We start from the raw sequence: 72089 nt of genomic DNA on the forward strand, positions 1-72089 counted from the left end.
AATACATTGCAAGGCCAGTAAAAACTTAAGCAACATACTATAAGTAGTAATATTTTTATTTCAAATATATTCATAAATAAAAAATGTTTATGTTTGAAGCAGGGAAATAAATTATAAAAACAAATTTATTGACTGCAATATTTTTACAGTAATGTGGATGACGTGATCAAGCTTGTGTTTGATTAAGTATTTGAGGACCCGGTTGAAAAGCTAAAGGAAATCCCGATTCCAATGGACCTGGCATCACAGTATGAGAGACCTTCAAAGGAGGATGTGATTGCATGCCATCTCACGCGCTTCAGTGTAGGGGTCGTCGGAAGCCAACATACTGACCAGTCTGATCAGGAAGCTCCAAGCGTATCTGGATGAAGACTTAAAATTTAGTCTTTTATTATTAAATGTATTCTTTTATTAAAATGTATTATTTTAATATGATTTCATTATTATATATTATATATTATGTATTATTATTCTTTATATTCATAATCAGTTGTGTTATCTTATGGAGTGTTAAATGCATGTGTTTGAATGAACGAGACTATAGATAGTATGGATCACATGTCAGGGGATTGAAAGAGGGTAATACGTTCTGATCATGACATGTCAGATGTGTACAGTTTGCAAAGCACCACAAATGTATACACTAAGAATAGTATCTTAATATAGGAGTGGACTGTGCCATGTGTTAGCATGACATATATGTTCTATATTTGAGATGCTTAAGCAACATGTTTTTCTACCTTACAAGGAAGTCTTTCTGTGATGTATAAAAGCTCAAACCTTACTGTACCACCCCAGAGAAACTACGGGATGACGGGAGAATGAAAGAAATGTATAGGCTGTCATAGATAGAACATCTTTACTGGTTTCTCTCCTGACATATATATATTAAAGATTTTTTCTTGGCAAGACAATTGGTGTCCGGACCCGTGAATCAAATAATAAGGGGAAAAGGCTTAATTCCAAGTCTACAATTTGGCGTCACGAACAAGGATTGCATCTTCAGGCATTTGTCTCAATCATTTCAGGTAAGACTTTATTTTATTTCAAAATAATTATAAGTCTGCCTGATGATTGGACTTTGACTGAAACTGCTTAAAAGAACTGTGTCATTTAAACATCAGTTGTGTTGCCAATGAATATATATGTCAGAAATAGTAAAATAATTTAAATAATATAAATTTGATGTGGCTTATTTGAGTTGCTCTGATCAGTAAATCTCTAAAAGATATTGAATGAAGCTGGGGTAGTCTTTTCTATGTTTGAAAAGACTTTTAAAAAAGTGGATCTTTTTTAGAAAGAAGACCATTTAGTCAATATATTGGGATAGCTGTAAGGCGATTTAGCAATCAGCTGTCATGACTGGGAGGTGGTTGGAATATGGCGAGACTGTAAAAACGATGGCAGAGTAATCTCTAAAATATTTCCAACACACCGAAGAATCGTTTCAGAAGGAAACGAGGATAGTGTGACAGTGGTGATTTATTGCGATTTAAAGTGGCGGGTCTGTGCTCCGAGTTAGTGCAGTGCAGTATAGAAGATACGAAGAAACCCTAAAACGTTTAAATACGCTGGGAATTGAACCCTTAGAAGAAGGGTATCAATAAAAAGGAGCTAGAATCGCGTGCATTTCAATTTTGACAATGAAGCTGTTCAGTGTTTAAGGAGGAGACTGATCTGAGACCAACTTGAAAAAAATTAAAATAAAATAAGGAAAAAATAGAAGAAAAAGGAAATAAAAATTTATTAAGTTACTTATAAATAATTAGTTATTTTGTTTTTTTATTTCCCCCCTTCTTTGTTCCTCGAGTAAACTAGAGCAGGTTAGAAAGAAGAGAAGCTGAGGGGCTCCACTGGAATTCACACACACACACACGCACACACACATATAAATAGCCTTGCTGCTGTTGGGGCCTCCCTTGGAATACACACACACACACACACAAAAATAGTCCTGCTGTTTTGAACATACAAGAGACTGAGGGACAAATAATTTGCAAGATGGCAAGTGCCTGTAACAGCAAAATGATATCTGTTTGGTATTTGGATAAAAAGAAGAAGAAGCAAACTAAGTTTTTAAAAAAAGGATTGGATATCAATGCATCTATGGATGTGCAACTAAGCTGGTTTGAGTCCCAAAAAGACTCTATCAAGACAAAAGTATTCCCAATACTGGCTGCTAATTGGATTGTGAAACAAGGAGGAATTTGTTGTGGCATTAATGGGTGTCCAGTTTCACTTGTTGAAGCAATGAAGCCTCAAGTTGAAGCATATAACAAGTTGAATAAAATCATGTCTATTAAATGTTCAGTTAAAGAAGATATAACCAATGATGATTCATTTGATCCAGATTGGACAAATATAATAACTGAAGCTGAAAGGAAATATTCACAAACACCAGAAAAATCCACAATAACTGTAACACCTCCTCCTTACAACCCAACTTATCCAACTTTGCCTGAACAATATACAAGTTCTTCTAAACCTCTGATACAGCCTCAGGCTTCAAGATCAAATGAAGGACCAGTTAACAAAATGTATATTGCATCTGCACAAGCAGCTCCAATAATAATGAGATCTAAATCAGCCCAGCCAAATAGAGACATGCTGCGATGTACACCAGCTCGTGATAATGGATCTGACTGGGGTGATGAGACAAGAGATGATGACATGATCACAATTGATAAAATTGGTCCTGAAAGTTCTTCACCTGCAATTAAAAGAGAAGAATCTGAAATGATGACAGAAGAGAGACCATTCACACCAGGAGAACGTCAAGCCATTCTCACAGCCCTGCCTCCTTTAAAGAGACAAGATCCAAACACAGAGTTTTGGAGAGAATTAGACTCTCTGGTTGAAGCACATCAAATGACATTAAGAGATATACACACTATTGTTAAAGCTAAAATTCCAAGAGACAGATGGGAACGCTTGCCAGCTTTGATAACAACAGCCCAATGGATGGATTTGTGGGTTGATGGCCAGGGACGACCCCTGGGTCTTTGGCAAGCATTAGATGGGTTCCGAAAAGAAATCCAAGAAATCTTAGGAAGCGGTAAAATTCCTTTCACGTCAGTGACATTGATAAAGCAAAAGGATGATGAATCCCCAGATGAATATGCTCTGCGTAAGTGGAATGCTTATGAGAGATGGGCACTCTGTGCTAAGAAGCAACCTGACAGAGATGATGTACAGTTTACCGACACACTTGTGGATGGACTGAGCGCAAAATACCAACAAGCCTTGTCACTTGGAGTCAACCCAGGCGAGACATTTGACCAAATTATGCAATGGGCTGGCCGCCTAGAGATGGCTATGAGATCAAACAAGGAAGAAGGAAACAAGTCATATCGAAGAGGAGTGGCGACAGCTCAATACAACATGGACACAAAGAAGAAGCTAATTGTTTGTCTCAATTGTGGAAAGCCTGGCCATGTTAAAAAAGATTGCTGGGCTAAAGGAGGTGGATCAGAAGGTCAAGGTCCATCATTTAAACAGGTCAGTGCGAAAAATTATGATGAAAACTCTCAAGGGAAGACATGGACTGAAGCACAAGTTCGTCAGCTCAGGAGGGAATTATGCGTCCGCAATAGGAATCAGCGGCCCCCTGTATTAATAAGAAAAGAGACAATCGCCTTTTCATCAATGCATTAATAGGGGGCCACCCATGTGACATTTTAGTTGACACAGGAGCAGCAATTTCAATAACAGATCTGAACCTACCTACAACAGATGAAATTATGGAAGTTGAAGGAGTTGGAGGTGGTATCACAAAATTTCGCAAAAGTATACAGGTTCCTCTGCAAATACATGAAGATGAAGTTTTATGGACATCTTTCTGGGTGGGACCGAATTCACAAGGAAGCCTTATTGGCATGGACATCCTTCCATTGTTAAACATGATCATTTTCACTGACAGCCGTCAAATCACTACAACAGCTGGGATAATACCACATGAAGATCGCACTTGTAATCTATGGTCTGTTGGTACAGCAAAACCAATTATTAGAGACTGGGGAAAAGACGGTGTGTGGGGTCTTCTGTGCAGTTTATATCCAGATGTTTGGGCTAAACACAAATTGGATTGTGGCAAAGCCAACATTGACCCCATTGTTATTAAAGGACCAATACATCCCCCTCATAAACAGTACCCCATCCGACCTGAAGCAAGACAAGCCGTGGAAGAGATAGTGGCAGACTTGAAAGCTGAAGGAATTATCAGACAGGCTTCATCAACCACTAACAGTCCTGTATGGCCTGTCAAGAAATCAGATAACTCATGGCGATTAACCATCGATTACACAAGACTTAACAGTGTAACACCAAAACCTCATCCTATTGTAGCCAATCCTGCCACCATTCTGAATGATATTCCAGGAAATGCAAGAATTTTTACGGTACTAGATGTACTGTCAGCTTTCTGGTCTATACCTATTGATGAAAGATCTCAAGAGAAATTGGCCTTCACAGTGGGCACAAAACAGTATGTCTGGAACAGACTCCCACAAGGTCTTAATTTGTCTCCTGTTGTATTTCATAGAGCTTTGGACCAGTTCTTAACAGAGCAAAAAGCTGAAATTGAGAGTTCAGGAAGTGTTTGCCTCCAGTATGTTGACGACTTGTTGATTGCAAGCCCAGATGAAAACAGCCATGTAGTCGCTCTGAATGTTGTCCTACAAGCCCTTAGGAAAGGAGGATTCAAGGTCAACCCCGACAAAGCACAGCTGGCCAAAACCAAGGTGATCTACTTGGGCCAAGAAATATCTGTCAAGGGAAGGAGAATGACAACAGAGCGTGTAGAAGCATTACGACAACTTCCAAAACCTCTAACAGTTACAGGAATGCGGAAGGTGATGGGACTTTTCAACTACTGTCGTCAGTATATACCTGATTTTGCCAGCATCACTAGCCCCCTTATCGACCTGTACAAGGGAGGAAAGCCTGGAGTGGAACAGATAAACTGGACACCAGAAGCTGAGGAAGCGTTTACTTCTATGAAAGAAAAACTGACTTCAGCCCCAGCCTTGGGACTTCCTGATGGATGGTTGCCATTTCATTTTGGACCAGGGTGGGAGATGAGACGTATTCAGCAGTACTGTGTCAAAAACCAGGTGATCGATACAAACCAGTTGGGTACTTTTCCACAAAAATACCTGTCACTATGATTGGTCAACCACGATGTATACAAGCCCTCGATGGTGCCACATGGGCAATGGATGCAGTTGAAAATCTGATAGGAGCACAAACTATCATATTGCACACCCCACACAGCATAGTGACACTGTTGAACAACAAAAACATCAAAACCATAACTGACGCAAGAAGAGCAAAATGGGAAGCAACTTTGTTAAACAAGGATTTGCGAGTGGAAATCATCAGGGACTCTTCTCTTAACCCTGCAACAATGATGCTGGAACCACATGAGGGAATACCACATGAGTGTGAAAAACAAGTAGAAGAAGATAGTCTTGGTCCAGTTAATCCAATCCCTCTTGAAAACCCAGACAAAGAGTTATGGGTCGATGGATCTAGTTACTATGTCGATGGAAAACGACATACTGGATGGGCTGTAGTGGAAGCTGATGGAACTATTGTAAAGAAAGGATCTCTTTCTGGACAGTTTTCAGCACAAGTAGCTGAGCTTGTAGCACTTACGGAAGCCTTTGAACTATCAGAAGGAGATCGAGTCAATATCTATACGGATAGCCGCTATGCCTTAGGCGTGGTACATGACTATCTAGCCCTGTGGAAAAGACGTGGACTTATCACTAGCAGTGGAAGCGAAATACGACATGCTTCCATAATTCGTCGCTTGATTGCAGCTTGTCACTTACCTAGAGAAGCAGCCGTGATCAAAGTAAAATCACATCAATCTGACAAGTCCAAAGAAAGTCAGGGTAACACGGCAGCAGATGCAGCAGCTAGAGAAGCAGCTCTACTTCCTCTTACTCCTGTTACCTTGGTAAAAGAAAACAGCAAAGATAATCTTGAGCTCCATCTTCTGTCATATCAAATGGAGACAGATGAAGAGAAAGAACATTGGATAAAAGCAGGAGCAAAAGAAGATGATCAAGGTATCTGGAGAATTCCAACAGGACAAGTGGTAATGCCTATCGGAACAAGAAGAGAACTAATGCAGCTGTATCATGGAAAAGTGCACGCTGGAGCAAAAGCAATGAAAGCTCAAATCAATGAGACTTGGTGGTGGCCACGAATGATGAGAGACATTGATGATTACTGTAGAAGATGCTTGATCTGCATAAAAGGAAATGTGGGAAAATCTGTAAAGGTGCGAATGTCGGGAGAATGAAAGAAATGTATAGGCTGTCATAGATAGAACATCTTTACTGGTTTCTCTCCTGACATATATATATTAAAGATTTTTTCTTGGCAAGACAATTGGTGTCCGGACCCGTGAATCAAATAATAAGGGGAAAAGGCTTACATGGAGAACAACACATGACAGGATGATAACCATATAGTGTCATCTCAGATAGCACCAGCTGACAAAGCGTCAATACGCCATTTATATATGGTAACTAAAATATGTTTATTTGTATTATTGTTCAACATTTAAATATATATTTGTAATAAATAAAAAACCTTTGACTGAGAACTATATTTTCTTCAAGTTACACCTTTTGTTCTTTTGGGTACTTTGTTACTATAATATAGGAGGCCCTGGAACCCGTTTCATTCGCCTTAAAACCTAATAAGTAATAACATAGCACTTATAAGTAAGCAGGGTTTCATAATTATGTTTACTACAGTGAAATAATGCAGAACTAACCAATGAAATCGTTTTTATCATCATTTTAATGAATTTTTCTATGTGCTACATTTGGTGTTTACATATAATTTGCACAGTAATGTAGTGCTTTATAATTACCTTTTGAATGTCTTTCAAAACATTTTCAGCTTCGTTTAGCATCCTGGAAGAGTTGAAGTTAAAGACACCTAAATTGCGTTTATTGGTGGAGATCATTTATACCTTAACGGCCGTCTGAACTCTGGATCGAGCTCGAACTGGTAAGGCAGTACAGACATCATCGTTTATAGAGAAATATAACTGTTTGTTTACGTGCATGCCTGTGATTCTCATGACCGGAAAACCCACGCGTAGTCAGGGGCGTAAACTTTCAAACACACGCTGAACCCAGTTGACCAATAACAGCTGAGTAGGTCATCTGACCAATCAGAGTACACTAGACATTTTGGGAGGCGGAGACAGGAACTAAATCTGAGCGTTTTACAGAAAGGACAAAATTGGTGAGGTATTTAAGCAGGCACGTGCACAGATAGGGCTCAACCTGTGCAGAACGCATGCCATTTTTGTGCTTACACTCCGAAGTGCCCTTTTGAGGCAGCGAGCTGAAGTTTCACACCAGAGCAGCTGAACGTCTTGCCATGGTAAATCAATATCTTGTTGTTTGAGTACAATGCTGTCTCATTATGAAATAAACACTAGTATGTCTATAATGGCACATGTTTTATCAATTTGAGCAGCGCCTGATTATCAATAGACGGAATTAGGCAAGTGTGCAATCAGGGGGCACCAAGGGCTCCAAACTGCGACCAAATGGAGTTTTGACACAGCGCAAAGAGTTTTTTTTACAACAGATGTGTTTTTAATCTAAATTTAAAAGTGTTTACTGTTGAAGCACATCTGATCCCTTCTGGAAGCTGATTCCAGCTAGAGGTGGCATAATAACTAAATGCTGACGCACCTTGTTTTGAGAGAACCCTTGGTATTTCTAACTGACCGGATCCTAATGATCTGAGTAATCTGTTAGGTTTATATTCAGTTAGCATATCTGTCATGTATTTGGGTCCTAAGCCATGAAGTGATTTATAAATGAGGAACAATACTTTAAAATCTATTCTAAATGTGACCGGAAGCCAGTGCAAGGATCTGAGGACTGGAGTGATGTGCTCAGATTTATTGGTTCTTGTCAGAATTCTGGCAGCAGTGTTTTGTATGAGCTGCAGCTGTCTAATGGTCTTTTTAGGGATCCCCGTAAGGAGTCCATTGCAGTAGTCCACCCTGCTTGTGATGAAAGCATGAACAAGTTTCTCTAAGTCCTGTCTTGAGACAAAACAACTAATTCTGGCAATATTTCTGAGATGGTAGTAAGCTGATTTGCTTATCGCTTTCACGTGACTACTGAAATTGAGGTCAGACTCTAAAATTACACCAAGATTTCTGACTTTATTTTGTGTCTTTAGACCCCTAGAGTCAAGGAAGTATTAACCTTGAGAGTTTCATCTTTATTTCCAAATACAATGACTTCAGTTTTGTCGCATCCAACAGTTAATTTCATCAATGCATTTACATAGAGAGTCAATGGGGCTGTAGTCATTGGGTGTAGTCAAAGGCAGCACTAAGATCTAGAAGCACCAGCACTGATATTTTACCTGAATCAGAGTTCAAGCGAATATCATTTATTATCTTTATGAGCACTGTCTCTGTGCTGTGATGCTTACGGAAACCAGATTGAAAATTGTCCAGATAGCCATTTGAGTTTAACCTCTCGACGCGCACTAGCTCGGGGACGGAAAGACGTCAGTTTTTTTTAATGCTGCTAACAATATATATATATAGCCTACTGTGTACAAACAACAATAATAACACTACTATACATCGTTTAAAAGGTCTAAGGGTTTAGCATCAGTGTATGGTGTCCGTTTTGAGATTCAATTGCTCTAGCATCATAAATATAGTATTTTGTTACAGAAGTCCCGATAACAACATGCATAATATAAACTGACTCCTTACCTTTGTGCTGGTATAAGGAACGCGAATCGAATCCAGTCTGTTTCAGATGTGTGAACAACCCATAAAAACTCTCCAACAAAGTATATCCAATGACAATTTGTTTTTGTCCACAAATGCGTATAATCCATGAAATATGGATATATTTTCCATTGTTTACATAAGATTTCACATGCACGTCTTGTAATAGATTATAATATACAATCTGAGGACTATTTACATCGTAACACTTGTATATGAGATCACACTCGCGTTCAAAACCAGCGGTCAAACTTGATTATACAAGTAGGCGGGAGTATAATACATAATATCCAAACAGCGCTGTCAAATATCGTGACGTCATCTGACTCGCGTGTTCCTCCAATGACTTCATGGAAAATATTGATAGACAGAACGTGTAGCCAATTAGAACACGAATTCAACGATCTTTGTGTGAAGCTTTATTTCCTGGTGTGGATACGGCATTTTATACGCTTATATAAATATAAACAATAAAAAGAACGAACGTGTATGCATGTAAACAAAAGACTTTTATTTTGTGGCTGACTGGCACTTAGAAAAGGCACTAGGACTAAAACTCTTGCAAGAACCTCATTTTTGGGTCTATTGACTTCAAACGTGAAATATAACTTCTTTAGACTTGTGGCTTTGGCCTCATTGCATTTCTAGGTTTCACACATATATTTATCATTAAGATTTTTAGTGTTAAAAAATATGTTATGAAAAAAAATTTTTATTACAATGTACTTTAGCCTCTCTAACTTTTTTAATTTTTATCTTAAAATAATTTTCTCTTAAAATAATAGATGTCTTCTATCTAATGATACCACAGTTATGCTTATACTATAAATGGTTTAGTAAAAACAGCCCTTTTAGTGAAAGTAGGTATTTTCATGGTTTCGGGCCAGAATGGGGGTGCTTTTCAAGAGGTTAAGAATTTGTTCAGCTGATTGAAAACAACCTTTTCAATGATCTTGCTTATAAACGGAAGATTTGAGATTGGTCTGTAGTTGCTAAGTATGGTTTTGTCTAGGTTACTCTTTTTTTAGGAGAGGCTTAACAACTGCTATTTTTAATGACTCTGGAAAAGTGCCTGTGATCAGAGAGGTATTTACTATTTTTAAAAGGTCAGTTTCTAAGCAGTTAAGTACCTTTTTGAGAAAAGATGTGGGGAGCGTGTCAAGGCTGCAAGTTGATGCTTTAAGATGTTGTTCTGTTTCTTCCAAGGTTTTTATATCAATAATGTCAAATTCTGAGAAAATGACTGATTTTTGAGGTTGTTGCAATGATATCTGACTGACCACAGTACAATTTGAGGCCATATTGATCGCCAATTCTGATATTACTGATCTTCTTAGAGAAAAAGGTTGCAAACTCATTGCATTTTTTGTCAGAGAGCATTTCACGAGGAACTTGATTTGGGGGGTTTGTTAGTCTCTCTACAGTAGCAAAAAGAGTGTGAGTGTTTATGTTGTTGTTTATAATGTTTGAAAAGAAGGTCTGTCTAGCTGTGCCTAGTTCTACATTGAAAGCACGAAGACTGTCCTTATAGATGCTATAATGTACTTCAAGTTTTGTTTTCCGCCACATACGTTCAGCTTTTCTGTATGTTCTTTTCATGTGCTGTACTGCTGTTGTGTTTCTCCAGGGTGCTTTACGTCTGCCAGTGATCACTTTGACCTTTACCGGTGCTATACCATCAATGGCATCTTTAACCTTTATGTTAAAGTTTTCAAGGAGAACATCAACAGAGTCTGCTGATATGTTTGGCAACATTGATATAGCATTCATAAATACCTCACTGGTGTTCTCATTTATGAACCTTTTTTTGACATAGACAGATCTAGCATCAGTGGCAGGACAGATCAATAAATCAAAGTAAACACAGAAATGGTCAGATAGCGCTTCATCCTTGATTACAGTGGATGAAATGTTTAGACCCTTGCTAATGAGCAGATCAAGAGTGTGTCCCCTATTGTGTGTAGGACCTTGCACGTGCTGGGTCAGATCAAAAGTGTTTAAAACATTTAACAGTTCAATTGCAGTATTGTTTTCTGCATTGTCTATATGAATATTAAAATCTCCAGCAATAACAAAATAATCAAATTCAGAGTAAATTGTTGATAAAAGTTCCGTGAATTCATCAACAAATGCTGAGGTGTATTTGGGAGGTCTATAAATAATTGTAAACAGGATGCGTGGTGTACCTTTTAGAGCAATACACAAATATTCAAAAGACTGGTAATCACCAAGTAACACTTGCTTGCATTGAAAGGTATCTTTGAATAAAGCAGCTATTCCTCCACCTCTTCTAACAGCTCTACAGACACTTATAAAAATAAAGTTGGGTGGGGCTGATTCATTGAGGATTGTAGCACTGCAGCTGTCATCTAACCAGGTTTCATTTAGAAACAAAGTCCAGGTTGTTAGTGGTGATAAGATCATTAACTAAAAATGATTTGTTCTTTAGTGAACGGATGTTCAGAAGTGCTAACTTAACAGTAACTGGTTTTGGCACTGTATCAATCTCAGAATGACGTATAGGCAGTAGATTAGATAGAATTGCTGTGCGGCTGGAGAAGGTCTTCATCTTTCTATCACATGTCAGGACAGAGATAGGGAAAGCTAAAGGGACATCGGGCACCCGCTTGTTCTTACAATATTTATGATTGTTACTTCTGACGTAGCGGGAACCCAACACATATCAGTTACCAGTGCTGTTTGCAGATGAGGGCTGGTGTGATCCCTGACGTTGAGGCAGAGGTCGGAGTGCTGTCTCAGATGGAGGGGGAGGGCGGGCTGGACCGAAGGCTTTGGTGGTTGAGGAGCTCGCCGTTTCTTGGTTGATATTTGGGGACTCACAGCAATAGAGTGGGAGAGCTTTGTTCCAGCAAATACCAGTTTCTCCATTTTCTCTGAAAAGCACAGAAGGGGTGATGTTGGAGAGAGGGAGAGAGAGTGTGACGACATCAGCTGTGATTTTGGTGTTCCTGAAGGCTGGGAGGGAGTGTTATCATGAATTTCATGGTTGTTGTTATCAACAGAAACGTCCTTGGGTGTTGATTCACAATCCAGCTGTAGCGAGGTCTGTGAGCAGGGCTCAGCCTGCCCTTACAGAAAAAGCACATGTATTTCACATGTGCAAAACACATGTGCTCACATGTGCAAAACACATCTGCTCACATGTGCAATACACATGTGGGCACATGTGCAATACACATGCTCACATGTGCAATACACATGTGGCCACATGTGATCACATGTGTGTGATTTTGCACATGTGAAATTTAATGTGTGAACACATGTTAAAATCACATGTGACACATGAAAACATGTTAAAATCACATGTAGAACATGTGTTTTGCACATGGGAAATGTGTGCTTTTGGAACACTTTTGTGTGAATCACATGTGAATTCCCATGTGAAACACATGAGATCACATGTGAAACACATGCAAAATCCCATGTGAAACACATGCAGATTCACATGTGAAACACATGCAAATTCACATGTGACACATGCAAATTCTCATGTGAAACACATGCAAATTCACATGTGAATCACATGGGATCACATGTGAAACACATGCAAATTCACATGTGAATCACATGGGATCACATGTGAATCACATGTGAAACACATGGGCTCACATGTGAAGCACATGCAAATTCACATGTGAAGCACATGCAAATTCACATGTGAAACACATGCAAATTCACATGTGAATCACATGGGCTCACATGTGAATCACATGTGAAACACATGGGCTCACATGTGAAGCACATGCAAATTCACATGTGAAACACATGCAAATTAACATGTGAAACACATGCAAATTCACACGTGAAACACATGCAAATTCACATGTGAAACACATGGGCTCACATGTAAACACATGGGCTCACATGTGAAGCACATGCAAATTCACATGTGAAACACATGCAAATTTCCTTTTCAATTTCACATGTGAAATGTGTGCTTTTGGAACATTTTTGTGTGAATCCCATGTGAAACACATGTGAAATTAGTGGATCACATGTGGCACATGTAAAAAAATGGTCACCACATTATGCACATGTGATCACATGTGTTTCACATGGGATTCACACAAAAATGTTCCAAAACCACATATTTCACATGTGAAATTTATTGTGTGAAAACATGTTAAAATCACATGTGACACATGAAAACATGTTAGAATCACATGCAGAACATGTGTTTTGCACATGGGAAATGTGTGCTTTTGGAACACTTTTGTGTGAATCACATGTGAATTTCCATGTGAAGCACAAAAAATTGTCATCACATTATGCACATGTGATCACATGGGTTTCTCATGTGATCACGTATTTTTTTACATGTGAACTTGAGAGTTAAAGTATATAAAGTAGGCCATACAATTGCTTATCATAACCCAGGACTCAAACTCACCCTTTGACCCCAAGGGTAAGCTATAATCTTGTTAAGATGTCGGTGATATAAAATAAAGGCACCATTATGTGACTTTGACATAAGACACATTTTACTGTAAGGAAAAACTGATTCAAATGGAGAATTTATTTGCAAACATACAGAAAATTATAAGAAGTATCCAAACATATTCATAAAAAAACAAGTATCAATAAAATGCTGTCCATACAACAACAACTGTATATCTGAGTGTGTGTGTATGTGGGAGAGAGAGAGAGAGAGAGAGAGAGAGAGAGAGAGAGAGAGAGTTGTGTTTTTATGCATGTCCATTGTTATATGTGCATCAGTCCTCAGATTCTCTTCCAGCAGGCTCCCTGTTTTAGGATAATAAAAAAAAAGAAGATTAGAGCAGTACAAGCATCAGTCTCTCTTGATAGCATAACTTTTTCTTTTTGAATTTCAGGATTAGCTGTTTTTAGTTGTATGGTCTTTGTAGGAATGGCCACTCGAATGTGGCATCGACGATCGATAATGAAATCATGATCGTGTGGGTTTATTTATTTTTTGTGGCTATGGCAGCATTTGGTTAGCATTACAACTTTTAAATATTGATTATGATGAACTATGCATGTGCATAATGAAACACCTGTTCTTGTCGCAGGTCCTGGCATATACAGGTAGATACAACAATAAAATGCTCACTACTGTTTCACCATGCGAGAATGCATGAGAAAAGTCAGGAATCGATCAAAAGAATCAAAATGCGTGCATCGTAACGAATCCCTGGTTCTTTAAAGTTTTAATCGGTTCTAAAATGAAACTGATTCTTCATACCCAACCCTAGTAAGTATTGTTATTTGTATTGGTGTATGATCTTACTCTGCACTTATGGCGCTTTTCCATTGCATAGTACCCCACGGTTTAGTTTAGTTTGGGTCGGGTCAGCTCACCTCACTTTGGCGTGGTTAGCTTTTCCATCGAGTTTAGTATCACTTCCTAGTGGGAGGGATTATAGGGGTGTTGTTATATTTGCGCTGCAGACTGTGACATCATACAAGTGAGAGCATCATTGTACATTTCCATACATTTATTATTTTCTCAGTCCGCCACAAAATTAAAATTGGCCACCACAAATAGATGTTTGCACATCGCGTTTATCACTAACGTTACCTCTGTCTCACATGACAGTTTCTGTTCAAACACCGCGGCGTCAGTCGACGGCGCTCTGCTGAGCCTCAATGAAGTTGCATTTAAGCATATAATGCTGAAGTGCTCGATGTGAATGTTCTGCCAAAAACTGCAAGTTTGGAAAAAACTGTTATGGTGTTCCTGATTCTCAACTTGTGGATGTTTTTCATCGCTAAAAGGGAGTTTGGGAACTTATAGCAGAGCACAGATGACAACATGTTTGCTCGAGACAGCGCAAGCTAGCACAGGTAAGGCTAATCTACATTATAGGATGACGCGATTTTCTCAGACCAATCAGTGATTTACAGTGTTTTCGCATCACGTTTGGTATCAGCTTGGGTCGCTTTGAACCCCAACCGAGGTGGTACGAAAAAAAGTATCGGGTACTATGTACTGCACCCAATGGAAAAGCTCCAAAAAGTAAGCAGACCCGACCCAAACTAAACCAAACCGTGGGGTACTATGCAATAGGGCTGTCACTTTTTATTCGATATTCGAATATGCATTCGAACATGACGTGAAATATCCGTATTCGAACTATAAATAAACCATCCGGTTCTTAAAATGCCATGGGTTGCTAGATATTCGAATATATTCGGATACATTGCATGATATTGGAAACCGTTCGAATTTGATTTTTCTCAAAAGTGACAGCCCTACTATGCAATGGAAAAGCAACATTAGAATAGGAATGTAATAGTTAAAAAGAATAATATTTGTGTAAACAAGTTGGTAAACTATAATTTGCCCAAAACTCACAATATTGTAACATCCTTCCCTATTACTAGCTTCACTTTCTCTGTCAGGACTCTGTCTTTGTTCACCAGTGGTCCCTTTTTCCCTGTGACGGAGCATGTTGTCATTTTTTCTAAGGTGGAAATGGAGTCCATCACAGTTCTGGTGAGTTTCTTGTAATTCTCACACTTTTGGGCATAATCCAAGGTGACTGGGTTCAATTTAGTGACAGATGTGTTCTGTAAAGATAAAAAAACATAATCCTATATTAACAGGCCAGCCCACCTTGGAAAAATATTTTAAATACAATAGTGTAACAACTAAAGGGACAGATGACCCCAAAATAAACATTATTTACCAATTTACCATTATGTTAATCTTCAATATTGTGAGTAAAACCTTACATTCTGTTCATCTTTCAATCTGTTTATATTACTAGGTATTATAGAAATACCTTTCTTTGTGTTCCACAGAGTAACATAAGTGTATGGAATTGAAACGACATAAGGGTGAGTAAATGACAACAGAATTTTCTTGTTAGGGTGCACTTTGCCCTTAAAGGCCTGGAGAACTTTGTAGAATCTTTTGTTGCCCTGAAAGTAATAAGCCCAAAACCTATGCTTCTTTAATTTTGCTCAGTACAACTAAGAGACTAACAAAGAATTGTGTTTTGTTTTCTCTTAACTTTTACTGCCTGTCTAAAATATACTTTTTTGCACATTAAAGCAGGGGTGCCCAAACTTTTTTCTACCAAGGGCCAAAAATCCAACCTGACTAAGAGCCGAGAGTTTAAAGTAAATGTTGCTGTGTTATATATTAAAATTAAAGTTGCCCTGATTCTCCTAATTTATATATTTAAAAAATAAATAAGCAAACATTACTTTGTTGCCAACAATTTCCCGATACGGTACATATCCAGATACAAGGCCACGATACGATGCACATCACAATACTATAATATTTTGAATTACATTTTGTTCAGAATTTAGTTACATTATTATTATTATTATCTGTTTATTATACATTGAATAAGCAGTGTTGTAACTGTTGTGTGTTTGACATTCATTTATTAGCTTTTGGGGTAATTCGTAGAAATACTTTAAGTAATACTTAAATAAAGTTTTTTTTAAAGCAGATTTACAAATATAGTGCCTTAGTCTAAGCATTATATTTGTCTCTCATTTAATTATTCTATATCTATGAATATATGTATACACATGCAGTCAAACCTAATACTACTGTATTTAATAGAAGTTTGCAAGTTGTGCAGACCCGTGTGCCCTTTAACTTTAACTCTACATATTCCGCGAGTCATATGCGTATTTTCGATCAACAGCGATTCGTCATGCTACCTTCAAAAGTGCATCCGAATCAATACGGAAGGTGAGGTATATATGCGCGCATCGTCAGGCGTTCATGACGATGTATCTTCGTATCAATATTTTGAACACAGCACTACTGTTTATGCATAACTAATACAGTTTAATTTTCAAAGGTAACTGAGAAAATAATTTTGCCAATCATTTTTACATTTACATTTTCCTTTGTCTGTGTGCCACTCCCTCGACCTCCCCATTATTAGCCTATAGTGCAGGGTACCTGAGTTCGTTGAGTTTCGTGATGCACACCTTCAAGTATCCATGTACATTAAAAATAAATGTATTCATTTTAATTCCTTGCATTTAATTTCAATTTACATTTTTGTAATGTACAAATAAAACAAAAAAAATAACATTTTAAAAACTGTTTAATTAGAAATATGAACATCTGCGTCAATGATGTTTCCTTATCTCACGTGGCATGACATGCCAAATTAAAGGTCATTGGCCCTAGTTTGGGCACCTCTAAATTAAAGGGATAGTTCCCCCCAAAATGGTCATAATTTACTCACTTTAATGTTGTTACAAACCTGGATACATTTCTTTGTTCTGATGTACACAAAGGAAGATATTTTGAGTAATGTTTGTAACCAAACTGATCAGAGGCCCCATTGACTTCTAGTATTCTTTTTCCTATTATGGAAGTCAATGGGGCCTCTGATCAGTTTGGTTACAAACATTACTCAAAATATCTTCCTTTGTGTTCATCAGCACAAATAAATTATGCAAGTTTGTAACAACAGGAGAGTGGGTCAATTTCCCTAATTTTATTTTTGGGTGAACTATCCCTTTAAGCAAGTGAATGTAAACAAAACAGGTTCTGTTTTATTTGGCTTACCTTTCATTGCTTTGCAGTTGAGTGTGAATCATCCACTATATGAAAAAGAAGTGTATGGAGTGTTGAGGTCAGCAGTATTTTAAATAATGATTATGAAAAATTGCACATCTATCAGCTGTTTACAAACCCAGGTATTGCTAGTGCAGGAGTTTTTTAACGGTATGATAGCTAGTACCCCATATGATAAAGTTTTAGCGAGAGACCCGTTTCCTAAAGTTTTTATCCATATTTTGTAAAGAAACATTGTAATTATGTTTTCAGCAATTTTTTTACAAACTCAAATACTTTGCTACTACTGTGTATACGTTTACCATTTTTGATTTGTCTTTTCCCTTGAAATTTGCTGGGGAATCTCTTACTGTACGTTCACACCGCCGCCGACTTGAGCTACCGGAAGTCATTCATTTACAATGAAAGCTGACTTCTATCAGCTGCAAGGAGCGTCAAATCCATCGGCGTCGCGTTTTGAGCGACCAGAGCTTCAATCAAAAAGTTGAAAGAAGCTCAACTTTATTGTAATGAGGTATGACGGGGTTCAGCGGCAAGCAGCAGCAAAACACCAGCAACCAATCGGAATATAGCCTAGACATTCTTCGCTAGCTGATTCCGAAGAAACATTTCATGGTGACAAAGACTTCAGAGCGGCCAAAGCGTCAACAAGCTTCCGCGTACTTATTGACAAATGTCCTTGACCAGGCGGCCTGAGCTTTTTTGGAAGCTCAAGTCGGCAGCAGTGTTAACGTACAGTTAGACCACAACCTGAGGGACCCCAGTTTGAAAAAACCGTGCTCTAGTGGACCAAGCTGTCTATTACACAATGGCTCTGTTTACATGCACAAAATTTTGTCAATCTGACTGAATTTAATACGATTGAAAGTTACGACGATACAGTTTACATGCACCCTAAACACTGCAATCTGATTTAAATGTTCGTTTACATGTACATTATATAGAATCCGAACCGACAGTCTGCACAAGAACACCGCCAGCGTTGCCAGACTCGCATATCAAAACCATCCGAATGGATGTTCAAAACTAGCCCAAAAGCCCACTGACTATTCACAGCCCAAATACCAAGAACTAAGCAACGAAATAATTTAATCTTTAACCCGCAGAAAAAACAACTGCTGGAAACAGTTTAAACAGTAGCCCAAATCTAAACTCGAAAAAAAGCAGAGGACTTGGCCACGCTACGCTGCGGACAGCATCTCTCGTCGAGTTCACGCTTTATCTCTGGATAAAAGTTAAAACTGAGTTAGAAAGTTGTTCTTAAGAAGTTTTCAGATATAGGTAATGAAAACACACATTTTAAAAGGCACAACGCTATATTAATTACTTTAAGTAGCCTAATGTTTTAAAAGTACACATAAACGCTGCAGAATGTAGTACATTGCGTGCACAGCGTGTGACCCTATTAACGTTACGTGATGCATTACCTTCTTGTTGCATGTTTCTGTGACAAGAATCATGTGATATAAGAGGTAAATATAATACGTGAACTTGGAGCACAAATGTTCAGCGCATGTGCACAATGTATTTTTGCATCCGATTTAGAAAATACTATGATTCACGCGTTTACATGCATACTTTTCTCCTGCTGATCGGATCACAGATCGGAGTACACCACTTCAATACTATCGAAATTTGCATCCGATCGTCCTCAATCATATTGATTAAGGTGTTTACATGACGAGTTTTCTATGATTACAAACGGATTATTTGGTTGCATGTAAACATACCTAATTTGGGGTGATACCGGGTTGCATATTCACCTTATGGTTTGAAGGAGTCTCATCCTCTTCGTTATCATCTTCCTCACGAGCAAATGTAGCCTTACAAAACACCAAAGCACATTTAAAAGGACAGAGGACACATGAGAGTAATATATGAAAAGATATAAGAAAAGAGACAAAATGAGAGCATGACAAAGGAAATGTATTAAATATTTGATTTGAAGGACAATATCTCTCAATTATAGCATAACATACCATTTGTTTTGATGTCCACATTTTGTGTGTCTTTAACCACTGACTGGTACTCTGCCTTTTTTTACCCAAGGCTCTCTGTATTGAAGTAAAGCAAAAGTGATTATACAACAGTATCTTGCAGAGTATAAAATAATAACATAAATGAAAGCATCAAAATATTTATAGACTTTCCTTTTTAATAAAGGAAATTTATTTCTTAAAAATAAGTTAGCTGATTAACTTAAACCTATTTCTGTCAGATGAACTTTCCTGTCAGTAAGGAATCACCTCAAAAATACATTGTTGTAGATATTTTTGCTATCAAACGACATTGTTTTTTTTACAACTTTACTCACAGGTTTTGGTTTTATAACGTGTATCAATTCGGAGATCGGTCCTATCAGACTGCTGTGCAAGCGCTGGTCTGAGTTCAGTTTAAGGCGCGTTTTGTTATATTTCCCATTTATGTTAGCTCAACATTTAAAAATAGCAGTCTGCGTAGCATGTTAAACATGACTTTTCAAATAAACATGTTTACCATGAGGCGACTTAAAACCTATAAAAGTTAAATAAATGAATTAAATGAAATTCACTTACCGTTCACGTTGAGTATTTGTGCTGGAAACGCTTTCCAACCGCCTTTAGGCGGTTTGTTCTCGTTGTCCACAAGACCAACCGTCTTTGGGTCACTTAACATTTATTGTCATTCGCATATTTATCCAAACCAACTCTTACATGGTTTTCTTTTATCCATTTAAGGAGCAAGGTTCAACTTTCTCGTCTTATTTACCTCAGACAGCAAGTTGCAACGGATAAAGAGCGCGAATCACATTAAACCAGATCAACTGACAGACGTACAACGTCAAAGTTCCGCAAGAGCGATTTGAAAGCAGACTCCTCAAATCGCTTTCGCGATACTTTGACGTCATCGTCAGCCTGTCAGTTCTTTTGGCGCCGTATGAAGTCGAAAAAGCATTTTGACTGGATGATCTGGATGAATGAATACGACAGACTGTAAAAAAAAAGATGAATACACAGAACAGATTGGAACCGCCTAGAAAAAAAGAGGAGTGTGTGCGCGTGTGTGCCTGCGTGCGTGTGTGCTTGCGCATGCTCACTGGGATTGGTTAAATGCGGATCAATATACCCCTTATTTGCACAGCAGAGCCATCAAATAATTCTGTGTTCCTTGGATATGCAAGATTGCAATTAATGCATATTTTTTTCATGATAATGCACTGTAACTAACAGGGTGGCTTTTTTCCAGGTTGATGATGGCAAGGTGATGACACAAAGGAGCTTCCATTGCCTTTATTGCAACTAGGACTGACAATAATGTCTGCAAACCCTTCTCCAAATATTAAGTCTTATTCTATTACAACATTGCCACCTGCCAGCAACCAAATATCTGTTTAAAAATATGTTGTCAATTTTTGTAAATAGATCATTTTCTCAAAATAAATATTAAAAAAATCTGCCACCACATTTGTGTGTATATTGCCTTTATGCAGATTTCAAATGTATTTATATAATTTATCATTGGAACCAAAGTACACATTATCACACTTGTTGATGCACAGTAAAGCCGAAAGTTGATGTTTACGCAAACATTAGCCTACTTGTGGTTTGGTAACATGTGATCCACATGTTGAAACTATTGCATTATATAAGACATTTCTCACATGTGCTTTATGTTATAACATGTTCCACATGTGCGCTATTCTGTTGCAGCATGTGGTGAGATGTTGTTCACACGTGGTAATATTGTCCACATGTGAGCACATATTTTCCACATGTGAGCATAAATTGTCCACATGTGAGCACATATTGTCCACATGTGAGCACATATTGTCCACATGTGAGCACATATTGTCCACATGTGAGCACATATTGTCCACATGTGAGCACATATTTTCCACATGTGAGCATAAATTGTTCACATGTGAGCACATGTTGTCCACATGTGATAACATGTGATAACATGTGGTCACATGTGACCACATGTGAACAACATGTGAAAAACATGTGAAATGCATGTGCTTTTTCTGTAAGGGTGAGCTGTGTCTGTGAACAGTAGTTATTGTGCCTGCAGAGTTTTATCCTTGTCATCTGAATGTCCATCCAGGTGCTGGTGTAAAATTCCGGGGGTCATTTCCGCTGTTCAGTAGTGGACTGGCACACTCAGCTGATGGATGATGCATGGAGAAAAATATATTGTCTTTAAGCAACCTAGCACCTAGTTTGTTTGGGTGGATACCATCTGTGTTAAAAAGTTGCCTTTGATTCCAGAAGATATTGAAATTGTCAATTTAATTCAGTCCTCTCATGGTGCAGGTTTTTTGCAGCCATAAATTTAAACTTAATAGCCGGGAAAACATATTTGTTCCTCGGGCTGGGAGAGGTCCACTGATGAAAGATTGAACTTTCAGTTTTGCAAGTGTTTCAAAAAGTTCATTGAAAAATCCCCCTTAAGGAGCTCAGACTGCTCTTTCCGAATATCATTCTTTCCCACATGTATGAAAATCCGACTGACAGACTTATGTTTCATCAGAATGTTGCAAAGTTCCTTGTTAACATCAGAAACCGTTGCCCGAGGAAAACAGTATGTACGGGTAGCCTTGCTTTCAAAGTTTCTGATAATATTGTCACCCACTATCAGCGTGCTTGGCTCGGCTGCTGTCTGAGCGGAGCACCGCTGCCTGTATGATGTTGAGCGTCTGTTAGCTCTGTAAGCTACTGGCTGATGTGATCTGTGTCCATTAACATTTGGGGATTCTTCACCCAAACTCATTAGTGCTTCAAATCTATTTTCAAGCCGTTCAGGGGTGGTAGAATACCAATATTGGCTACTCGAGTTGTACCCATATCTGGGGTAGATAATGCTAATGCAGCAATTTGTGACACTCGTGACAGTCTAATGTCTTGAGCACTTTTGGGTCTCGCACCCTGTTTATGCCATCGCTTTGTGTCCTCAATTAGTTTAGGTTTCTCTGAGCTCACTATGACCTGTTTAAAAACATTAGGTTCACAGGACTCACCAGCTTTATGTTGAGAAGGACCACGATGAAGCTCTGCTGTATGTTCTGGCAGGGTCGGCAGCGCCACAAGTAACTTTGTTTCGAGAACTGCAATCTTTTGTAAAAGTCTGTGGCAGTTTGAGCAGCAGGTGGATTGAGATCCAAAAGAAGGCATGTTATCTTCTTTTCTTCTGTTTGAGTGTGGGCAGCTGTGTTGTCCTGTTTTAGGATTGTCAGCTGCCGGCAATAGCAGACTTGTAGACCGCTATGACAAAAACCCCAAGTTGTTGAATATTCCAAATATCAATATGGTTCCAGGAATTTGTAGTTTTAGTGTGAGTGTCCAATTGTTTAGTTTGAGCACTGTGCTGAACTGCTGGTAGTTGAATCAAAAGATAAAAGCGAACAAGCAAAAGCGCAAAGCACAGAGCGCAAGTAAAAGCGTCGGAACAGTAGCGAAGCAGGAAGTGGTATATATTTAACCATGAAATGGTTAAAAAATATTCAATATTCAATCATCACAGTCAAGATGGTTTAAAAATCAAAATGGCACAAAATGTCCCTAGGATCTATTAAGGGTTAACAGTCTCAGAAAGTTCATCCGCTGCCTAGCTTTTTTTACCTGAGCTTGAGTGTGCACAGTTTAGTTTAGGCACGCTTTATAAATGAGGCCCCAGGTCCTCTTTTTGAAGTTGCTCACTCTCTCTACTATGTTTCCATCAGTCATGAGTGGTCAGGGGGCTGTTGTTCCCTCATCTTGTTTGTTAAATAACACGTAATTAATGTACATACACCAATGTAACTTAAGACCTAATTAGAATTAATGGTTTATAGATGGTATAATTAACGGAATAGTTCCAATAACTAAAACATTTCACAGAAGAAGAAAATATGATATACCATGTGTCAAAATATGATTTATGACCCCCTGATTTACGACCTAACACCTAGGTGTGAAATTTGTCACCTTATGTTTAAGGTGGAAACTTTATGCTTCCTGTAATAAAGTTTTATGGCGGTAATTGATGTTTAAACTCAGGAAATTACTCAGGAAATGATGTATATCCAGGTGTCCTATAGTCTCTGTTGTTTCACGCCTCCCCTCTCCTACATGAGTGTTTAAAGAAATCAGAAGTTAATAAAAAAGACAAGGTAGAATTTTGTTTGTCAGAATGTTTTGCTTTTAAGCATAATGTCTGTGAATAAATTAATACACATGATTAAAGAAATAAGAAGACTTGATGAAGAAATAATGTTAAATAAAATAAGTTGTAATAGTATTTAGGTAGGTTTTTTTAAAGAGGTACTGGTTAGGAGCTCAATTGAATAAGCTGTTGTCTTCCTGTCTTGAAAGTTGTAATGTAAATCTTTCCTTCCAAGCCAGTCATCGTCGTCTATTCGGGTCACACCCCAAGACCTCTGATACGTCGGTACAGTTCAATAGAATAAAAGTTTAGGAACTCGGTTAGGTGTTAAGACATTTTCCCTACAGACATGCAGTCTCTGTCCCTGCATGATGTCTAAATATTACTTCATTGCAGTCTCTGTCATCTCCAGCCAACATGGTGCCATGGTTTTACAATAATCTAGATCAATAGATGGAAGCTTTAGGAGTTCTGCTAGGTGTTAAGACATTACTCATGCCAAACGGCCCTTGCTTGATATTTAAATACAACCAATACAGTCGTTTTCATCCAACATGGAGCCGAGGAGTTGGATCGTTATATCAACGTTTCAGAACAATGCTAGGCCCTGCAGACTTAGTGACTGCTCATGCCAAACAGTCCTTGCTTGATATTCAAATACACCCAATACAGTCGTTTTCATCCTGTATGGAGCCGAGGAGTTGGATCGTTAGATCAACGTTTCAGAACAATGCTAGGGTGTGTAGACTTAGTGGCTTCTCATGCCAAACGGCCCTTGCTTGATATTGAAATACAACCAATACAGTCGTTTTCGTCCAACATGGAGCCGAGGAGTTGGATCGTTAGATCAACGTTTCAGAACAATGCTAGGCCCTGCAGACTTAGTGACTGCTCATGCCAAAAGGTCCTTGCTTGATATTTTAATCATCCCTTTCTTAAACACACACATCTTTTTCTTAGGGAAAACAGATCTTTTGATTTGTAGTGTTTAAATGTAATTTAATTAAAAAGTAGATTTAAGTATAGCATTGCTTATTCTTTTGTGCTTTAGATAAAATTGTATATATATCGCTATAAGTATGTGTGGGTGAAATATTATGTCATTTGTCTTATACTGTTTAAAATGTTAATATATTGAATGTATGATTTAAAATAAAATTATTCTTTTAACAGTGATGAGTAATTGTACTTTTAACTACAGGCTTGTCTAGTTCATTCTTTTTTCCCATCGGTCTTCATGAAGATATGTTCTTTAAATTATAAATGTATAAGTATTTATAATTGTTGGACTTTAAGGCGTCCATTGCATGTTCATAATTTAGAGGAAAGGCACAAGATACAAATATCTAAGTTCAAATATTTATTGATCAGATATGAAAAAGTTTAACAGCGCGCTGGGTCCTCTCAAGTGGCGAACAACCAGCTCAGGAAGTAACATGCATATTTATAAAATATGTGACGTCGATCTTTCTTCAGAAAATCTCCACCCACAAAGGCCGTTCCCCTCGTCCATCTGACTCCATCACCACACCCAGTTTCTATCTGTTAGGGAAGAAATGACACACACACACACAAAGAACAAACACAGGAGATTCTGTTTCTTCAAGGTTGAGCTGCCCTGCCCCCATTAGGTTATTCTGTATGCAACCTTCATTTAATTGGTAATACACATTTATCAAAGACAACATCTTATATTTATTACATCAATTATTCAATGATTAATACTGATTAAGTAAGAAATACATTGCATATTTTATCCTGTGAATATTAAAGCATTGGTTAATAACATGGATGTCTGTTTGCTTTTCTCCCTCAGGCCCCTCTCTTATCTTAACAATTTCCAGACGTACATTCCTCAGCATATGCTGTTTCTCCCCCAACCGAAACCACACAGACAACTTTCTTGTACTTAGCACAGAAATCTTTGTTGTAACAATACACATTAATTAAGATTATAAACAGCACGATTAGTAAAACAAAATCAAATCCCACATAATTTACTAGAGAAGCTTATATTTCTAGTTGATAATCTTATTTGTAAAAGGCTTAAAAAAAATAACCAAATAAAATATAGGGTGGGGTTTGTGCCATGCAAATATGTGGGGTACGGCCTCCTGAGTCTGGTAAGCCCCGCCTCCGTAGTTCAAAAGGTCGGATTCTCATTTGGACCCTTACAGCAGTAAATGATTTTCGTGAGGACATCTCTTTTCTGTCTGTTATATTAAAGCGGCCTTGTTTTATTTTTTCAAATAATGGACTCAGGACTCGCTGGTAAGTTTTTCTTTGCTTTATATGTTTTTTTTATCAAGTTTGATTTACCAAGTTATCTTCATTTGTAAAAACAGTCTTATTTTGTTTTTATTTTTAACATTTAACAGGCTTTAAAATGTATATGTATACGATGCAGGAATGTTTAAAATGCTGCATGCCTACCAACATTTTGACCAGATCGACCAACTTTGTAAGTGTTTTACGTATATTTTCAAGTAAATACCTGAATGATTATATAAACACATTTATACAATATATATGTATATTTTATTTTACACATTTTATTCCAAATTAGTGAATTCTACTTTGATAAATGTTGAAGAGCAAAGCAACACTAGGAACGGCAATCTACAAGGTAATACTGTGTTATTTCAATTATACATTCTGATTTTTTTTTCTGAAAATGTAATACTTACATTTTACACTTTTATACCAATAGTAAATGCCCCAGCAATAAATGAGGGCTCTCAAAGCGTTAATGAGGGCTGTGAACTGCAAGGTAACTATATTATGCAATCTTTACATCTCTATAATCTGTATTATTGACTGCTACATGTGTATTAATTCTTTTCTTTCTGTTTTATACATGTAGATGCGGCATTACTAGTTACACAGCCAGGGTTTGTACCACAGAATACCTCTACAAAATCTTCAAGACTTAGTCTTAGTCGGAAACGAAAGCAGACCCGTTCTATTATCTGTGATAAAAGGGCATGCCTGGACAATACACAAGTCTCTGATGTGCAACCTCGGGATACCACCACGGATATAATTAAAACAGTTGGTAAGTGTGATTATGTAGCTAAATATTCAATGTTTAAATACTGTTGTGTTGTAGTATACTAATCTTACTGTATTTAAACAGATTTCTATACAGAAAACCTGTTAGGAGCTGGAGATGTCACAAATTCCTGGTCTGCAGCATTGGCAAGGGTCTCAGAAGCTAACGGTGATGCGATAGTACCGGTAGCTACTACCGTACTGACATCGTCTTTGGACTCGCAGACATCTGCGGCGGTTAATCTGCCGCGTGTGGTTGGAGCCGGTGTTGAGGATGAATCTGTTGTGATTTTTGAAACATCTCTACCTGCAAATCAGGATCATTTCAACAATGAGTTGTTGCTGGATTTGACAGCGCAAGTGAGAAGACAGACTGAAGGCATCGGTGCCTTAATTTCGAGGTCTATAGATCAAGAGGCATTGCTGAGAAGACAGACTGAAGGCATCGCTGCCATAATTTCGTGGTCTAAAGATCAAGAGGCATTGAACGGACTTATATTTGGAGCGCTCCAGAAGATGGCTGAAGAACAAAACTTGGTGAACAGAATGCTGATTGATCGATTGGAGAACATTGAAAAAATCCAGAAAGACGAATTTGACCTACAGGGAAGTACGGTAATTCTGCTTCAACAAGTTAAACATGCTGTTTCACACGATGCTGGTTTATAGTTGAAATACGTGTTGTTGTTGCTGGGTTTTTCTACTATTTTGCGATGCTGTTTTAAATGTGATTTTAAATATGTTTTGGTTATTTTGGTGATGCTGGGTTTTTCTACTATTTTGCAATGCTGTTTTAAATGTGTTTTTTAAATATGTTTGGTTATTTTGGTGATGCTGATTTATAGTTGAAATACATGTTGTTGCTGGGTTTTTCTACTATTTTGTGATACTGGTTTAAATGTGTTTTTTGGATTGCTAATTTTATTACGGTTGAAGGTTCTCTAAGGGAATTCATGCGTTTTAGACCATAAAACATTTTTTGTTACATACAGCACACATCTCCTCACTATCTGCTTGCTACCTGACCGCTGATCAAACTGTAAAAAAACGCAATCTCTGTAGACAGCCCAGGCTCTACAAACTTCAATATACACACAGTGGCCAAACCTCCACCACGAAACAACACAAAGTTTTACAGCCAATAAACGCCAAGAAGGATTTGGGAGTGGGGGTTGGTCACGTTCACGAAAGCACGGAAGGGAGGGGGAGGAGTTAGGTACGCTCCGTTTGTTTGAAAACAGTTCAAATATCAACAAGTGACGTCGAACATATTCGCTTAGAGAGCCTTTAAGAGTAATTTAAGTGTTTTTTCTTTATATTTGGCAAATCGGCATTGGCTAACGTTAATTTGTAATGCTATTTGGGGCATAATCAGAGAAAATATCTGTGTAATCCTGGAGAAGTTCTAAATATTTTTGAAAATGGCTGGTAAAAGAGTGCGTTCAGATGAGGATTTACATAGCTGTCAAGAAATGCCTACTGTAAGGGCTAGGCATGAGCCTGAGACTGAAATGATTGCGACCTCACGAACCCTATTACGTGAAATGGTAAATGAAATGATTTGGTCATATGAAAATTTTTTTCAACATTAGGTTTTAGAACCTGTGCCTGCGAGGGTAGACCAAACACGCGACCGAATACGTGAAAGGCAAAATGAAATAATTCGGTCATATGAACAAAAATGTGAAACAAATTGATACAAACAGGTTATGGCGTAGTTAATCCTACCGATAATTCTAATTCGACAGATACCCTTACGGCTTTAAGTCCAGTGTTTCCGCTATATACATTCAACCGTGGCGGCCCGCCACTCCTAAAACATCCCCGCCACGCCTGCGGTTGTGGATAGAAGGGATACAGCAAACGAAATCTCGTTGGATGAGCACTGTTTTATCCTAATCCTTTAACCAAACCCAACTCTAAACACAAAATTTCACACGATTGTAGGATGTATTTGTATCCAATTTAGCCAAAACCGCTGTTTTCATCCTAATAATCCTACCTCCAAATCTAATCCTAAACTTTTCGGCATTTGCTGTATCCCTTCTAGACAAAACCCACAGCGTCAGCTCGCAAAAAGCTACCGAAATGTCCGCTCTGCGAGACTGGCTGTCTAGAAATAAATTCCTTTCTGGATTTGCGTTGTTCACTCATTTATAAATAAATCTCCTAAAATATCATAATTTCCTCCATGGGTTTAGTTTCATGCACAAATAAATTTAAATCAACAGAGGATTATTAAGCTACGTTTCTGTTTTGAGAAATAATAATAAAATAAATAAGCCTATACGAAATATGTTGCACTTAAATAATTATTAAATTGACAAAACGAATAAAAAAGTATTTGAGTTTCTGTTCTTTGCTCTAAAACCAAACCAGCAGAAAGCACGTCATGTTTTTAATGATTATAAATAAGCACAAGGTTTTCTCCTTATTGTGAGTTTACACAAATAAAAATACATCATTTGAAGTTTTGAATATTGTTTTACTTTTATCTTTATGACTATAAATTTAGGGTAATTTAAGCTGCAAGGTCATCACGCATATAATGTTCACCGTCGCATATCTACACCAACACAGCGCAGGGCTGTGAGAAAAGACATTATTAAACTTTTGATTTAACATATTACGAGTTTTTTGGACATTCATTTGTAATCACTGTACTCATATTATCAACTTATCTGGCCATTAGTTATTCAGTATAGGCTATAAGCGCAGCGCACTGCTGACCGCTCAGCTGTCAGTCAATCGTCTGTGCTTTAGATCGACACTCACAAAGTTTCACATTAAATGATAAGACATTTGTCCAAAAACAAAAGGCTAAATACTGAATACTACTTATATGCGACTGCAAGACATTAATAGTCGAATCTGTTTGTAAGGAAACTTACATTATTCCCGTGGAAGAGAAGAACGTTGGTAATAGAAACTTGAGGCAGACGGTGAGACTGTTTTATCTGTTTTCAGACGAAACAGCAGGGTCGGGGTAACCCACATAATATTTGATCTAACGGGTGTAATAGGCTATTCGCGTGTCATTTGTGTTGTAGATGCAGGTCGGGACCCAATAGACAAGAGTAAAATGCAGGTCTAACATCCAAGACCAAAATTCGACTCGTTTTTAAATGTCCCGTGCTTATTTGTGTTTAAGATCTGTCTGAAGACCGGTAAAGGTTTATATTTAACTGCGCGATTTGCGTTGTGACCGGCTCGGGGTCACAGTCTTTATGTTAAATGGTACGGGTGTGAAATAAAATTGCTGCTGATGTCGGATAACTGGTCGGTTGTTCTGTCAATCACAGCGGTGCGGATTATCAAACAGGACTGCATGACTTTGTAACAGCTCTGTACGCTAAACACGAGAACGAACTTGCAATGCACACTAAATTAAAACTACAATTAAATATCCGAACTACGTACGTAGCTGTGTAACGTTTTTTTAAGAAAATACAGTTTAGATCAAACATAGAAAAGCAATATGCTATAAATATAAGGAAAAGTAAATGACAGCGTGAAAATTATAAGAAAATACATGTTAGTTTACTGTAGCCTATATTCTACATTACATTTTTTTTTACATTTATAATCCTCATGGGCGCCCCCTGCCGCCACAGCTGAAAAAAATCCTAGAGGAAACACTGCCCTTACGGCTTTAAGTCAGAGTGACGTAGACACGCTAGTGCGTGATGGAGGGACAGTAGGTGATTGCACAATAGTCCCGAGACCCTATTTTAATGGTCTAGAAATCCACAGAAATCTAAATTTGCGCGAGATCATAACCACAGATTTGGATAATTACACTATATTTGTCCAAAATATTCTGTCGGAAATGGTTTCATTTTCCAGACAGATGGGGGGTGAAGGTTCCTTCAGCAATATCAATCTAAGAGGCCCCAGTCTCAAATCTGACGTTAACACTATACTGTGTCCCGGTAACGACTATGATGAGAATCGTTTTGTTGAACAGTTTGAATCGGTTGCACAAAGTAATGAACAGGTGTTGGCAGATGACAGTTTGCAACTGCATGTATCAATAGCAAGAAGTAGGAATGGAGGGGCTCGTAGGAAGATTACAGATATAGCCCATGATGAAGTGATTAACCCTCTGGGGTCTAAGGGGTTTTTAGGGCCCTGGAGAAGTTTTGACCTGCACTGACATTTGTGCTTTTTTCAGTTGCTTAAAAACATAATAACGGCAAAAGTCTTATAACACTGCATTCAGCACAAACTGGGCTACTATATTATATGATTAACATGTATGTACATGTTTGTATTTTTGAGAGAAAAATGTTTACGCGTGGTTTTTGAAAAAGAAAAAAATTTAAGTGACTGATATAAGTCCACAAAACTCATTCTAAACATGTTTTCCCAAGACTTTTCAAAACAGGATCTAGTAGCCTAGAGTTTTTTCTTTAAAATGATGTGAAAATCATTCTGCTTACTCCTTCACATAACACAATATATTGACTTACAATTTCAAAGTCACTTTTTGGTTAGGAAGGCAATATGCAAGGAGGCTGGAAGCTCTTGAATAATCTGTGATTGACAGCTGAAGAACAAAACAATTGCATAATGAGCTGCATAATGAGCCTTTAGGCAGGAATGTGAAGATGCCATTATTGTTACGTGTTTGTTTGTGAAAGCAACACAAAAGAAATGCCTTCACATATGGAAGGTTTTTTTGGTCTTTTTTAAATTATTAAATTAATTATAAAATAATTAATTAAATTATAAAATAAAAAATAAAATCGCAAAATATGTCCCAAATTTGAAAATTAAATGCTAAAATAAAAATTAAAACATTATATTAAATTATTTCATTTTCATTTTTAACGTGATGAAGCATCATTGCGGTCAAATTAAAAAAGAAAATTAAATTGATGATTTGACATTTCATTTTCAATATAATCTTGAGTCAAGACTGACAATATTAAAATAAAAAGTCAAGCTTGAAAAGGAATCTGTAAATACATTTTTAAAAGGGTTTTTATTCATACCCAAGCAATAATAGGGACAAAATTAAAATGTAAAGTTCAGTTTTAATTTTATGTTCTCTTTAAATTATTTGTTTTCATTTTCTTTTTCGTTTTCATTTTCAACTTGTATGCAAATTTAATTTTAATCAGTGGGTGGCGTTTATTTACTTGCTCAAAAAAGGGGATTGGCTAACGCTGCGTTGCCAACTCAGCGACTGTGTTGCTAAAATAGCGACTTTATTGCTACATCTAGCGACTTTTAGGCCCATTTAGACAAACTTAGCGAATGTTTGGATGAATCTTAGCTTCACATCTGTACAGATAGGGTACTGTGTCGCTTGTACTGGGCCACGAGTGCCGGGTGGCGCTGTCCCGGTGAAATGTGCGTCTGGTGTCTCAATGCATGAAGCTGGGCAGTGTAGGAGCTGACGCGTGGATGAGATTCGCGTTCATTGTTTACATTTGAAAGGAGGAACAAACAATAAAAAGTGACTGGTCCGCTGTTATATATGTGCGTATTTTCACACATCTGATCCGGTGAGGCGTCAGCCATTCTCATCAAATGCATACACATAGCACAGTGTGATTATCGTGAAATACATAATTATGCCAAAATCCGTGAAGGACTGGAGTATCATATGCTCGCAAAATTGGCGTATATATAGCACTATAATCACACTGCGTGTTATTTGTATGCATTTCATGAAAATGGACATACAGTGACCAGTCACTTACTTTTGCAGCGGGCACACTGGCAGAGCAGACCTTCAGCCTTTGTGGCATATTTGTAAGTGGTCCTCATTTGTAACGCTGATTTGTGAGTAGGGCTGTGACCGTACGGGATTTTATTTTACCGTGGTGAAGAAGCAACAGAATCACGCGATTAGACTGTTAGCACAACAACCCACCCCATATTATTAAAACAACAAATTATATTAGCAATAACAATGTGAAATAATATGTATTTCTATATGTTAACTTTTGTTTTTTATATCTTTTGAATATACTATGATTTATAGACCTTTTATGTCATCGTTTATAACCCATTTTATACAATACATTTCATAGAATAACAACCTGAAAACCTGCAGAAAGAACATGCAGAGTTTAAGATTGTTTCTGATGAGTTGTGCAAAACCTGATTCCTATTTCTTTAGACATTCATTTTCGGTAAACTCTCCGTGAATAGAAACACACTTCTCCAAACATGTTGAAACTCTTAATAATTTATTGTACAAAAAATGGGTTACAAACAATGACAAAAACTGTTCCATAATTGATATTAAAATCAAAAGATATCGAAAATAAATATAATTTAATGTTATTATTGTTAGTATGTTTAATTAGATTTTCTCAAAGTGGATACAAAACGAAATCGACAATTGCATCATTACGTAAATTACTGCGCAAAACTTATGGATACTCCAATCATTGCTTTCAGAAATTCGCTTACAGTAGCTCCAGATATAAGCACAGCATTCAACCAAATATCGAGTTGTGCTGTCAGTATACGCGCTCCTGCCTTCATAACGATAGTTGTCATGTTTGCCCATTATAGTTTTAAATTATTATTATGCTATCATTATCATCACCAGCACAGTGCTTCTCCTTGAATGAGAAAGCTTAATATGCGCGTGGCTCGGACTCCTTGCACATGAACTTTCATGGGGATGGCTCTGACATTTCCTTGCAGAGATGTTGTTATTCGCGCAGGGGTTTAAAACCAGGGAGTGAGTTGGTACAGTTCAAGAAATCAGACCACTTGGGCATGACGCGCTTTATAAGGTTGCGGCCGTGACATCACCGCAGCTGGCATCTTATTACAGCAGTGATGCAGTATTACTGTGATATCGTCACAGCCCTTATGTGCGTAGCTCGTCTTCCACGCTTCAGCTATGGTCAGAAGAACTGTATGTTGTGTCCAGTGCAGTGTACACAGAAGACTCAGAGAGACTCGCATTTCACAGAGGTGAACACATAGGCTAAATAAACAGATAATGTTCATTTAAAAGTAAGTGACTGGTCGGTGTATCAGCTCGTTAAACTGACGCCTCACCGGACCAGATGTGTGAAAATACGCACATATATAACAGCGGACCAGCCACTTTTTATTGTTTGTTCCTCCTTTGAAATGTAAACAATGTACGCGAATCCCATCCACGCGTTAGCTCCTACACTGCCCAGCTCCATCCACAGAGACACCAGACGCACATTTCACCGGGACAGCGCCACCCGGCACTCGTGGGCCAGTACAAGCGACACAGTAGCCTATCTGTACAGATGTGAAGCTAAGATTCATCCAAACATTCGCTAAGTTTGTCTAAATGGGCCTAAAAGTTGCTAGATGTAGCAATAAAGTCGCTATTTTAGCAACACAGTCACTGAGTTGGCAACGCTGCTTCAGCCAATCCCCTTTTTTTAAGCAAGTAAACGCCACCCATTGATTAACATTGAATTTGCATACAAGTTGAAAATGAAAATGAAAACGAAAATGAAAACTTATAATTTAAAACAGAACATAAAATTAAAACTGAACTTTACATTTTAATTTTGTCCCTATTATTGCTTGGGCATGAATAAAAAGCCTTTTAAAAAAATGTATTTACAGATTCCTTTTCAAGCTTGCCTTTTTATTTTAATATTGTCAGTCTTGACTCAAGATTATATTGAAAATGAAATGTCAAATCATCAATTTTATTTTATTTTTTAATTTGGCCGGAATGATGCTTCATCACGTTAAAAATGAAAATGAAATAATGTTTTGATTTTGATTTTAGCATTTAATTTTCAAATTTGGGACATATTTTGCAATTTTATTTTTATTTTATAATTTAATTAATTATTTTATAATTTAATTAATTAATTTAAAAAAGACCAAAAAAACATTCCATATTCACATGCATGATCCTGCGTTAAATAAACTTACTGTGCAGAGATATACGCGAATAAACTGTGTTTTAGATGTGTTTAGATGCGTCTTAATACAAAGTGCGTCAAATATGAGGCATTGTGTGTTTGTGTATGCGTTTGGCCGTTGATCGCGTCTGACGGAAGCACAAAGAAACATAAGCGCATGGAGATAACTTTTATTTACTAGGCGAGAGTAACCAAGTAGATGTGATGTTTGCAATCGTCTTTTATAAGAATACCAAAAAGCGCGTCAAATGAGGCATTGTGTCTTTGTGTGTGCATTTGGACATCGCGTCACACAGACGAAGAACACACACTTGCATCTTTTATAAGAACACCACAAAGCACGTCAAATATGAGGCATCGTGTGTTTGTGTGTGAGTTTGGACATCGCGTCACACAGACGAAGCACACACACTTGCATCTTTTATAAGAATACCACAAAGCGCGTCAAATATGAGGCATCGTGTGTTTGTGTGTGCATTTGGACATCGCGTCACACAGACGAAGCACACACACTTGCATCTTTTATAAGAATACCACAAAGCGCGTCAAATGTGAGGCATTGTGTGTTTGTGTGTGAGTTTGGACATCAATCCCATCACACTGACGAAGCACACACACTCGCGTCTGTCTGGAGATTTAGGCGCGAGTAAACAGTTATGTGATGTGTGCAATCGCATCTTTTGTAATGATACCACAAAGCGCTTCAAATATGAGGCATTGTGTGTTTGTGTGTGCGTTTGGACGTCGATCGAGTCACACTCGCGTCTGGAGATAACTTTAGTTATAGTCACGAGTAAACAAGTAGATGTCATGTTTCCAGCACTCGGATTAAAACTCAACACAGCAGTGAATGGCTGCAGAGACGGAATGTCCATTGACTGTGGGGTTGACTAATGAATATGGATGATCTCTGCTCTTCTCTTCAATGGAGCGGGACGTGGCTCATTATAGATAATGAAGCAACAGAAGAAAGACGGTACATCTCTCTCTTTTAATACAGTTAACAACGAATTACAATATTTGTTTTCATTTAAAAGCAGACATTCGAAACATTATGTAGACATTTATCTTTTGTTTGTATGACAAGTATTCGTTAAGTTACAGTTAATTTTTCTGACGTGTTTCTGAAAGGACTTCACTGTGGGAGAGAGAACAAAACGCGCATCATGTTTATTTTCTTAATTTTGCGAAAAGCACAACATTCTGTTTTTATTGGGAGTGGACAGAAAAAAACTAGACACTTTAACGTTTTAAATGATGTATAAATCATATCTGTATGTCCAAAATCAGCAGAGTTATCTAAGTCTCTTTGGGGAGTGATTGAAAAATAAAGAGTTTGCGGCGCCCGCGCCGCAGCCGACCCCAGAGTGTTAAGAAAAAAAGGATGTATTTGTTCTCACCTACCAACTTTACAAACAAGCTGTGTTTTGCAATATGTTTAGCAAGCTTTCTTGAACCCGATGCAGAGAATGAGGAGTTAGAACTTATGGCCATGGATATACAGACTGCTGCAGGTCTAACCCCTCAAGACTGTGTGGGTTTTAATCACATTACAAAGTCTGAGAGTGTGCTGGATGTGAAGATTGTGGTGTTTTACAGGTCAAGTGAGGGCAAGGTAGAGAAGTATAAGACACATGATGAACCCCATACAAAGACAGTGTTTTTGTGCTTGCATGATGGCCATTATCACTTGATAACTCGTATTAAGGCATTTGTTGGATCCCCGTATGTCTGCGAGTACTGTTACACAGGGTACACAAACAGACAGGGTCACGATTGCAAATATACATGTTCTGTATGTAACGACAGTCGGTGTTACAAACATGCTAAAAAGACAATACACTGTCCAGACTGTTTGAGAATGTGTAAATCGCAATATTGCTTTGATGCCCATAAAAAACCCTCTGCTGATGCATTTGGGAGATCGCCCTGTGATACCACCAAATACTGCGTTAAATGCGGTAGACGGTACCATGTGGCAGCAAGTAAACCTGACCATGCACATGAATGTCCCGCAGATTGCTGCTACTATTGCGGTGAGGATGTAAGTCACGATGGTGAACATGAATGTTTCATACATCCTATATCTGTCGAAGAGGTTAACGACTGCTACATATTTTATGACTTTGAAACCCGTTGTGATAATGGTAAGCATGTTGCTAATTATGTCTGTGCCATGACCTTTAGCGGTGAGAAATTTGAAAGTGCAGGTGAAGGGTGTGTAGAGAACTTCATTCGTAGATTCAGACAGCCATGATATAAAAACCACACATTCGTGGCCCACAATGGGGCAGGTTTTGATAACTTCTTAGTCCTAGAGTATTTCTGCAGGGCGGGTCTCAAACTTAACATTATCATGCAAGGCTGTAGATTGACCTTCATGTACGATGAGACTTACAAACAACGATTCATTGACTCGTAACAGTTTTATGCATATGGCATTGTCAAAGACACCTGCGGCCTTTAATTTGACCAATACAGAGAAGGGTTACTTCCCCCATCTCTTCAATACATTGCAGAATCAATACTATGTAGGCCCATACCCTGCAAAAAACTACTACGGCTATGCTACAATAACTGATAGTGCCAGGCTAAAGTTTGATCAATGGTATGACACACTTGAAGGGAAGGTCTTTGACTTCTGAAAAGAGATTGTATTGTATTGTATGAATGATGTTGTCTTACTTCGGGATGCATGTACTAAGTACAGGAAAGAGTTCATTGCATGTACAAAGATAGACCCCTTCAGGTTTACGACTTTAGCATCATGTTGCATGGGTGTGTTCAAAACTCACTTTCTAAAACCTGATACTATAGCTCTGACCCATAACAATGCATACATACACCAGCACAAGACATTCTCGAATGCTTCGATTGAGTGGCTTGAATATGTGAAAAAGACACACGATGTCGACATGCATCATGCTCTGAATCACGGTGAAGTGAAATTTGGTGATTTCTACCTCGATGGATTTTATGTCCAAAGCGATGGTGTGCAGAAAGGGTATGAATATGCCGGTTGTTTCTATCATGGCTGTAAGTCTTGTTTTAAACCTGACAGCATAAACAAGGTGATGTGGGAGTGTCAGTGGCGAAAGCTTAAAGCAACACTATGTAGTTTCCATGTAAAAATGACTTACAGCTCCCCCATGTGGTTGAAAAGCGCAACAGTGCCTGGTATCAGACACTCTTCTGCAGGCAGGGGGAGGGGCGGGGTTGTGTGCTCTACCCTCCACCGCCACTTTCAGAGTGTGCTTGTAGCAGCTAGGAGGTTGCTCAGGTTGCAGCAACAGTACAATTTGTCCAGTTAAAAGTTGTTCTATCACTGAAATGATTTTAGAGACATTATTTAAAGGTAAAAAACTACATAGTATTGCTTTAAACAGACCGACCCGGATGTGATAAGTTTTATGTCTACAAATTCTGCACTAGAAAGACTGAAACCACGTGATGCTCTGTTTGGTGGTCGTACAAATGCTTACAAGCTGTACCACAAAGCTGCAGAGGGGGAGAGAATTAGCTATGTTGATTTCACAAGTCTATATCCTTTTGTGCAGTCTCGAAGGTCCTACCCCATAGGCCATCCTGAAATAATCTTCAAGGACTTTCAAGACCTTGAAAATTATTACGGGCTTGTTAAGGCTACAGTCCTTCCTCCCAGAAAGTTGCTCCATCTTGTGTTACCATACAGGAGTTGTGGTAAGCTGATGTTTCCTTTATGTCGAACCTGTGTGGATAAGCAATGGAAGATCATACCTTGTACACACACAGATGAGGAAAGAGCAATTTCTGGGACATGGGTTAGCCTTGAATTGTTAAAGGCCATTGGAAAGGGCTATGTAGTCATGAAAATTGATGAGGTGTGGCATTTTCCTCAAACATCTGACAAACTGTTTTGTGACTATGTGAAAACATTTTTACAGTTTAAACAGCAGGCCTCTGGTTATCTGTCACATGTCATCACAAAGGCGGATAAACAGGCATACATTGATGACTATTACCAGAAAGAGGGTATTCAGCTCGATCCTGAAAAGATCTGCAATAACCCCGCCCGTCGCTCGATCAACAAATTGTTTTTGTTCCGCAGGTCCTAAAACATAAGGTTACCGGACTGCAAAACATAAAGTATGCCCTAAAACTAAGGGTGTAACGATGTCCGCAGAGAATTCTAAAGTTATCACTCTACAGTCTTTAATAGGCCTTGTTGACGATTTTGTAGCATCATCTGAAAGCACTCAGCACCTCCTGGCCCGCACTGACACCATTGTCAGAAATAAAAAGAATTTCACACTGAAAAACAAGTCAGTTGTTAAGAAGTTCCAAGTCGTTTATAACAAAAGAATCCTGCTCAAGGATTACACGACCAGACCCTTCAGATTCTGATCATGTCTTCTGGTTATTGGGGTATGCAAGGTACAGAGGGGTTTGATTTCAAAATTTAACATCCTTTCTCCATGGTAATTTCACGGCCGTCATGCTCTGGAAAGACGTTCTTTGTAAAAATGCTGTTACAAAACGCAGAGAAAATTGTTTCTAAAAATATTGAAAATATTGTGTTAATTTACGATTGTTGGTAGCCAATGTATGATGATTTGATGAAAATGTTTGACATTCAATTTATTGAAGGAATTCCACAGAATCTAAATGACGACTCTTTGTTTCCACCCAACAAAATATTTTTTTTAATTTTAGACGATGTTATGAAAGATGCTAGTGGTAATTCTGAAGTTGAAAGAGTATTTACAAATTATGTACACCACAAAAATTTAAGTGCATTGTATATTGTTCAGAACTTGTTTTGTCAAGGTTAATCCAGCAGGACCATCAGCTTGAACACCAATTATATGGTTCTGTTTAAAAACCCCAGAGATAATACCCAAATTAACGTGCTAGCCCGACAGATGTACCCTCGAAAAACAAAATTTTTCATGGAATGTTATGAAGATGCTACCAGCAACCCTTTCGGCTACCTACTGATCGACTTTAAAGCTAAAACGCCAGAGCAGTATAGTCTCAGAACAGATTTGCTCTCACAAAATCCTGTTGTATACATTCAAAAAAAGAAGCGCTGAATTCATCGAATATTTGAGAATGTCTGCTAGACTTTTAAGAAACCTATCTCTTTTAAAGCTATTATTAAAGGCTACACCTCGACAAAGACGTGTTATTTTAGAGGTTGCTACGGATGAGTTCATTGTTACATTGTGCAAAGTAGGTCAAAATGTTCTTCATGGCAATATACCTCTCACCCCACTACAATATCGGAAACTGAAGAGAAGAAGTAACGAAATCAAAATTGTTGCAGATAAGAAGGTTGGAGTTGGTAGAAAAAGAAGGTTAATCAATCAACAAGGAGGTTTTCTGTTACCTCTTTTAAGCGTTGCAATACCGTTCATAACCAGTTTGATCACCTCTAAATAAGTATTTGCTGATGGAGTATGCTGAGAAAATGTTTTTAGTACCGCAGCACCAGCTGGATAAGTTGAAAACTGGTACCCCTCGTGAATCTATTCAACATACCGTGGAAAATGACTTGGACATGACCATAAGAAATATTCTCTACAGGTCTGATCTGGACACATATGAAAAAGTTAAGATGTATACAGGTGTTTTGCAAAGATTTTTAAACCTTTCTAGACAAGCGGACAGGGAGACCAACACATTAACATTAACTCTTCCACAGCCTGAGCACATTGAAAATGAAAACCCTGTTGTGACGGGTCCTGTGAATCCGTCGGATACTTTGTCTAATGTTGCTGATGACATTTTAAAGAATGTTCCACAGAGAAGTGTTAAAAATGTTTGATACATTTTGGATAAACTGTCTAAAACTAAGGATATCACATCATGGACTGATTCGGGAGAGTTTGTGTTTAAAGGTAGATTGATTCCTGGATCACATATGCAGAGGCGCACCTTGTCAACAGGCAAGGCAGGCAACTGCTTGGAGCCCCGAGCCACTAGAGGGCCCCCGAGTTTGTTTCTCGGATGGCCAGCTACACCCAGTAGATGAACAACATGACTGCATATCAAAATTCCGATTGGATGGAATGTTGATTGACATTGGCTTAGCCCAGTCAAAATCCAACCCAGGTGGATAACTTGCCAGTTTTGAAAATGAACGTAGCGAATGGGTGACGTTGTATCGTTCAGTCGTAATGTCGCAGTTGATCCATATGGATCACAACCCACGGTTTGGCTCGCATGTGATTGCCAGATTAATACGCAAATTTAAATAGGAAAAGTTTATCATTTGCACGTGTTTCAAAGGCTTGCAAATGATAACACTCAAGTGATTTAAAACAATCTAACCGCATATAAAAGGCGCTAAAGTGAGCAGCCCTCTGTACCCACATGTGGTTTAATGTGCCCGGTCCAGCTCCAGTCAGGCACGTGCCCAAGTGTAAATCTTCTGGTGTAAATCTCAAGTTTAAATTTTAACAGTTAACTAGTGCAATCCTTTACTAAGACAATCGCGGCAAAAACTTATCTATATGCAATGTAGTTACCCAATTTACGCTTGTAAAGCGACGAAGCAGTGGCAATGACGCGTGCACACACGTATTCATGTCCGCGCGCGTCTTTGCGTTCATTCGCGCACAACCGCATTCAAAAGACGCCACGCGAGTGAGTTAGCTTATAAAAACATGACGAGACTAAAGGAAGTTTCTAAATAACAATGCTAATTTTATTTTGACTCAATCATTATTGGCTTCTGTAGATATACATCAGAAATGTTTTGTGCAAAGCAGGGAAAGTGAAGAAGAAATGAGAGATGATGAGTTCATTAAGGGAGGTAAGACAAATTACATCCCCACCCTGTCAGGTCTCAAACATTATCAAACAAATCTCAGGAAAACCTTTTGTCAAGTCTGTAGAATTGCATTGTTGCTGAGAAAATCAACAGATGTATGTGTTATACTGTTCGGTATTTTCAGATATGAAATTAATATTTTGTTTACTAATATTTAACTCTAGGACACTAACTTACATAACAGTTAGCAGTAACTATGACTGAGATTATTTAGTAGCAGTCATAAAATGACTGGTTTCTTAAAATATTCTTGTATAAACAATGAAATTGCTATCATTGTATAATGTAGAAAATATTTCTCTGCTGTCATTATTTCCAAACATGTTATGCCATTTATGCATCCAAACATGTTAATAATGTTAGGTATGACGAGGATTATATGTATCTTTCGCAGTAACTTTTGCACTGTAGAATAGTGGCAAAGGATATTGTATAGAAGTATTGCACACTTCTTGTACACAGGGAATTTTCTGCTTGGGGCCCCCATAGACCCTAGAATCACCTCTGCACATATGCTCGATTAAATTAAAAGCATCACAGCCCCACAAAAGGTCGCTGATGAACGGAGACCTATTGGATGGCACGAGTTTCTGGAGGCATTTGCTATTTTAAATATACCATTCTCTACTGTGCCAAATCACTATGTCAGACATGTAATTAACTCTTTCAAAAACAAGTCTACTTCAGTTATTACAAACTCATCTAAGAAGAGTAATAAAAGAAAAAAAAGAGTCATCAGGGCACACCTCCAGAAAATCTAATTATTCAGAAGGGCATGTATTTTCACCCCCTGTTCTTGACAGAGGTCAATGGCTAAATTTTTAAAAACACTGAGAATGTTTATTGTTGTTGTTATCTGTAATGTTGAATGTCGTAAATAAAGACACCAAAAGATGTAATACTTGTCATTGGTTGTTATTTATTAAGAAAATTCAGGCATAAACATTTCACCTGTTTGTACACACTGAATACATTTGAAAACATTTTCATTACAGTTAGTTTGTTTTAATCTTTTCACAAAAGTTGACACTTTTTTATCATTTTTAATTAAATCATCACTAAACATTTTCAGTACTTAATCATATTCAAATCCCTTTGTCATATGGTAAAGAAAAAACACACAATGCTGTCCGCATGTGTCTGATGTAAAATCCTGTACTTGCACATTCGAATGTTGTATCTCCTTAGAATTAAGTTTTAAAAAGTTTTTGATAATTGGTGGAAAACCTTGGTAATCTGGTTTATTGCCAAAACTGTCAAAGAAACGTCCTAAACTCTCTTCGTTTATGTAGATGGGTAACCAATGTTGAGCAGGAAGTCCAGAAGGATGTGTGTTCAATATAACCATTGATGGTAATTTTTTTAAAGGCTCTTTCGGTAGATAATCACACGCTAGTACTCCGAGAAAATGGATGTTGCAGGAAATCCGGTCCATAACTGATGTAAGCTGTACAGTATTCATTTTTGAGTATTAATAGTAGTCAACCAGGATCTGCCGACGATTTGATATTTCTATAACACTGTCAAAAGTAGCGTATAAAATTTAATTTACTGTCCGGGGGAGGGGTTGTCTAAAACGGGCTTCCAGTCTAATATTACCACTCTTAATAAGCGAAATGTGCTGCCCGCACTCCTCATCTGGAGTTAGATTCAATGCGTAGAGTGTATAGCCGTGCAGGAATTCTTCTCTATCAATAGATAGTCCCTGATTTTTAAGATATCTTTCAGAGGCAAGGGTAACTGATAAAATTCTCTCACTGCAGAACCGCTTCCAAATTCAGGTTGCAACGGCTTTCCAGGATGCTGGATGGCGTAGACATAAATGGTTAAAAATTCAAGGTCGTAGTTTTTAAATGCAAAGGGGTTTTTATCATACAACCCCACAAAGGCATCATTATCAACCATCACTACTATAATAGATTTTGGTAGAGTTCCTAAGAACAAGTTTTTTTGATTGCAGACATGCGATCCTGCAGGTTCTGAGAAATTCTTCAGACATACTCTGTCGATAGGGTATTTGGCAGTGGTTGAAAGCAGTGCTTGTACATGGCCCAATCTCACAGCCGGTGATACTGTCACTTTTTTCACAAATAAAGATGCTGAAAGGATGTTTAGCTTGTTGGTCGTAGCGTTGCTTCTCATCAAACAAAATTCATCTTTTCCTCTGGTTATACGAACTTTAATATCAATCCCATTAAGAATCAGTTTCTCTTGAAAGAAAATGTCGCTGTGAACAGGTGAGAGAAGTTCGACCACTTTACTGGCGTTGGTGAAGGCGGCCCTCTTTGTCAACCCTCGATTTGTCCCCGCAGGATCCGTTACGTCCATATGTCCCGCTGTAGCTTTGTAAAACAAAGCAGCGCTGAAGAGTGTTTCAAGAGCATCTTTCCCATAATTGGTAAGACATTCTATTATCCCGCGATAAGGGTATGTACTAGTACTTTGTGATATAAGTCGGTCCCCTAGCGACACATCCACCTGCCCAAAAATCAAACAGCTTGGATAGTTTATAAGTCCCACAGGAGCTCCATCTGCAATATCTGTGCCATCTGGATTTGTGATTTTGAGTCGTAAAAATAACAATGTATTGTTTAGATCCACATAATCCTCCCCCGTTCCGGCAATAAAAAATTCCAGAGGTGTAGAGTCTGAAATCACTGATAATGGAGGTATTTCTATATATGTATTTTTCTCAATAGCCATCTGAGTCAGCGGTACTGTAAACAGATCCAGCTCTGATTTTAAACATTCTTCTGACATGCTGTGTAGTAAAGCCATGGTCTAAAATATTGTCTTTCTTCTCCTTTTTGCTGCCGGACACTTTCCCGACTCCTTGTGCTTGCGTTTTACAACTGAAGTTTTTTTCAGATGTCGTTTTCTTTTCTTCTGCGTCTGGCCACTCCTCCGTGCACCTGGGGGTCTAGACACTCTTTTGCGTGCCATTACCATCAGTCCTGATCCTTCTTGACTATTATTGTCATTGTTAAAAGATTGAGACATTGTATGGCTAACAACATCACTTATTATGTTCTTTGCAGCTGATTTAAGATGTGGTTTAGCTATGTTAAACCCACGTCTTAGTAATGGTATAGCCATTCTAAAGAGTCCACGAAAAAGGCCTCCCAACCTCGCTCCATACATAACCCCACCCCCTGCATAGCCAGGAAGGCCATTGCCTGCCTGATTCTGATAATTGGCAACGTAACGCATGGGGTCAGTATTATGATTGCTGTAATATGCCATTTTTTTCCTTCCAAACCCCTTAAAAAAAGACGTTGTTTCACGGGCCTAAAATGTAGTTTAGCATACACCTTTCCGTAGCTAAAACTTATGTCTTGATTTTGATCGTCTTTCACTTGTATACTTATCTCAGTGATAGAAGATTTATTCACCGGTACGTCATGTGGTCTGTCGTATCTAACATTAATAATCTTGTTGTTCTCACCGTCTATATGGACACACCTTAGTAATGGTACATGATAATCACCAACTGATTGATATTCTATTATATCTGTGTATATATACATAGTGTAGAAACCTCCATTTATGTCTGCTTGATGGGGCACATACGTCACAGATGTGTGTCCGATACCATGGCTATCATTAGTTGAAGGGCTTGTCTCTATTGCAACCCCGGTTTTAACCCTAAAATTACTGCCAACTTTCCGAAAAACTTTATGGGGTAACACTTTATTTTACGACCCGCAAGGTACCGGGTAATTAAACTGAATTTACAGTGTACCTATTTGTAACAACAGGGTACCTCTACAGTATGTACTTGTAGGTATAAGGGAATAATATTTTAAGTTTGGGGTAATAAGGGGGTAAGAATATGAACAATTATAAATTATTTATACTCTAAGTATTTTATAACAACAGGGTACCTATTGTAATATTACGTGGTATTTATGACTTAGTCAAGTCTATGGGGAAATTATCCCTTGTGAAAAAAAAGTGTGCTTAAGTGTACTTTTATAAAGTGTACTTATTACATAAATAATACACTTTAAGTATATACACTTAAGTGTGAATTAAATGCAATCTTTTCGGCGCACTGAATGCACATTAAGTGTAATTAATTTAACATATATCATATATTAAGTTGAAATAAAATGTAATAAGTTGCCATTAAGAGTGATTTTTTGGAACAACTTTATTGGTACTTTATTACAACTTTATATCTACTTTCATAATTGCTTCTAGTGTTTTTAAAATATACTTAAAGTGCACTACACAATATAATGACATGAAATTAATGTGATTTAAAATGCAATTTAATGTCTGTTAACAATACTCTTAAGTGTGAATTAAATGCAATCTTTTCAGCGCACTGAATGCACATTAAGTGTAATTAATTTAACATATATCATATATTAAGTTGAAATAAAATGTAATAAGTTGCCATTAAGAGTGATTTTTTGGAACAACTTTATTGGTACTTTATTACAACTTTATATCTACTTTCATAATTGCTTCTAGTGTTTTTAAAATATACTTAAAGTGCACTACACAATATAATGACATGAAATTAATGTGATTTAAAATGCAATTTAATGTCTGTTAACAATACTCTTAAGTGTGAATTAAATGCAATCTTTTCAGCGCACTGAATGCACATTAAGTGTAATTAATTTAACATATATCATATATTAAGTTGAAATAAAATGTAATAAGTTGCCATTAAGAGTGATTTTTTGGAACAACTTAATTGGTACTTTATTACAACTTTATATCTACTTTCATAATTGCTTCTAGTGTTTTTAGAATATACTTAAAGTGCACTGTTCAATCTACTGTCAAGCAATTAATGTGAAATTAAAAATAAGTTAATGTATATTAACAGTACATTTAATTACTCATTAAATGTAATGTTTCAAATACAAGTTTGCCAAATAAATTCCAATATATAAAATTAAATGCAATCAGTTGAACTGGGATTTCAGTGCAGTGAAGTGATTTCATTGCATCTTTCTACAGTATGTACTTTAACTACTTCTATTGTATGTGAAATATATTTATGTACTTCTCAAAATACTGAAAAACAAATCTAGTTAATTAAATATGTATTCATTTCAGTTTAATGCATTGCAAACAAACAAAAACCACAATGCTTACACTGACAATAAAACAGTTTGGTAGTCAAATTATGAATCAGATTTTTTGTTTTGCAAAAGTACATTTAATAAATTAATTATGAGTTGTATATGTCCAAACAAAAAAAAAAACTCATTTTAATATTGTTAAATTGGAATCAAACAAACAACTATCAATATTGAATAATTACATCCCTTAGAAAAAAATAAACTCAAAGTTATAATTTTTTTACATTTTAACAGACAACTTAAAAAGAACTGCATGAACTTTAAATTAACAAGTCTTTGGTAGGTCACATCAGTCTAATGATAATTTATTAAATGTGTTTAGAAATATTGCCATGAAAGTGTACTTTCTTTATGTAGCGGGTATTAACTCACTTACTTATGGACCAGGCATAATAATAAGATCAGAAGGGTGCACCGTACGAAGGAGGAGGTAGCAGTGATAGTGAGCAACAAGCAGAGACAGAAGGTAAGTTGATTAATAAATTATTTTACTTTGAGTATTGAGAAACCTTTCTATTTCTTTCCTTAATCACAAAAAATAGTAACAACAATGAAAATACAATTAACTATATATACTATGGGTGCACGCTCTAAATTACTTCTCATTTACAGAAATCACAGTCACAATCAATGTACAAAGATGGTACAAATTATATATGTAACACACTGAAATCAGTATTCAAGTTCAAAGTTCTTATCAATTGGAGTATTGATCAGTCTTAAATTATCAGAATTGTGCTTCTGAAATGTTTCAGTTCAATAAAGTAAACAAACAAAATAAGGAAACAGTTTCTGAAATGTATCCTCTTACTTGTCTGAAGAAAAATATTTAAAATAGAAAATTGTCCTTTCCTCTAGATTCGTGATCCAATCAGGTCGAAATGGGAGGCTCGCCATCAATTAGGAAAATCCAGCTCAAGGAATGTTCATACGAAAGGAAAAAACATTCAATATTGTGTATCAATAATGATTAAAATTATACATAATACAGGAAACAAATAAAATACATACATAAGTGCCATCATCATAATAAATGACAATTTAGACAAATACCTGTCCATTCACGTGTTTCTCTCTCTTTTTGTCTTTCACAGGCACGTGCAACCAAAATGGCGTCAGCGAACAGCAGTGAACACAACGCACCATGTGGTTTTACATAATCACACTGCAATGAACAATCCAACCCATATAACATCACAATATAACACTATTTTGTCTCGTATGGATTAAACAAATAAAATGATATGACATTTAAAGTGTTGACATTCGTTTTTATGGCTAATTATAACATTGGTAATTATAACAAACTCACCAGGTCAAAATGAAAGCTCAAAAAGTGCTCAATCCACACAATCACGCTGTATCATTGAATATATGCAAGTTAAATTCTGCTCTCTTCAGTTTATATGAACTTAAGAGTCATATTTAATCAAATTAAACACTCTCGCGTTAGATCGAGTGTCTCTGTCGCTCTGCATCTCTCCTCTGAACTGAGACGCGATCCGAAAGCAAAAAAGGGGCGGAGCTTACAATTAAACACTCCGATTGGTTTACTCATTTCAGATTTATAATTCAGATTGAATTATTCACATGTATTTCCTCATTTATAAAATAAATGTAGATGTATGAATAGTCTCTATTATATTTAAGCACACTTTTAAAATAATAATATTTAATTATTTAACCAGGGTTACATTTAAGTAAAACTAAATTAGACAAAGTGCATTTTTAAAAAGTGTAATTAGGTATGTTAAGAAATATTGTGATGAAAGTGTACTTACTATAAGTTAAGCTTAATTAGACAGTATTAAAAATTGCATTTTTAAAAGTCCACTTAAGTGTGTTTATAAATATTATGTTGAAAGTGTACTTACTATAATTTAAAATTAATTAGATATTATTACAAAGTGCATTTTTAAAAAGTGTCCTTAAGTGTGTTAGTGAAATATTATTATGAAAGTGTACTTACTAAAAGTTGAAATTAATTAGATATTATTACAAAGTGCATTTTTAAAAGTGCACTTAAGTGTGTTTATAAATATTATAATGAAAGTGTACTTACTATAATTTAAAATTAATTAGATATTATTACAAAGTGCATTTTTAAAAAGTGTCCTTAAGTGTGTTAGTGAAATATTATTATGAAAGTGTACTTACTAAAAGTTGAAATTAATTAGATATTATTACAAAGTGCATTTTTAAAAGTGCACTGAAGTGTGTTTATAAATATTATAATGAAAGTGTACTTACTATAAGTTCAAATTAATTAGATATTATTACAAAGTGCATTTTTAAAAGTGCACTTAAGTGTGTTTATAAATATTATGATGAAAGTGTACTTTCTTTAAATTAAGCTTAATTAGACATTATTAAAAAGTACATTTTTAAAAGTGCACTTAAGTGTGTTTATAAATATTATGATGAAAGTGTACTTAATATAAGTTAAAATTAAATACATATTCTTACAAAGTGCAGTTGTAAAAAGTGCACTTAAGTGTGTTAATAAATAGTGTCATTAAAGTGTATTCCATTTAATTACGCTTAAGTGGTCTTTAATTTATATTATATTATATTATCAGCAAGTGCACTTCTCAAAAAGTATACTTTTATTATTTTAAGCACACAAAAAGTATGCTTTCAATACACTTAAGTACGCTAATTTTTCACAAGGGATGTTTTATTTCTTTTTTTTTTTTTATTGTGAATTTTTCATATTGACTACTGAATGTTGATACAGTCGATGTCTACGAGCCACATCGGCAAATAAATATAACAGCAGATCACTTTTATTTTAGTAGCCTATATTACTTGCTTTTAATAACAAAAGTCCAACTGATTTTATGTGGTAATCTTTTTTTTAAGGTAAGTACAATAAAAATAGCAACTTATTCCCTATTTACCAGGAAACTCTTACATTTGCGGACATATTTGAAGTGGTGCTTTGCAATTTATTTACTTTTATTTCAAATGACACAATAATGACCACAAAGCAGCACGCTATTTGTTTATTTTTTAATAGGTGTTATCATTGGTAGAATAAAACTTTGCAACATGTGTAAACACAAATATTTTAGCCAAATATAATTTATGCAATGGCAAACCAGAATGAAATAACAGCAGATATCAGCTCTCGCTAAATAAAAAGACGGCTACATGCGTAGGCTACTGCGCAGGTGTAGAGCGCGCGGCTGTCTGCAGGAGGTTTGCTGGAACGCGATCCTGAGGTGAAATTTCTTTAAGAGGTTTTAAAAACTTTCTACCCTGTGGAGTATGGCTGCGAGTGATACCTGGTACATACACAGAACAATCGGGGAATAAGCCCCACTTTAGTTTACAGTAGAGATGCGCGGTTGGCGGTTACAGCCGCGGACTCCGCGGATAAACCGCGGATCGGGCGGATGACGTGACGAAAAATAATATTTTAATTAAATTCGGGCGGATGGCGGATTGACTGCTTGCTATTAGCTGTGTCCTTCTAAGCATGCAACCTTAAAAGGTGAGCACTCTGGCTTTCAAGGTGGCAGTCTCAGAAGTTCGCGAAGACAACTGAAATGAGACGGTCTAGCCTTCTGAGGACCCATTATTTGCGTCACCTGTTGCACGCGCCCCCAGTAGCTGCCCACCGCGCCTGTCAGCAGAAAACAGCGGAGACATTTCTGACTTATTAAAATGAATATGTAATCAGAAAAATATGAATTTATTTTAGAAAATATGACACATTGATGTAGATTAAACTATTCAACAGTATATCAAATAATCAACCCTAGAAATACACGCAACATAAACAGAATAATATTAACACAAAACATAACTTATAATACTAAAACAGTGACAAGAAAAAGTTTTCTAATAAATACACAATTTTATTGAATAAAGGTTTGTATTGTTTGGGATAGCCTCAGCTGTTAAGGATCCATTCGTTCTATCATTAACAGCGCGGAGAAATGAGGACGCATTTTGACACAGCTCTTATCAACGCCGGCGAAGGAGGTACGTGGCACTCAAAAAATGAAAATTAAAAACAAAGGAAATAGAAGGTCAGAAAAGGGTTGCCTGAAATAAGTTTTACAAAGTGGTAAATCAGGATGACACCAGTGCAGGCTATATTTGTGCCTTTAATTTAGGCTATTTAATATTTATTTATTTATTTTTGTCCCTGTGTGCCGAACGGAGACGGAGTTTACTGCTGATATTAGATCTTTCTAGTCTCGCGGCTGTCATCAGCAGCGCTTTGCATCGCCCAGTCAGCGGATGGCGGGCGGGTGCGGTTTTGAAAACTGGTCAGAAACGTTGGTGCGGATGGATGGCGGACGGATGATGAGTTTTGTGATGCGGTTGCGGATGAAATAATAGCCCATGCGAGCATCTCTAGTTTACAGACCGCAAATATGAGAGTTACCCGGTAAATACACAGAACAAGTGGGAATAAGATCCACTTTAATGTGCAGCCCGCAAATATAAGAGTTACCTGGTAACTCCTGTATACATATACAGATCACAGAGGTACAAGTTGCTATTATTTTTATTGTGTGTTATATTTTATTTGCCGACGTGGCTTGTAGACATCAACTGTAGGCTATACAATACACTTCATCAGGTAAGTAGCATATATGAAAAAAAAAACATATTACACATAGACCATATTACCCATAGACGTAAGTCATACATACCACGTAATATTACAATAGGTACCCTGTAGTTATGAAATACTTAGAGAATAATTTTCCATATATTCTTACCCCCTTATTACCCCAAACTTAAAATATTGTTCCCTTATAACTACAAGTACGTACTGTAGAGGTACTCTGTTGTTACAAATAGGTACGCTGTAAATTCGGTTTAATTACGCGGTACTTTGCGGGTCGTAAAATAAAGTGTTACCCTTTAGTGATGTCTTTGGGGGTCCTTTTAGAAACACCTTATTTTTAACGTGGCCAAATCCAAAACTCACACCCGATGGTAGATTTGCATTGATCTCCCTGATCAAGAAAACAATGTCGTCATAATATCCAGATTTTATTCTGTAAAGTACGTTCAATGTCTTTGGATCGCCGTTGATAAAGATCTCAATCTCTTTGCCTTCAGCAGGGTAATAAGTGATATGTTTTATACCATTGTCGAGAATAAAGATAGCATCTTCCTCATTAAATGTATACCATGACGTAGGATATTCAAATTCGATCAAGCCCACCTCCCATTCTCCTTTCAGATGCATAGTTCTTGCTAAGCTGGTTGTATAACTAGATATTTTATTTCCCGGAAAGGCTGCTAACGAAGCATTGCAGGGCAATGTAACATAAAAGCCACCCTCAGCCATGGTAGGTTTTTGCACAAATGTATGCCATCTATGCCGGTCCTTCATTTTATTGAAGGCTGTACATCAACCAACTCTTTTTCATCGATCCATGATGCAAATTTCGCAGGCCATCCGAGCCATTGTACCAGCAACAATGTTTTGTTTCCTTTCTTCTTCTTGTCTAATATTTTTTCAACTTTAAACGCATTGTTTACCTCCTAAAGAACCGGGGTTTGAAGGCGTGTAATAAATCCTTTTCATTACTTCTTCAGACATATTGTAACACCAGTCTCCACAGACGAATAACACAGAGGTTCAAAGTGATACAAGTTTTTATTGTGAAAGATTTTACATCATAAGTCATCAATGTAGTGTAGAAACTTTATACACATCACAATATTTTTGTCAAAAAGGTAATCAACCAGTGTTTCAATAATTTCACAAACATAACCCTGATCATTACTAGACATTGTAAATACACATAAATCAGACACATATGTACACATGCATAATATGTCTGTAATTCTGATACAGGTACCACATTCAGTCATCAAGTCTAATTTTTTTTTAATAGTTACAGAAATTGATTCACCCGTTAATGCATAAACGCATCAGTGCAGACCAATCATTAGAAATATTTCTTACAACAGACATTTGGTTCTCGAGATTTGTAAGGCGTTTAGCATCCACATCACATCTGTTAACAGGTACAGTTACATCAGTTTTCATTAACAATTTTATAAAGCAAGCTGGTCATCTCACATCTAATACGATGTTTAAGTAGGCACTTTACCAATCCAGTTACAAAGCATGTATTCCCCATGGTTTTTGTTAGACTCAGTCAATATGAATGATACCCTTCCAGCTGTCCACAGCGTCACAGACAATCCTTTCGTTGTCAGGGCCTCCAAGTTTTTCTCTGATCTCAGAAAGTTTTTCCACAATAAAAATTTCCTCAAGCAGTTCGTGCAAGATGCTGTCAATTGACCCCTGAACCCTCAGAGAATGAATCCTTAATCCACAACGGCTCAATGCTTGAGAAATGATATGTTTGAGTTCTGGCTTGAACAGAGCACGTGACAGTTCCTCAAAGTAAAAGTCAAAGAAATAGGCATTAGCCTCAAAAATACAGCTGTGCTTAAGCTGACTAGGATGATTAACCTCACAACCGCTACAGAGCTCTTTCAGCTTTTTGTCAACAAGATGCTGCAAAAGTGCCACAACGATTGTTTTTATGATCTTGAAGCCGTCAGTCCGGATACATCCGTCTGTAGAGTCGATCCCCGCAAAGTGTGCTGCTCCAGCTACTGAACCAGTACAACCATAAGGAGTCGTAAGGAAGGTCAGGTTGTGATATCCCAGATCCATGCAAAATTTATCCAGCCATGAGTTGTCAGAAATTGGCATAGTAATCTCCATGGGTGACGGCTCATCATCAGGCTTTGCAGTATCCGTCTCGAGGCTATGGTTGTAGGGTACTGGAACCCCATCAGGCATTGCCGGAGCAGTCCCAAGGATATTGTTGTAGCATGCTGGAACAACATCAGCCATTGTCGGGGCCGTCTCAAGAGGGTTGCTGCCGCTGTAGGGTGTTGCATTGTCATCAGGCATTGCCGGGGCCAGCTTGAGGGCACTGGTCCAGCTGTAGGTTCTTTCATCTTCATCAAGTCCTGGTACGGGGAGCGCAAAGGTACTGGTGTAGCATGGGGAAGCCATAGTTTCTTGAAGCCTGTTAAGCAAGTGTGTTGAATGATCCAAACTGGAGCCATTTTTAATGGCTGTAATAGGTAGGTGGGGTTAGGAGGCCAGTCCTCGAGGCGGGGACACACCTCTCTGGGTGGAACAACTTCACTTTAAAGAGCACCTATTATGGGATACACGTTTTTAAACATCCTTTTGTGTGTAAGTGTGTATTAGTACATGCTAACGATATTCAAAAAGTACATACCTCAAAGAAAACGATGACGCGAGTTATCGTCTCTAACGTTCGAGGACTACAAAAAACTCTCGGATTGTAGGCAACAGTTTACTTTCTGGGATTAGTGACGTAGATAAGACCAACATTATCATAGTTCAGCCCTCTCTGCTTTGCTTGGGTACGCCCTCAAAGACGGGGGTGGGGAGCGCCGAGTCAGAAGAGAGCTAAAACGGCGGAGGTTGTGAGTCCCTGCTTTGACTCTATTTGCAAACTCTTGTTTCATCGTTTAAGCGATTAAATCTCTCGAGTAGACGCTGTCTCTTTAGATGCGATGGCAAAATAGCACTTTATGGACTTCCACAGAGGACATCATGTTTATTACGGTTCCGGAAAAATCCAGTCAGAAGTTGTTCACGGAGTTTTCACAATAACTGCTTCTCATGAACCAAAGCTGGATTTGCGCGACGTCTCCTCCTGAAAGTTGGATTACTGTGCACTTCTGGATCACAGGCTGTAAGTATTCACGTTTATTATTTGCCTTTTACTGTACATTATGTTGGTTTAGACATGTTTACAAACTTGCTAAGTTGCTAAGCTAAATACAAATACAAATACCAGCTAAACTGTTACCGGTAAAATTTGTTCTCATGATCAAACTTAAGAAACTCTAAGTACAGATGATTTGTTTAAAGTTATATGTATTTTACTGTTGTATTTACTTGAAGCTTTCTTAGATTTTGAAACAAAGTAAACACGTAATGTGTGTTGCTAATGTTGGGCCATGTAATATGTAATACATTTACGTTTTAATGAATAGTCTTACGATTTATAGTCGTTGTACTCTACTGTTATAATATGTCTTTTTGACTTAATACATGTTTGTTTTATTTGTCTATATCCTAGATTCGCAGCTGGACACATCCTTCTACACTGTATGCAAACATGCAACATCATTACACACAGTACAAGGAGTCAGATTGGCATATGAGGAGCAAAGGTGTGTCACACATATGATGTATTTAGCTAGTGAAACCACTACCAGTCTTAAATGTATAACTGATGATGACAAAGTTTTTTTTCTCTGCATAATAATAGGAACCCAGGCAGTAGCATCGTTTCACAATGTTTCCATCACCATCATCAGTGGATGCCTTTGCCGTCCGTAGCCTGAGATTTCAGATTTGCAGCAAAAAAAAATTGATTTTCTCATTTATTGGAATGCTATGCAGGTGTTTAAGTATTTTAGTAACTGTGTTAAATAAAGTAGTATTTACTTTTACAATAAATTAATTGCTTGTTTATATTTTTACAGGTTGTACCTTGCAGCCATCCATTACAATGTCACCAAGCCGTAACAAAAGCAGGAGAGGGAAAGTACAAGGCTATGTTCCCAAAACACACAAGTGACATACCGTAAGCAGTAATGTTTTATTTCAAATACATTCATAATTAAAAACTTAATGTATGAAGCAGGGTAATAAATGATCAAAACAAAAGATTTATTGACCGCAATATTTCTACAGTTATGTGGAGGATGTGATCAGGCTTGTGTTTGATGAGGTATTTGAAGATAAGCTGAAGGAAACCCCGATTCCAATGGACCTGGCATCACAGTTTGAGAGACCTTCAAAGGAGGACGTGATTGCATGCCATCTTCAGTGCAGGGGTCGTCGAAAGCCAAAATTGTGACCGATCTGATCAGGAAGCTCCAAGCATATCTGGAGAACAACACACGACAGGATGATAACCTTATAGTGTCGTCTTAAATAGCACCAGCTGACAAAGCTTTGATATGCCATTTATCTGAATAGATAGCTGTAAGAAATGAATTGAACAATTTTTGAAACAAGAGCACAATATGGTTACTAAAGTATGTTTATTTGTATAATGTTTAACATTTAAAAATATATTTGTAATAAATAAATAAAAACTTTTGACTGACTACTATATTTTCTTTAAAGTTACATCTTTTGTTCGTTTGGGTACTTTGTTACTATAATGATACTTTAGTGTTATTGGTTTAAAAATGTAATAAAACTTACTCTAGTCCTGCACCTCAAAGGCTTATAGTCGGTACAATAAATGTCCTGTGTGTAGGGATTTAGACAATTTGTGCAAAACCTGGATGATGAATCACGCAGGTAAGAGGCCCTGGAACCTGTTGCATTCTCCTTAAAACCTAATAAGTAAAAACATAGCACTTATAAGTAAGCAGTCTTTCATAATAAAGTTTACCATAGTGAAATAATGTAGAACATTCATTTCAATTAATACTTTCTTTGTGCTACATTTGGTGTTTCCATGTAGTTTGCACAGTGATATAGTATGTAAGCAGTCTTTTATAATAAAGTTTACTATAGTAAAATAATGTTAACAAATGAAATAGTTTTATAATCATTTCAACAAATACTTTCTATGTGCTACATTTGGTGTTTCCATATAGTTTGCACAGTAATATAGTATGTAAGCAGTCTTTTATAATAAAGTTTACTATAGTAAAATAATGTTAATAAGTGAAATAGTTTTATAATCATTTCAAAAAAAACTTTCTATGTGCTACATTTGGTGTTTCCATATAGTTTGCACAGTGATATAGTTTGTAAGCAGTCTTTTATCATAAAGTTTACTATAGTAAAACAATGTTAACAAATGAAATAGTTTTATAATCATTTCAAAAAATACTTTCTATGTGCTACATTTGGTGTTTCCATATAGTTTGCAAAGTAATGTAGTACGTTATAATTACCTTTTGGATGTCTTTGCAACACATTTTCATCTTCGTTTAGCATTCTGGCAGAGCTAAGGACACCTAAAAAAGTTAAATCCAATCGCGTTCATTGACGGAGATCGTTTATATCGTAACGGCCGTCTGAACTCTCTGGATCGAGCTTGAAGTGGTAAGGCAGTACAGACACCATCGTTTATAGAGAAATATAGCGCTTGTTTACGTTGCCTGTGACTTTCAGTCAGAACCAGAAAACCCACGCGTAGTCAGGGGCGTAACCTTTCAAACACACGCCGAACCCAGTTGACCAATAACAGTTGAGTAGTCATCTGACCAATCCGAATACACTAGACATTTTGGGAGGCGGAGACAGGAACTAAATCCGAGCGTTTTCCAGACATGCAGAAATCGGTGAGGTATGTAAGCAATTTATAAGACTCACAGTGCATTAGTTCAAGTTTTAATAACATGTATGTACTATGGGATATTACAATAACTTGCTAACGTGCTAATTTATTAGCATAATTGGTGCTCTTTAACGGAAGTGTCGCGATCATAAAGTTCACACCATCTAAACAATTTGTCAATGCATGAAAAAATGTTGTCAAACATTCGCACATCTTTCCATTGAAACAGATATACCAAGTCATAGTACTTGTGATGCTCAGACTCTGGAATCGGCCAGGTATATTCCATGATCTTTGTCTTGTCGTTGCAGCGAAAAATATAAACAAAGTCATCTGGCAGCTTTCTACAATGGTCTCCAAGCACCCGGTATCTTGTTTGAGGAACCTCACTGTCCCACTCCGATATGTACAAAGGGTCGTCGCCACAGTTGTTCAAATCGTTCCAAACATAATTATAAAATATGAACCAGTCTTTAGCAGGGAACATCAGACAAGGATCATCAGAAGTGATTCCATCTCCAAAATCGCCCGCAAAGAGCCTGACGAACCGCGACTCCTTGTCAAACAGATATCTTCCCACACGTCTATCAGACATTGTGATATCATCTCACAAATTTCTCATTTTCATGGATAAACTTTGTCAAACTAACACTCTGTTTTTTCTTAGGAGCAAAAGTAATCCTTTCTTCCATTTCCACAGTACCTCTTGCCGGAGAAATACACAAGACTCGTCTCACCCTTTTAGGAGTCTTTGGAGCAGCCATTGCAACACTAGAACCACACTGTCTTCTTGTTTAAAATACAAACTACCAGACCTTATTTAAACACTCACGTAGGAGAGGGGAGGTGTGAAACAACAGAGACTATAGGACACCTGGATAAACATCATTTCCTGAGTAATTTCCTGAGTATAAACATCAATTACCGCCATAAAACTTTATTACAGGAAGCAAACAACTCATAAGGTGACAAATTTCACACCTAGGTGTTAGGTCGTAAATCAGGGGGTCATAAATCATATTTTGACACATGGTATATCATATTTTCTTCTCACAGACCTTATACTAACATTGTAAAACAGAAGAAGAAACATTCCTCGGACACATCAGATAATGACTATTACTTTGGATATCTTGTCATATGTGTAAATGCACGTCAACACTGCCTAAATAAATTATCAAGATAGAAAGTCGGATAGAAAGGATGTTTCCTGCTCAGTGGCATAGAAAGCTTTTCATAAGTGCGGGCCGGATACAATTTTGAATTTGATATAAACACACCAGACACACATGTGCACCTGGGATGGAAATAAGCACCACCCATGACATACACACACTAGAGCTGTAATCGGGCCTTAGAAGTTAGGCCCGAAATGTCCGGAGCCCGACAGAATGCAGCCCGAACCCGAACGTACATTTAGATTGACAGCTATTTAAAAGCTCGAACCCGTTTACAGCCCGACATTATTTAAATGTGCGCACACACACAGCTTTTGTCAAGAATGAGAAATTTACACAGGTTTTAACATTATTTATTCATGACTAATAATCTACACGCCACTTGGAAGTTGAAACAAAGAAATAAAATAAGTCATTTGTAACATTGTAACATCTCATTCTAAATAGGCTTATGCAATACACTATAAATATGCCAATAAAATTATTATTTCTTAACGAATTAAATTAAGATAATACATTCTGAATTAAGATGGGTATTTGGCAATAACGAAATTAAGAGAAAGGCTCCGCGGGATTTGCGTCGGCACTTCTCCCCATTACTGCCAACATTAGTCTATATCCTCTGTCTAAATTATGTATTTAAGACTCGATTCATATTTAGTTATACATTGAAAAACCTACTCACCAAGATTAGGCTACATGTTTTTGATGAGGAAAATCATTAAATCCAATCCACTGTAAATGAATTCAGCGCGTTCCTGCGCTACTGATTGAACTTGACCGCTCATTTACCTCACAAAGCCGGAGCGCAAGCCCGAGCCCGCCCCGAGCCCGTGTAAAATGTTAGAAAGGAAGCCCGAACCCGCCCGAGCCCGTCGGGTCCCGACGGGTCCCGTCGGGTTCGGGCAAAGATCTTCAGCTCTAACACACACACGGCCTCTCTTCCTTGAAAGATCTCTTTTACAAATTGTAACATTCATTCCATTGCTCACCTGTGAACCTACCTGTGTTCTCTCTGAAACGGATGCCTCCAACAACTACCTCTTCTAAACAAGGGTGTAATGGGTAAAGGAATATGGTCACACAGTTACAGCTGTGGCACTAGCAAACCTCAGTGATTAATATCAACATTTTTCAACTTTCAGCGTTCAAATTCACTTACAGGATTTCTCTTTAAAGAGCACCTATTATTTTAATAAATGAGCACCTTATTGTAATATACTGGTCTCCCATAGTACATATATGTGATTAAAACTTCAACTAATGCATTATTACTATATATTATAAATTGCTTAAATACAGGGCCGTCCACAGACCTTTTGAGGGGCATGTGCTGAAACTGAAAAAGGGCAACCCCCTTCAAATAAATGGCACATAATAATCATCTTAAAAACTTCATATTTATTCACTATTAATTAATGAAAAAAAATTTTTTTATGGCATTATACAGTGCAAAGGATATCTGGCATTCTAAGTTGGCTTTAACAGTTAGCCTTCTTGGTGGTTGTCTGTATTAGGCCTATTTGTAGTCATGTGTGTGAACTGCTCGTGTACTTCCTCTTATTTAATTGTTTAATATATTAATTTTCATTTGTTCCTCTGCTTAGCATACATAAAGTTCAATAAAAATGTTTGAAGGAAAAAAGCTATGTTGTTTGGTTTTATGAGCTAATTAGGGCCCGAGCACCGAGGAGCAGGCCAGAATGGCCTGCACCGTAGGTGCGAAGCCCTATTGTTTTCCTTAGGATTATTATTTTTAGGGCCCGAGCACCGAGGAGCAGGCCAGAATGGCCTGCAACGTAGGTGCGAAGCCCTATTGTTTTTGCTCGGATTATTATTATAATTTTTTTTTTTTTTACAGTTTTGGGCACTTTGGGTGCCTTAACATACTCGAAAACTCTTGAAATGTGGCACAGACGTCAGAGTCGTCTGTCACTGCGAACTGGCAAAGGCTGGAACACGTGTCACTAGGTGTCACGTGTCACTAGGCTCATGCAAAGGCTGGAATATGGGCGTGGCAAGGGAGCTCTGTAGCGCCCCCTGTAATGCAAAAACAAACATTGGGGCACAGATCGAGCAAACGTGGTGAACATGATGCTGAGACATTGGACTTGCTAAATTGCGAAGGGATTTTTGATATCTCAAACGGTGTTGCCATGACGAGGCGACAAATTTATGGCGAATTCAATGAAACAGGAAGTGTCTAATATCTAAAGCAAAAAATGTCTTATTGGGATGAAACGCAGTGTGTATGTTCGGCCAAGGATTCCGATCGCATCGATGTGCCTATTTTGAGTCTCGGGTATAGCGCCACCAACAGGCACCAGGAAGTGTGGCAGTCACAAAAGGTGGATTTCTTGACAGTTGCATATGGTGAACTTTTAAATACTCCTCCTAGGATTTTTATGCGATTGACATGATGCTGAGACATTGTAGATGATAAATTGCGAAGGGATTTTTGATATCTCGAATGCTGTTCCCATGGCAACACGTCAAACTTTACTTTCATTTTCAGGCATATTTAAGCTTTTGGCGTGCACTTTGGGTGCCTTAACATGCTCGAAAACAACGGAAATTTGGCACAGATGTCAAAGTCACGTGTCACTAGGCTCATGCAAAGGCTGGAATATGGGCGTGGCAATGGAGCTCTGTAGCGCCCCCTGTAATGCAAAAACAAACATTGGGGCACAGATCGAGCAAACATGTACGCACATGTACGAGAGTTGGTACGCATATAGATCTCATCCACCCAAACAACTTTTGCACTCAAACATTTTAGCTCCGCCCAACAGGAAGTCGGCTATTTTGGATTGTTTCAAAAATGCATGCGGTGAACTTTTAAATACTCCTCTTAGAGGATTCATGGGATTGACACCAAACGTGGTGAACGTGATGTCGAGACACTGTACTTGTTAAATTGCGAAGGGATTTTTGATATCTCGAACGGTGCTGCCGTGGCGAGGCGACAAAGTTGTGGCGAAATCAGAGAAACAGGAAGTGTCTAATATCTAAGGCAAAACATTTCTTATTATGATGCCATGCGGGGTGTTTGTTCGTCTGAAGATTCCGATCGCATCGATGTGCCTATTGTGAGTCCCGGGTATAGCGCCACCACCAGGCGCCAGGAAGTGTGTCAGTCACAAAGGTAGATTTTTTTGACAGTTCCAACTGTAGTTCTTTTGAATACTCCTAGGATATTCATGCGATTGATACCAAAAGTGGTCAACATGATGCTGAGACATTGTAGATGATAAATTGCGAAGGGATTTTTGATATCTCGAACGTTGTTCCTATGGCAACGCGTCAAATTTTACTTTCATTTTAAAGGTTTATTTAAGCCTGACAGTTGTATGCGATGTTCTTTTAAATACTCCTTCTAGGGAAATAATGTGATTCACACCAGAAGTGGTCAACATCATGCCGAGACATTGTAGATGCTAAATTGCGAAGGAATTTTTGATATCTCGAACGCTGTTCCCATGGCAACGCCGCAAACTTTACTTTTATTTCAGGCATATTTAAGGCTCTTGACGTGCTTAGATTAACCTTAAAGTTGGCACACACATCAGAGTTGTCGGCTGTTAAGTGTGCACAAAAAGGTCAGACATAGGCGTGTCTCTTAAGTGGCTCACTAGTGCCCCCGTTTGTCTAAAATATGGGGTTTCTTTCAGCTACAGTCCCCAAATGGCTCAGTAACAACATGAAATAGCCCACTGATATTTACCCACTTGATGCCCTTGCCCACCGTTCATCGTTTTCGCGGACGCACCGTTTAGCGGTAAAAAACGTGCGAGGGCCCGCCATTGCTGCTTGCAGCTATATTTTTGGAGCCTTAACATACTCAAAAACTCTTGAAACTTGGCACACAGGTCAGTGTCCCGTACCACTAGGCTCATGGAAAGGCTGAAACACGGGCGTGGCACTGGGGCTCTGTAGCGCCCCCTGTAATGCAAAAACAAACATTGGTGCACAGATCGGGCAAGCATGTACGCACATGTACGAAAGTTGGTACGCATATAGATCTCATCAACCCGAACAACTTTCGCCCTCTAACATTTAAGCTCCGCCCAACAGGAAGTCGGCTATTTTGTATTGTTTCAAAAATGCATGTGGTGAACTTTTAAATACTCCTTCTAGGGGATTCATGGGATTGACACCAAACGTGGTGAACGTGATGTCGAGACATTGTACTTGCTAAATTGCGAAGGGATTTTTGATATCTCGAACGGTGCTGCCGTGGCGAGTCGACAAAGTTGTGGAAAAATCAGAGAAACAGGAAGTGTCTAATATCTAAGGCAAAACAATTCTTATTGTGATGCCAAGCGGGGTGTTTGTTCGCCTGAAGATTCTGATCGCATCGATGTGCTTATTGTGAGTCTCGGGTATAGCGCCAGGAAGTGTGTCAGTCACAAAGGTGGATTTTTTGACAGTTCCATCCGATGTTCTTTTAAATACTCCTTCTAGGATATTCATGCGATTGACACCAAAAGTGGTCAACATGATGCCGAGACATTGTAGATGATAAATAGTGAAGGGATTTTTGATATCTCGAACATTGTTCCTATGGCAACGCGTCAAATTTTACTTTCATTTTAAAGGCTTATTTAATCCTGACAGTTGCATGCAATGTTCTTTTAAATACTCCTTCTAGGGAAATAATGCAGTTCACACCAGAAGTTGTCAACATGATGCTGAGACATTGTAGACGCTAAATTGCGAAGGAATTTTTGACATCTCGAACGCTGTTCCCATGGCAACGCGTCAAACTTTACTTTTTTTCAGGCATATTTAAGGCTCTTGGTGTGCTCAGATTGACTTTAACTTTGGCACAAACATCAGATTTGTCGGCTGTTAAGTGTTGACAAAAACGTCAGATAAAAGCGTGTCTATTTAGTGGCTCACTAGTGCCCCGTTTGTTTAAAATGTGGGGTTTCTTTTACCTACAGTACCTAAATGGGTCAGTAGCAGCATGATATTTATCCACTTGATGCACTTGCCCACCGTGCATCGTTTTCTCAGAGGCACCGTGTAGCGGTAAACAAACGTGCGAGGGCCCGCCGTCGCTGCTTGCAGCTATATTTTTTATTATTTTGTTAACATGTTTATGTATTTCATTGAGAAGATGGGGAAATATGAGATTTAAGATCAAAATAATATAGTAAAATACTATAAACAAAAGGTTGGTTGTTCTCTTTCATGCACTGCACTTTCCTTAAAATAAGCCAGCAATGAAAACATATAAAACTTGTGGTCAAGTCATTCAGGGCTAACTTTTTTGATATTAGGAGCACTGTAGCCCCTGACAGAAATTGTTAGGAGCGCAAGAATCAAATTTTGAGCACACCTTAAATCAGCCTGCAATTATTCAAATTTTCCCAAAAATAACTGCATCACTGAAAAATACTAAACATACTAAATCCAGATAGCATATTGTAATGAGATAAGTGGCAGGGCAATATACATACTTGTATCCTTTACGTTTCTCGTCTTCTATCCAGTTTTCCTTAACTGGGCATCTGGGGACGTATTACAGAAACTCTCTATCTTAGGTCTTAACTTAAGATATGATGTGATAAATTAAGATTTTTCACAAATTCATATTTCAGAAGCAAATCTTAAGTTGATTTAGGATTCTCATCTTATCTCACCAAATCTTATTTCATCTCTAGTTAGGAAATCCTAAATTGCTTAATCATGTTCGGCTATCAACTGTCAGGTCTGTTACCAAGCAACCAGCAATGTTGCTGCTACAGTAAACAAAATAATTGTCCCTTTATTTCAATGGGGCAGAAAAATCAATTTTATTAAATTCATTGTAATCATAGTCTGTGTTTTTTCTTGTTTTACCACATCATCTGTGAGTTACCATTAAATTTAAACATTTAGCAAATGTGACTTACAAAAATGAGAAAACTATTCTTCCTAAGTGCCAGGATACTACTGTACATTTCAACATTTGATGGAGACAAGAGAAGAAATAGATGCTAAGTCAAGTTTGTACTGTATTCATTATGATCCCAACAATTGTTCATAGATAAGATAACTGTTTTTTGACGATGAGGGATGACAGAGATTAAAAGATCGCTCCATTAGTGAGAAACATTGTGATTATGTGAATGAGTGAAGGTAAAAAATATTCAAAGAGTAATCCAAAAACAAACAATGCTGTTTTTCATCCTGTACTTTGTTAAAAAAAATCCAAAGTCATTCTTCCGCAGCTCTATCATAATGTGATTGTTTCAGCTGGCTATCATTAAAGTTTTAAGTTAGAACACCTGTGAGGTAACCCCTAAAGTTAACACCGTTTTTAGGATGTTTTGTCAAGTTAGGATACTTCTTTAAAATAAGAATACATTTAGGAACGTCATTCTGTTATAGCTTTTGTCTTAAATGAGGTCCTAACTGAAATTACCATGGTTACCAAACAGTTAAGCTAAGATTTTAAAGTAAGGATTTTTCTGTAATACGCCCCCACGTATATAAAAGTATATAGCCATGGCACTCATCTCATTATATACTCATTTAAACTATAGTTTAATAAAATAATGTATGTTACCAGCAATACATCAGTTACAACCTTACTACAGTGATTGTATTTCCTATCTGCTGACCTCATATTATTTTTGCTTCAAAAGTGCATAACTCACCTGTAAAATCATTAAACAATTCCATAAATGTTTCTTAGTTTAAAAAAGATTCTTATTTTATTTTTTGACTTTTTGGGTCACACTTTATTTTACGGTATCACTGTTACAGTGTAATTATACATTTAAGCACTAAGTAATAATCATTAATAACATGTACTTACTATAGGGTTGGGGTTAGGATTAGGGTTTGGTTTAGGGTTAGTTGCATGTAATTATGCATAATTAACTGGTATTCCTATAATAATTACATGTAACATGTGTAACAAAGACACCGTAAAATAAAGTATTACCACTTTTTGTTATTGCACTTTAATTGTAAAGATGTTCCTACAATTAAAAACAACTAGTTTGATATTTATATTCCCTTATTTTTTAACTATACTAGAATCCTCCACCTCTCCCCGTTTTAAATAAAGTAACTTTTACTCAGAGTAAAATTAAAATGACTTTTTACTTTTACTTGAGTAGATTTTTAGACCAGTAACTTTACTTTTACTTAAGAAGATATTATTAAAGTAACTTTACTTTTACTTGAGTACAATATTTTATTACTCTTTCCACCTCTGCACTCCAAGAGCGAGGATGGCTCCTCCTCTTCCTCCGAGGATTCTGAGGTTGACACAGAGGTAGAAGTAGACCAGCTGTAGTGTAATTCATTAGAGGGATCTTCAGCAGACTTGTGAGGTGGTGAGAGCGGAGAGGAGATAAATGAAGTGACGGCAGGATGGACGTAAAAAATGAAAAAATCTTCTTGTCTTCCACAAACACTGAGACACTCCACTACTTCCCAGCGGCCAGAGATTTGATACCAGGGCTTACACACTATGCCACTGCCCGAATCAGTGCCCTGATTTCAAGCTTTTACTTGATGCTGATGCATGAAATCCTGCAGCATATTAGGGTCATGACAAACCTACATGGGAGACACTCGCAGACTGGAGAGATCTTGAGACAGAGAAACTGCAGGCTTATGTGGGGCTGCTTATTTTGGCTGGTGTTTTCAGATAAAAATTAATCAGCCCTCAGACTCTGGAGTGAGAAATCAGGACAGGGTACGTTCCGGGCTATGATGTCCCACAAAGGGTTTCACTACATCAGCCATACACTGTGGTTCAATTAATGTTAATATATTGTCATATAAAGGGTTAATTTTTTTCACAAATGTAATTAATATTTGATATATATGTTTCAGGCAGAAGTCATTTAAAAAAAATGTAATCGTTTAAAGTGGAAAAAAATTATTGATGAATGATATTTTTAGAGCAGTTTTTGGGAAGGTGTCATTTTGGCCTTAGGGTCACAAGTGTGAGTTTTGTATAAAATCTGGCCTTGTTCAAAAAATAACAATGCATTAAAATCAATAACAATGCATTAAAATCAATGTTGCTACCAATCTTTGACCCATCCCAGGGTATCATAATAATAATAATAATAATAATAATAATAATAATAATAATAATAATAATAATAACAACAACATGGTAGTTCAAATGTGTTTTTTGGAAAATATTTAGTTTTTAGTTTTTTCTGTTAAAAAAACCAAGGGTTAATGTAAACAAATGGGCATATAAAGGGTTAAAATTTCCACAAATTTAAATAATATTTGATATGTATGTTTCAGGCAGAAGTAGTTCTAACAGACTGAATCGTTTAAAGTGGAAAAAATATTGACGTATTATATTTTTAGAGCAGTTTTTGAGAAGGTGATATTTTTTGGCCTTAGGATCACAAGTGTGATCAAAAGTAATGTTGCTACCAAACTTTGACCCAATCCCACGGTATAATAATAATAATAATAATCAGGCATGAAAACGGGTCAGGGGTGAAAAAGGTGAGAAGGGCGCTCGAGGGGCGATGTGGCCTCTGATGGGGCCGCGAGGTGGGAGGACCCCCCCAGAATAAATATTATGGGCTCATTAGGGAACATGCTGTAACTTAATTTATTTATTCTTCAGGCATGTGATTGGCCAAGGACAAAGAAGAAGTAAGGAACTCAACATCCCTCCACGTGCGCAGAAACAAAATTCCCACCATAACATACATGACCATTATTTAAATTATTTTATTCTGACGGACAATTTTAAGTTGGCATTGCAATAGGGTGAACCTGAAGGCCTACATCTAATTTAAAATGACTTAATTTTACAATTTAGTACTGGTTAAATGAATTACATTACGGTTTTTGAGTCATGGGTTGAATAATTTTCAGATAAGCAAAAAAGTGATGTGGAAAAATAAAATAAGAACAAATCAAGACATTACAAGCATATAAAATAGAAAAGAACAAAGTTACAAATAAAGTAAGATCTAACAGTATTGATTAGGTAGAAAAACAGTATCAAATTAACATAACACTGTTTTCATACTATAAATTAAATATAATTAATCTTTTTAAAGCTATAAAAGTGATTTTCCTTTTGTCTTTTGTAGTTTGATTAACATTATGACTCAAACATAAGTATTTCTTATAAGACGAACTGTCCCTTTAACAACGGAGAAGCGATCTATACACTGACACATGATCAACTTCTCACGTATAATAAACGACTGTTTTTATGAGAATACTTTCAGAGACTGTGGTATTACAATAAAGTTTGTGCGTATATCTCCTGTCAAGCCCCAAAAAATATGCGTTTGCTTTGCGTGATTTTTGAAACGCGCGTTGGCCGTGGGCTTTTGAGTTTGTGCGCGTATGCGTACTTAAAACAGTTCACTTTAGCATCTTTGTCGCTCAAATAGTCTAAAATCGCTTAAATGTTACTGTAAACGGTAAACTTTCTTATTAACTGTATTAGTAACAGTATGTTCTTATTACAGCATTTCAAGCAATATTTTGCAGTTTCACCATATTTATATTTAAGTACTTACAGCCGTAGACTATAGACCAATGTGACTTACAAGCGAGGAGTACGTCCATAATTCGTTCCAATCCATTCCAACAAAAAATATTTTAGGTCACTTTGCAGTGTCAGTCTGTGTAGATATGTTGTTTTAATTGGTTGATGCCTTCTACAATGATAGTTTTACAGCGTTTTGTGTTGACGTCCCGAAGGCAGTCGCTCTGCGCATCTTCAACAAGCTTGTATGACGAAGAACACAGAAATGCGGATGACATCACAGTAGCGCGAGAGCCGTTCGAAAGTAGACTTCCTTATGGCTTCTCGATTCACTCTCGTGATACTTTGATGTCACCTGCCTGCCTGTCGGTTTTTGCAGCGCAGCATGAACTCAAACAAATTTAATGTCTGGGATACATGTTTGGATGACGGCGAAGGGCGCGTCTTCAAACAACGCGCGCATACCCCCCCTCCCCCCAAAATGTTTTCTCATCGAATCTACATGATTCACGTGGGTCACCTTTTTTGGCTTCAAAACGGCGAATTTCGCCGAAAGGTGAGGGATTTTCATGCCTGAATAATAATAATCACATGGTAGTTCAAATGTGTTTTTTGGATATATTTAGTTTTTTGTTTTAGCTGTTAAAAAAAACCAAGGGTTAATGTAAACAAATGGGCATATAAAGGGTTAAAATTTCCACAAATGTAATATTTTATATGTATGTTTTAGGCAGAATTAGTTCTAAAAGAAATCGTTTGAAGTGGAAAAAATATTGATGTATGATATTTTTAGAGCAGTTTTTGGTAAGGTGACATTTTTTTGGCCTTGGGAACACTTGCATAAGTAAGTTTTTTGAAGGAACTCTTGAGGGTTAAGGAACTTCAGCATCTCCCCATTGGTTCTAAAAAACATTCAATACAGATGCTATAGAAACCATTCATATTGAAACTCAGCGTTCCCCTCCCTCATCACATCTGCAGACTTTTTAGCAAAGAGCTACCAAATTCATCTAGCCTGGTTAGCCAGACCTACATCAAGATGTAAGGTCTGGCAACTCTTCACACAAACGGCTCAATGCAAGGGGCGGGATATAAGGTTGTCCCTCAAAATGCCTCTGCACGCAATAGGATAGCGCTATGACGGATCAGAGCAACGAAGAAGGTGACGTAGTTACCGTAACCAGTCGGCAAAACTCCAAACACATCTTTCTTGCTTAAAAAGGATCAGTAGGGTTTATTTGCTCTTCTCTCAAAGAAAAACATAAGTCTAAGTCCTCCAGAGTCGCGGCCAAAGCCGCTTCAAAAGAAAGCTGTTCGCCAGCAGCAGCAGCCATTCTCTGTTTTCAAGTAGGAACCGTTGCAGCTCTGTCGTCATCATGTTAAGCCCGCCCCACAGACGCTACACACGATGTGATTGGCCTGACCAAATTTTGGTTTTTGGACCGGTTAAGTGTATTGTGAGTGCCTAGACTAAACCCTGGCAGCAAATATATTTTGCGGCCGCTAGGGTGCGTCTAGATTTCTAGGCTAAAATTCATCAGGATTACATCCCAATAATTGTCTGTTAAAACTGCTGCCATCACCTCACTTCCTAATATAAGACTTACTATCTTTTCCTTTTTCCTGATCTCTATCTATTCATTCTTACAAAAAATAACCCATGGCTATGTATACTGTGTTAGACTTGATGAGATTATTTCCAGTGCACTTATGTATTGCTGTTCTTGTGTTGCTATAATTGCTTCTATTGTTTACCTCATTTGTAAGTCGCTTTGGTCAAAAGCGTCTGCTAAATTACTAAATGTAAATTTAATATCCTGTCTGCACTATGTTTACATTCCACCTACTTTATACATGTACATGCATGCATATTCTACTTTTATTTCAACTTTATATAGTTCCTATTATATAGTTCCTATTAATTTAAAATGTACATATTTTATTATTGTCAGTTGCTTCTTTAATTTTTATTACCCCTCTATTTCTTGCACAATTTAAGTTTAGTTGACCAGACCTACATTTCACAAGTGGTAACGTGTATAACTGTGTATGTACTAAATAAACACTTGAACGTTATTCAAACTCTTTCAGATGAAGATCTGTAAAGTTTATTTGACAATTTTCTATTAAATCCAGTATCCTAAAAAAGCAAACTTAAACTAGGACATAGTGTCCTAAATGTGTATTAGACATATGGTTAAAACAAGTATAATAAAACCTATCAATTATGAATCATGTCATTTTATTAAAACAAAGAAAAAACAGAGTGCTAAACAAGATTTTACAAAGATTTTTTTAAAACAAAATTGACAAAGAAGGGTAACATGCATTAATACATGAACAAAATCACTTAGCATTTTTGCATTTTCAGTACACTTATCACATTTAGCAAATGTTCACACATCTGATGTTACAAAAAATCTCTAAAACAAATCTAAATAACAAACATCTTATTCAGTACATCTTTATCACATTTGACTCAATGTTTCTGTACTTGAATTCTGCACTTTTGGATTCTACTCTCGGAAAGTGCTCAGGAAATGAACACCTCTGCTGGTGTGCTGAGCTGTTGAGGTGCAGAGCCTGAATCAGACAACTTCTGACCACCAGTTAGGTTGGAAGACATTTTCTTTTTAAGAAGTTGCACACTGATTTGCAGTAGCTCACTTTCAACAACTGGAGCACATGTGTAGATTTGTTTGGTCGTGCCCTTTATGAGTAGAGAAAAAAAGATGCATTATACCTCACATTGAAGCCTATGACAGTTGACTAATAATTAAACCAACAATAGTGGTAATTTAAAAAATTACAGTCTTTGTACTGTTCTTGGCAAATAAAGGTTCTGTTTCAAGTCCTAGTGAAGTGCCTTACTGCATACACTCCATTCAAGCAACATTTAACTTTGACCTTATTCACCATTTTAGTTAAGTTAACTAAGTGTGTGGCAATGCATCTGGCATTTCCTTTTTAGTGAATGATACAAAATGCAAAACTGCATAAGATTATTGTCTCAATGTTGTTGTCCACTGTTTCAAACATTCTTCCTTGCCTATTATCCATTAAATAGCCATATACTGTATGTAGGCAGCTTACTAGATATTGAAACAGAACAAAATTTTAGCAGCCCAGTTGTCCGGTTGCAAGAAAGCCTTTTAACTAAAAAATCTATTTTAGTTAAATCTATTTTTTAGTTGTTAAAATGTATAACGTTTTTTTTTTCAGAAATCTGTTAATCAATCCAAGTCTTGATCAAAACTGCTTAATGTTTACAAAATTCCAGGATTTAAATTTAATTGAATCAAACTCTTTAATTGCAAAGTTCATAAATTATATCATTGATTTGGAGAAAAAACACACAAAATGACTTATTTTCAATATAAAAAGTGATTATGAACTGAATTTGTTTTAACTTTTATCACATTATTGGGCATGTCAAAAATTAGAAACAACATTGGTTTTGATGCATTGTTAGTTTTTGTGCAGCATAAAAAATTTTTCCTCACTCTTTTACTGTTCATGGCTGTTTTTTGGTGTTCAAAGACAGTGGCAATTAAGAAGTTTAAAATCCTGGAATTTAGTAGTTTTGATCAGGACAATTATGCAAAACAATTTGAAAAAAATATTTCTGATAATTTTTAAATCAGTTTAATTTGGTGGATGTGTTCATCCCAAACAACACAAAAGGGTAGTGAATTTGAACATTGCACAAGGGTTAAGGGTACCCTTAATGAAACATGGGTTCACTTAAGAAACTATAAGGCTATCAGTAAGTATTCACCCTTAAATGCTAAAGTATTCCCTTAAGTTCTGTAATGTGTTCCTACAAAGTCCTTAGTACCCACTTTACCTGGTTGCTAAAAAAACATTATTTTCCACACACCGTACATTTTTGTAGCTCCAGATACCCCTGCCTTCCTCAAACGCTCTGATTTGTTACAAAGCTCATCGATCTGAAAAGCGATATGTCCCTGATTGGCAAGCCTACTATTACATTGTGATTGGCCTGAATATCTCTGATGTCACCCGGAAATGTGAAGCTGTGATGTTTGGAAAGATTAGCTTTCAATGCAATACTGACAGAAGTTAATATCGTCTTAACTACCTTATCAATACAAGCCAAATCTGATCCAGAAAATGCAGATGACCATGGCTGATCAATCAACGTTGTAAGGTAAGGATTACTAAAACATTAAACCCATGACTGCATTTGTGATCGTAAAAACGACGAACAAGCGCTACTCTGCACTGCACAAAACTTGCGTTGGAATCATGGTTTAGTCAATAGTAAATTCTTTAAATATGAAAACATAGACTATAGGCTGTATGTCAGATGTGGGCAGAATTATGATAATGACCGTTGTGTCCACGTCAACTGGCCCAGGAAGTAAACTGATGTCTATAATCCGTGTGTTTGTTGTAGTCCAAAAAAAGAGATTTAAGTTGGAGACAATAACTCGCGTCATTGTTTACTTTGGGATATGTACCTTTTGCATATTGTTAACATGTACTAATACACACTTACACACCAAATTAAATGTAAAATTGTGAATCGGATAATACTTGCTCTTTAAAATATTAAGGGAACATAACAGGTCCCTTTACGTCAAACCATCACAGCTGATGTTATAGTTACTTACAGTAAGAAGAGGAAGTACAGAGGCGCATTTCTAACAATCGTTATCCCTTGGAGAAAAGTGATACACAGTTACTAGGAGAGTATCGGTTTGATCGCCAGTTAATGCAAAGTGCTTTAAGGTTGAATTATTTTT

General features: G+C 37.2%; 1 protein-coding gene and 2 long non-coding RNA genes across 11 annotated transcripts in view; all 3 read right to left on the reverse strand.

Annotated features, from left to right (window-relative positions):
* Window positions 1–19060: 19060 nt before the first annotated feature.
* LOC135736086 (uncharacterized) lies at window positions 19061–19946 on the reverse strand. Its single transcript, XR_010527769.2, has 3 exons — window positions 19889–19946; window positions 19313–19387; window positions 19061–19156 (listed from the first exon to the last, which is right to left on the reverse strand). It is a non-coding gene; the product is annotated as an uncharacterized lncRNA (long non-coding RNA).
* A 26837-nt stretch (window positions 19947–46783) lies between these two features.
* On the reverse strand, window positions 46784–48109 carry LOC135736077 (uncharacterized). The gene is made up of 2 exons (XR_010527758.2): window positions 47625–48109; window positions 46784–47477 (listed from the first exon to the last, which is right to left on the reverse strand). It is a non-coding gene; the product is annotated as an uncharacterized lncRNA (long non-coding RNA).
* A 21434-nt stretch (window positions 48110–69543) lies between these two features.
* zc3h13 (zinc finger CCCH-type containing 13) overlaps window positions 69544–72089 on the reverse strand; it is a 301826-nt gene continuing 299280 nt past the window's right edge. For all 9 annotated transcript variants that reach the window (XM_073814423.1, XM_073814422.1, XM_073814421.1 and 6 more), the window contains one exon: window positions 69544–70030. In XM_073814423.1, the coding sequence (XP_073670524.1) occupies window positions 69854–70030 (177 nt within the window). In that variant the 3' untranslated portion in view covers window positions 69544–69853. The remainder of the gene's footprint in view (window positions 70031–72089) is intronic.

The sequence above is a fragment of the Paramisgurnus dabryanus genome, chromosome 4 (genome assembly GCF_030506205.2).
Source record: "Paramisgurnus dabryanus chromosome 4, PD_genome_1.1, whole genome shotgun sequence".
Taxonomy (NCBI): domain Eukaryota; kingdom Metazoa; phylum Chordata; class Actinopteri; order Cypriniformes; family Cobitidae; genus Paramisgurnus; species Paramisgurnus dabryanus.